Source organism: Momordica charantia, unplaced genomic scaffold, assembly GCF_013281855.1.
Source record: "Momordica charantia cultivar OHB3-1 unplaced genomic scaffold, Mcharantia_2.0 BLBB01000152.1, whole genome shotgun sequence".
Lineage (NCBI taxonomy): Eukaryota > Viridiplantae > Streptophyta > Magnoliopsida > Cucurbitales > Cucurbitaceae > Momordica > Momordica charantia.
In genome coordinates, this window is record NW_028275308.1 from 598 (window position 1) to 52,175 (window position 51,578).

The following is a 51,578-nucleotide window of genomic DNA, read 5'->3' on the forward strand; positions in this document are numbered from 1 at the left end:
TTAGAAGAATGGCTTAAGATTATCATTTTAGCAATTAAAGGAAGCCTAATATTCTTTGAATGACCCTATTTTTCAGACTTGATTTGGGCTAGCTAGCTGGTGAAGAACAAAGGTATCTTAAGGGGAATGCCAGAAGTGAGACAGCTATTGAGGAACTTGCAAATTTTCTTGATTCTAGATGTCGCACACTACATCACTATTTTCTCTTTTTTGCCTAATTGAAACCAACTGGAGTGAGTGTTTTCTGTCATATCCTTGGTTGAAAAAGAGGAAATAACTGTTTATCCATAGTGTGAGTAATTTCTTCCTTATCCAAAAAATCAAAATCAAGTAGAACCTTTCCGGGTATTGTTAATTCTAGTTCAATAACAACTTATGATACACGAGAGCATGAAAGAAAGACAAAAGGCGTAAATAATCAGGAGAGAAACCAAAATTCGTAACAATCTGTTTGCAAACGTGTTGAGGAGTTAATGAAAAAGTTTAAACAGAGAAGATAGCATAACAAAACAACGCTGCTCAAGTTTCAAGTGGAAGTAACCTCGAGTGATATTGTATCACCCATGCCATGAAATCTATATGGAACGAAAGTTAAAATGAAACTAAAGCATGTGAGGAGTTACTTCCAACAACCAAAAGCGTGCTAAGATAAAATTAACCACAAATTACACTAACCTTAGTTCCAAAAGGACCAACGGGATGGTCTATATCAAGGATATCTCTTCCCTGCAAACATTAAACCAACTGAAATGAGACCCACCCCCAGAATGAGAAAGACATCAGAGGCCAGCCAAAATATTAACATATTATACCAGTCTCAGTTTGAAAACGGTCCGCACCAAATAAGAAAAATGAAAGCACGAAACGGAAAAGAAACGAGAAGTATCACCTCAAGTGCGGCTTCAAGCTCTTCGCGCTCGTGACCGGTTGCAATTGGCATTACATCTCCTCAACCTTCTTCTTGAGACCGGAATCAGCTAAACAAAATTAACAATCACACGCGAGATCAATTCAACATTCGCACTCATATTACAGATTCATCCATACAGTCACTTACAGAGAGTGTAAAATGGAAAGAAACAATAAGATCTACCAGAATCAGAGGCGTAATGGCGATGGAAGAGCGGAGCAGAAGGGAAGGAGAAGCGTGAGATGAAGCAGCGAGTCGTGTGGCTTGAGAAATGCGTCCCAAGGAAGGGTTGGGGGATGATGAGGGAAGGATTTTAGGGCTTTGAGCTGCGAAGAGAGCAATCTCCTCCACATGGTAGATTGTGATCGGTGATTTCTCCGGCAGTGATCTCAGGTCGCACCCCTTGGATTGGATTGGATTGGATTGGACTGGACTGGATTGGACGGCGAACTTCGGCGTCTGCGCTTTCGGAAATGGGACGAACAAGGAAGGAACAAGTCAAGAGTGGCTGGGCAGGGGGGTTTTGCCCAATGATTTGGCACGAGGGCAAAACGTCGCACGTGCCGCAGGATTTTTTATCATTATTATTATTTAAGTTTAAACCATATTTATTTTAGTATCTATACTTTCAATTTGATTTATTTTAGTTCATGTACGTTTAATCTATGGTCTTAATCGATTCGATGTTGATGTAATAATATAAACAAACGAATAATAATCTTTTTTTTTTTAATCTTGAGTGTATGAACTAAGTAATCTTACTTTCTTTTTTTTTTCTTTTTCTTTAGAAGATACTGTAAATTGATTATCAAATAAATTGATTAAAATACCATTTTGGTTACTGTAATTTCACATTTTATTTATTTTTTTTCTTGTACTTTCATGAGATTTACCTTGATTCTTATACTTTTAAAATGGTCGTATTGGTCTTGGATTTTTAAAAGAATCTTTTAATTTTATTTTAGATTTCATTTTCAAGATCCGTTTCATAGTATCAAGGTTGAAAGAGATAAATTGAAGAAGCATGACCACGCTCTATTGAATCAGTTAAACATAATATTTTATTTTCTCCAATATACTTATGAAAGAAAATACTTAATACTCAACATATCTGTGTCTTCTCTGATAAATCACTTCTTTTACTCTAGTCACTTCTTTAGTGTGGGGGCTAGGGAAAGGATTAATTCCTTAAAACTTCAGCAAATACTCTCTTTACGAAGCTAACTGCCTAACATAATAGCATGCAAAAATTGACTACGACACTAAATTTCTGTTGGGGTTTGTTTTGAACATTTTCGATGCAGAACTTGAAAGTTGCTAATCTAATGCTTGCAAAAGACAGACACCAAAACAAGTTCAATCCCTTCAATTTGTTCAACCTTGTAAAAACAAATACAGTTGAATACATTGCTGTTGTCACAGTCAACCTTTTGACTGCTCCATCCTCACTAAGAATAAACCTGCAGAGGAAATATTGTAACTCATGAATGGATATCGAGCTTTAATATGATTGCAAAAGATCACGAGACACGAGTAGCTTTGTGAGATATTTGCAGCTGCTGCAACCTGGCACGAGACGAACTCAACAAAATGGCTGTTCATTTAACGATTTCAAAACTAGAAATATTAGACTTGATAAGAAATAGAGATTCATAAACAGTTTCTATGGAAGGAAAGGCTAAATTTTATTTCAACAAGGTCCTCGCATCAAGTTCATGAGCGAGACAAAACCCATTCGATCTCATGACATAATTGAGAAGATTAAGATAGAACTGATAAAAATTTCATGCTCAGAGATGTATGTAAGTTGGCCCAAACATTCACATATGTCAAAGGAAAAGAAATATGCATGCTCGTGGGGAAAGTCATAGAAACCTTTGAAATTTTTTGAATTAGTGAGACTGTATCATGCTACCAAAATATCTACATCGGGTTTGGAGAAAGAATGCCTGCAAATTATAAACAACTCCATCATTAGTTATCCGCAAAAAGTTGTCTTTCGGAAGAGAATGTGGAAGGACCATGACTCATGTCCTATGTGCTCACCAGAGTCTAGATCAAGCTACAAGCACACTTTACTTTAATTTTAGCTGTCTCTTAAGATTGAGTACCTCCTCATTTTGATTCTACAAGTTAGATAAGCCAAATCAGAGCAAGAAGTAATTTTGGTTCATAAGTTGGTGAGTTATAAAAGCTCGTGTATAAAGCCTGAACAGTACGTTTCAAAATTTGGGGTTTGTGTAGCTGAATATTATTAACCTTTAAGATTAAGTGTATTCTTAGTTTAAGATACGCAAACTATATCAAATGTAAACTAGGTTTCCCAAATTCAGAATAGATAAACTTAACCCATGAGCTGTAGTCGAAAGCCCTTTACCGTCTTACAGTCACAATAATCTACAAACTTTTTTCAAATACCCATATAATCAATATGTAAGGTGAAATACCAAGCTTAAAAATTAAAATCTTGAAATAAATGTGGCATATATTCAATAGTACCAAATGGTTAGAACAGATCATAGTACTAAGTACCGCATGCAACTTTTTCCACCACAAATCCGACCGTTCTTGCAATAGTCGCCACTCCATTGCCAGATCCCACTCAACAGTATTGGGCTGAGAGCAATGTGACGTGGATATTGCATTTTTCTGAGAGATGTGCGAACAAAATATTAAAAAAGAACACTAGAATTGTACTTTAAAATCGGCAAGGGATATTCTAATAAGCATGTACTATCATAATCAATATATAAAAGTGAGTTACCATCTCCATAGTATACTTTTGACGCAATAATTTTGGGAGGGACAGATGGCCAACAAAATTGACTCGTTTGCTAGAATCGGCTAAGAATCCTCTGCTACCAACTACGGGTCTAAAACCACTGCAATTAAACATGGCAATAGAACCTTTATTTCTTTAAGGCCAAATCTAAATATGGTGTTAGCAATATTTCAATAGAAATATTAGGCCTTTTTCCTTTTTCTTTTTTTTATGAGTACAACAAAGATGGAGAGGGTGGATTAAACCTCCAACTTCTAGGAAAGGAACAAGATGTCTTAACTGGTTTGACAATATCGGACGTATTATTAGATATTAAGTAATAGCAAAATAATAATAACTTAGGGGGAAGTATTTATAAATGAAAGGTTAGAGAGATATGGATAAGTAGAATTTGTGAGAATAATTTTGGGAGAGTCCATGCTTCCCAAGTTTATCGTAATCTTCCTTCCTATATTGTAATACATTTCAGAGTATTTTTCTGTCAATTTCCATTGCAAGATATCAGGTTCCTAAAATATGGCATATATACAAATAAAAAAATCAATGAAGTCGATATTTGTTTTCTTAAGAAATGGAGAAATCAATATTATACCTCCCATCATCAGAAGTTGAAAGCATTAGACATCTCTTCGTCAAATCTGACAAGGCAGTTTCAGCTGCTGCCTTTGACTTGAAAATAACTAAAGCCTTGCCTGAAAAGACATGAAAAAATCAGTTTCCATGTTCTGCTACACGGATGTTCGAAATTGAATATAACCTCAAGTTTTTATCCCAAAAAAAATTTAAAAAATATAAGAATACCATAGTGTGGATTTGAAATCGAACTGCACGGCAACATGTTGGCATCAACCTTTTGCTTGAGAGCCTTTTGAACTAATTCCTGCCAAGAAAAATAGAATGAGAATCAATACAAATGATTATAAAGATTCTGCCAGTTGGTCCCCCAAATTTCACTTCCCATCTGATTCAAGATGTCCTACGATTTCAAGCCACCTTTTTCTTACTTTGTGGGCATATTTTATAGCCTATGTAACAGTCAGAATGATTGTTCACGAGGTACTATGATCAGATGGGTGATTTTGTAAATACATCTATAAGTTATAACAAATAAAAAACTAAGATTTAACAAATGATTTCACCGTTCTAACGATCAACTACTGTTTAATTTTGTGAAACACATCTACCTCCACTTCTGATGATGAAAGTGTTGAATCCAGATTTTCCAATAAGACAAGTGTTCCCACTTCTTGAGCTTGTCGCAATCTGTGCTCCCAAGGCTACAAATTTATACAAGAAGGCAACGCTTGTTAATAACTTAAGGTGTAAGAAACAAAAATTAAATAATTAATCGAGTTGATTATTTTTTTTTAGTAGATTAATTTAATAACTTTTATTACCTTGCCAATTAGTATTTTCGGTTTCATTAGTCATTTTCATTTTCTAGTAAAACTATTAATAGCCAACACTTGGTATCCCGGGGGATTTTTGAACATCAAGAATATAGGGGGTTTAAGGGAGTTTTGTGTCCTCTATGAGATGAAATTTTAAGTTTTCATAGATTAATTTACAATATAGAAAACAGGTGATGAAGGCGAGTTTATTGGGACAATAGCAGCACTTATCCTGGTAATCAATCTTATATGGCCAGAGTGATCCGATGGTCCAAATCAAACTATAATTAGCAGTAGTCAAACACCAAACATGACTACATGTGTATGGAAAAGGGAACTTACCGGTTGCTTGAACCATTTACTTCTGTCCTGCAAACATCATGACACAAAGGAATTATGAAACAGTAGTGGTTTAAAACTACTGATTGATTCTACAACATTTTAAAAAATGCAAAATTGAAGTATTGCTGCTTACTATGGTGTGGCTAAACTCTAAACCTTAAATCCTAACTGACCAAGTACTTACAATTATTAGCTTCTTGGTGACCTGCAAAAGTTGAGTGCTTTTACACCTTCTCTTATCTTGAATAAGCTTGAGTTGAGGTGCTGCTCTTTTAGAAATCTCACTTGCCTTCACATTGTAGGCTCCTTTCACAGATCCACATTTCGCGACCATTGCCATCTGAAAGAAGTTTCGTCTTCTTACAAGGTGACACCTCCACCTGAATTGTTGGTGACAATCTTAGAAACCTCTCACTCTGGAATTGTTTTGATCCTGATAAATTTTCTTGGTCTCAATGTCACTTCTATATTAACAAGAACTTTGTGCTGCAAGGTCTTGCAACCATTAAAAAAGAGCACCAATTCTTGTTCTCTAGATAAGCATTTCTTTAATTCTGAACAGGTAGGAACGAAAAAACTATGAAATAAATGGAGTTGAGAAAATAAAACATAAGCCATATACATTGTCTGAACTGGCCATTTGACTTTTGCTTCCACAAATTATTTCTCGTCCAAACTGGGAAGACTAGAATTTCCACCAAAGCCCCCATGGTTTTTTGGTTACTCTGCCTTGCATCTGGTTCTCTATTAAAAAGGCACTCCACTGCAGCGAATAGACAATATTGTTAAAGTGTGACTAACGGCAGGCTATGTTTGAGGGTGTCATTCACGGCTAGTAAGTACTCTCCTCTAAAAAATTCTCACGTGTGAAAATAACATAAAAATATTTTTTAAAAAAGTCAAAACTATTTTAAAGTGCTTCTGAGAAAGTACTTGAAGAGTACTTTTGACACAAGATAATTAAGAAATAATCAAAAGTACTTTTAAGAACGTACAGAACTAAACGTCAAACGTCTAAGTAAGTTTTTACTGATTACCTTTTACTAAAATGAAAGAAAAAAACACATATTTTACGAGCACTCTCAAACTAGAAAGACAAGAAAAATAATAAGAGGCAACTTCTAATTTGCTGAATTTCTAGCAATTTATAAGTTATTATTTTTATACAAAGCTCAAAATATAATGCACTTATTACAAAACATTATGGTTGTAAATGCTTAGTTTTCAACAAGCATAGCCTTTTAAGGCCAGAGCTTCTCCTTGAAGAATATAATTACGCAGAACTACATGCTGATTTGAAGTGTGATGAAAAGTGACTGATGTCTAACCTTTAATATGATCAATTTCATCTGGAAAGTCCTCTAGGATCATGCATTTTTTAACATCATAAGTACGGTAGAAAATATAATCTGCCGAATTCAACTCCGCGTCGGATGGCTGAGGATTTCTCCCATCCTTGAGGGTGCAAACAACATTGCATTTTCTAATAACTTCTTCCTAAATTACAGAAGTAAAAGTCGGGTGAATAGAGGAAAGGTAATATTGGATACTTAGCAGAACTTTGAAGAGTTCGTTTCCACATTTGCAGAGGATTAATATTAGTCCAGGACAATGTAATTAGGAGTTTCAAATTGTTCCCAAGTTAATATCTGGTTACCATCAATTGAGCACTGAGCTAGTTATATCTCTCGTCAAATCGATCTTATTCTATGTAACATCTATTTATGTTAAAGATTAAAAGCTCTTAAACTATAGGTTGCATAGACTGGTTATCCTAAACATCACATGAAAACTAAAGCTTGCATAATCATGAATGAACTCTAACCTCCAAGCTCATAGACAAAATGAAAAGTTTTGCAAGATGATAGGTACATATTTCATGCTTAAAGGAAGAGTTAAGAGCTCACATAAAAACCGTATATCAGGCAAAGATCACATACCAATGCTAAAACAATTGAATAGTTAGAAATCCCCTTCGCTACTGCAGCCTATACCATGAAAGCCAGAATTTAAATTTGCTTATGCGTGAAAAATTCAACTTACCAAAAGATAACATTTGGAAACACCAGCACTCTCGCCAGAAGCCAAGAATCTCATCATCATTCCAACGTGGCTCAAAATCTCTCGGAAAATCACGTAGTTCAATTGGACGCATAAAACGCACCACCTTGACCTTCTGTTCGTGAGCTCTCGTTTCAAACATTTTCACAAGCCTGCCTATGGTGGTTTCACAGTCACCTCTGTGGTAAATGTACACACAATCATAAAGAAAGTATTCCAACCCATTGCATAAAAATGATTCGTAGAACTGATACCCCTTCTCCTTTACAACTTTAGTCTTCAAGCCCCACTTGAATCCAAATTCATTTTTCACATTCCTTTCTCCAACATGCAACATTGTCTATACAAAATACGGTAATAAAGAGAAAAGTCATATCAAGACAAAACGTATGTACTGAAAAGCGTAGGAAGTTCGAGATATCAATAAAACTAAAGACAACGAAGTAACAAGGAGACCAAGTCTTGAGTAATATAACTCGAACAGTCCCACAAGTAGAATAAAAACTAACGACATTCATAAACCCGGATGTGGAGCAATTTTGAATTAGCCACTACACAAGCTCGATACAGAATGTTAAAATATCCAAGAGAGAGATCTACTTTTGTTTCTATCTTATTGTCTAGCCTAATTTTACCTGACCAAAAATTCCCTGTTAGTTAATACCTTTACTGGCCTCTCGACGAGTTTCATTTTTTGTCCATAAGCTCTCCTCGCTACTGTAATAATTTCAAATGTCTTTTTATACACTGGCCCGGATGATTACCTGAACCAAAACTTCCATGTTAGTTAATACCATTACTGGCCTCTTCACGAGTTTGATGGCCCAATAATCTGCTCCACATCTTCTTAATAATTACAGATGAAAAAAAATGGAGTCCGTTTCAATCATAATAACAATTTATTTGGTGCGGGTTTCAAAGACGACAGAACGATGACAACATCAAACCCTACAAAGAGCCCACAGTAATGGAACAATCAGAAGAGTGAAACTCAAAGACCTAATAACAAGAATATCGGAGAGAAATGAAGAGCAAGAGAAGACACAGAACTCCATTTCATTTCAAACAAGCAAGACGGGAGGTGAAAGTTCTTCAAAAGACAACATCGAACCCTACAAAGATTGTCGAAAACAGCAGAGAAATGGGGCAGCAGCGTCATTGACGAAGAGGCAGAGCGTGATCAGAAAGAATGTTTACCTCTGAGGTAGAGAAGAAGAACTGGTTATCCGAAGAAGCTAAATCGGAAGGATCGAAGAATCAAAATGGCGACAGTAGAGAAAGCGTGATGGTCGTGGGAGCGGGAAATGAAGAGAATGTTGGATATAATATTCTCGCGGGAAATTTGATATATACAACGCTTCGTCTAACGGAAATAATGGTCCCATTGGTAATTTCTTGTTTCTCACGTTATTGGGAGTGTTTATAAATTGGGTGGACATTTTAAATTTAATCTAAATGTTCTAGTCGTAAATTTATTTCATCCAAATAATTTTTATTAAATTATAAACTCGACCATAAAATATTTGAATTGGACTGGTTCAAATTATTCATGCCACTTATTTAAAATATTGTATAACCAAAAAGATAAATGATAATATGGTAACATTTATTTATATATTGTCCAACACTCTATCAATATTGATAAGTTGATTTTTATTTAGGTAGGGAGAGGGTACATTAAAAGAAAATCTTTAAAATATTATTTTTTAAAAGACATGGTAGAATAGATAATTCACGAAGAATTATTAAATGAAACAAAATTGAGTAAAAAATAGTTTTAAAATTAATAATAAGTTCGAATTTGTTAGGTTCAACCAAACTTATAAAATTTCTATTTTTATTTGAATTCAACCCAGTAAAGGAATAAAAAGATTTACAAATCTACGTTGGTACTTGACACATCATGGTACTAGAATAACTAGAACAGTACTCTTCTAGTATACATTCACACATCAAACAACTGAATAAAATACCAACCTTTGTGTAGATTTCATTAAATAATTTATAAAAATTAACGTGAGAAAACTAAAACAGTGTCAATGACAAAAATAAAATGTTGGATTTATAACCGTTACAAATTTTGTATTACTCTAAGAATAGTTTGATTTAAAATTGTCAATTTGGTGCTTTATCATTTGGATAAATATCGCGAAACTTTTATTATCGTTTCAAATACATAATAATGAATTAATGCTTTATATTCACTCATGATCTACCTAAAAATCTACCAATTCCTCTCATGCTTTTATTCTTTTTTTTAAACTTTAATGCAATCAACTAATCAAATAGAAAATATCAATTAATTGCCACAAATACATTAGGTATGATGAACCTGTATCATTCACAATGTTAAAATTGGAAAGAAAAATAAGGTATTACAATTTATTAACCACAGGGACAACTCATAAAACTCAACTAAATTATAAACGAGATTGTAACTTCGAAACTATAAAGATCAAATATTTGACGATTTAGGCATAAAAAATAAATATAAAACATAAAATAAAGAGAAACCAAAACTCAGCATAAATAAATAAGTTAGATATTAATCAAACAAAACATTACCAACCAACATTTAGCAGCTTACCGCTTAACTTCCTTAGTGGCGGACCCCACGCGGGCCCACCCAACAGAAAATTCAGTCCACCAATAACAACAACCACGTCCTCCACCAAACACATCTTATCCCCAAAAAAAAATAATTAAATTACTTTTACGAAATTACATCTTTACCCTCCCCACCTACCCCCACTCTCATCCCACTTTACATTACACCCACCTCCCAAGTAACACAACCCACGAAAACCGACACCATGCCACCGGAATCGCCGGCGCCGGAGACTCCTCCGAACTTCTGGGGCGATCAGCCGGAGGAGGAATTCTACGCCTCCCAAGGCGTCCGCAACTCCAAATCCTTCTTCGAGACGCCGTATGGGAAGGTTTTCACTCAGAGCTTCATCCCTCTGGACTCGCCGGAGATCAAGGCCACCGTCTACATGACCCACGGCTACGGCTCCGACACCGGCTGGATGTTCCAGAAGATCTGCCTCAGCTTCGCCTCCTGGGGCTACTCCGTCTTCGCGCCGCCGACCTCCTCGGCCCGGCCGATCCGACGGCCTCCGCTGCTACCTCGGCGACATGGACAAAGTCGCCGCCGCCTCCTTATCCTTCTTCCTCCACGTCCGCCGCAGCGACCCCTACAAACACCTCCCGGCGTTCCTCTTCGGCGAGTCCATGGGCGGCGCCGCCACGATGCTGATGTACTTCCAATCCGACCCGGACGAGTGGACCGGCCTAATCTTCTCGGCGCCGCTCTTCGTCATACCGGAGAACATGAAGCCGAGCAAGCTCCGGCTGTTCCTCTACGGCCTCCTCTTCGGCGTCGCCGACACCTGGGCTGCGATGCCGGACAATAAAATGGTCGGAAAAGCGATTAAGGATCCGGAGAAGCTGAAAATCATAGCGTCGAACCCTAGAAGGTACACGGGGCCGCCGCGGGTGGGGACGATGAGGGAATTGGTTAGGGTTACGCAGCACATTCAGGACAACTTCTCGAGGGTTACGGCGCGCGCCGTTTCTGACGGCTCACGGCACGGCGGACGGGGTGACGTGTCCGTCGTCGTCGGAGCTTCTGTACGGGAAGGCGGCGAGCGTGGACAAGAGCTTGAAGCTGTACGATGGGATGTACCATTCTCTGATTCGGGGGAGCCGGATGAGAATATGGAAATTGTGCTGAGGGATATGAGGGAGTGGATCGATGAGAGGGCTCGCAAATACGCATCTCACAAATCGAAACCCTAAAATTCGAATCCAAGAAGAAGAAGAAGAAAGATCGCGATAATGGCGACGGTGGGAATGGATAGCCAAAAATGACACAAATGGTAAATTTGATGCGTTTTCTGGGTTAACAATTTCGTAATAGCAATTTACTTTATTGACTTTCTTTCTCTTATTTTACTTTATTATATAAAAAAACAATAAACTTGATTCCTAATGTAAGATTTCTTTTAGGTTTAGCTCGATCACTTTTATTTTATACTAATATTTGAGTATCCAAACAAGTTATACAAATGTGGTCGTGCAAATATTTAAGTTTGGAGAAGAAAAATTCAGGTCCTATTTTGGTTTTTGGAGATTCAAGTTTGTTCCAAGTTTTAAAAAGTTTTCGTGTAAAATTCATTCCACATTTGTTTAATAAAAGTGAGTCGTGGGATACGAACTCATGAGCCAGAAACATATATCAATTACTGCTGATTTAAGCTAGCAAAATTTATTGCTACATTAGTTCTTTATTCCCACATTAGTTCCTTAATACACGTTCAAAATCAATGTTTTTCTTTTAAGAAAGTTTATCAAGATAAGAAGTTAATATTCCATGATCAACCCTTAAAAAAAATAAAATCCCATGGCCATGATTAAAGAAAGTTGATAAACTAAAATATATTAATTTTTAAAGTTAAGAGGCAAAATGAATTAAGTTATTTTTTTAAATTTTTTTTAAGCAAATGGAATTGAGTTACTACATTATTTTTCAAGAATAAAATTCTCGCGCCTTCTTTTCACACGGGCCGAAGTATGGTTAGCCCAAAAAACTTGCCAAGCGGTCATGGGCTCACTTTTGTGGCCCACTTTGAGCTCCAAATTGTGCAATGGAGCAAATTTTCCATACCAAATAAACTCCAAAGAATAATGATGAGAAAAAAAATCCTCCAAATTCGTCTTTATTATTATTATTTTTTACAACATTTTAATTGATGATAACACTTTGACCTATTGAGTTTGCTCAAGTCAGCAATTTATTTACCCATCTTGTCATAATTCCACCTTATTTGAAAACTGAAATTCATTGTTGGACCAAAATTTTATTATTTTTTTAGTAAAATAAATTAAGAACTAGGAGTTTTAAACTCCAACTTTAAAAAGAAAAATAGTAGATAACATCTCAATTTCCATGGAATTAAAATGTTTGAAAATTGGTAGGTTAACATATAAGAAGAAGAATGTTAGATTAATAATTAAAATATAATACTATTAAAGAGATGCCCTTTAATTCTTTAAATAGAGAATGTCTATCTGTGTTGTTTGACAACTTTGTAATTTCCATACTTTGAATTTGTTGGACAACTATAATTATTTTAAATTGATCTCATATTAAATTAATTTTAATGCATGTAGATGGTAATACTGACAGGTATTTAATTCCCATGTGATAAATAAGTCTATGCCCAATACAACTTTTGATAGATACTAAACATAGAGAATCATTTTTAATATCAATTCAAAAGGGAAAAAAATGAGTAAATATCTTTGGAACAATATTTGGATGTTGATTTGAGGACGTACCATTCAAAAATTGATACCTCTTTGAATTTTTTAAAAGCAAAAATTATCTAATTTTTTCTTTTACCTTTCTTCCTCTATTTGTAAAAAAGTTAATGATGGTCAGTAAAATTTTAGTATTGATCGGTAATCACCTAAATAATTCATATATTTATTATCATTTATAATTATATTTCAGTTGACAATTATACCGATATTTGAATGGAAAAAATATGAATGACCCTTCATATTCTACGTGTAAACGTTTGTAGGACCAAATTTTGGTAGGCAGCAAACCTGTTATGCTTTACTACTATTGTTATTTATATCATGAAATAAAACTTCTATCAACTTACATATTGATATATTTTTTTCCCAAATCTTCGGAACACAAAAAGTTTGGTATTGATATGTCCAAAAAAAAAATTGAATTGAGTAGGGTAGATGGAAGGTTAGATTTCGAATAGTCATTCAATCATTAATAAAATAATAAATAATATTGTCGATTATTTTTAGGGATAATTTTTTTATAGAAAATTGATTTTCTTAATTAAGAAATGAAAATAGAATATTCGGGATGTTCTCACGTGCGGTGTCAAAAGACGATTCTGAACCGTCAATTCTCCTCGCGATTTTGATTGAAAAATATTCTGTTGCCACGTGTATTAATAAGAACCGTTTGTACTGGGCCCCACGCTGGTCCTTCCCAGGGACAGGACGGTTTCAGGGAAATTGATCAGAACCGAGCCGTTGGAGGCGTCCGCATCCATCAAAAAATGGGATAACATAATATGTAGAAACTCGAAAATTGAATAATATATTTAAATAAACGATTTAGAGATATTTTAAAAAGGATTCAATATTAATTTGATAAAATAATTGAGCGGCTAAAGTTAATCATTGCGCTGGCTTGTGCTATAAATATTAATGTTAAATGTTAATAATTCATTTGCCTTTGGACCCTACTGTTAAAGTTGAAGAAAACACTGTTTCAAAAACAAAACCCTTCCTTTTTAACTACGGATTATTTTATTACGTTTTCTCCCTCTTGAGTAGTTAGTCATTTGCTCCCCACTCCTTCTCCTTCTTCCCCACTCCTTTTCCTTCTTCTCCACGTTGGACGTTGATAATGTTGTTGCAGCTGACAAAATCAAAGACAACATTATATGTATGGTTCGTGGTTTCATCATCAGAACGTTTTGAAGAGTTATCAAGCACAAAATTGGAGAGGACACCCATTTGCGATTTCTTGGGATGGCTCTTCATTTTCGTTGCATCCTAGTTGAGAGAACTTCCATGGTCCAGAGGCAAGGATGACGGAGCTGAAGGTGGGCGACGATGGAGGTACTAGCAGTAACGATTAGTTCGAACATCGTTATGAAATCTGTGGAGGCTATTAGTCTTGATTGTAGTGAGATTCCATGACTAGCATGATTTGAGGAATTTTCTCAATCGCTTCTTGCATGTTGCATGTCATGGCGGATAATAAGGTAACTTTGGAGACAACTATTTCTCTTCCAATTCTAAATAGGATACAATAATTGACAATCTCTCCCATTAATTGAGGAGTCTCCTCCGACATATTGAATGAGGTTGAGGATGTTATGACTTTGAGGAAGGTGTTTAGTGGTCTAAAATTTGTTCACGTTCCTAATTCTTTCAAGGTCAAGTCTGTCATTTCTTAGTGTTTCTCTCTGTTCTTTGAGATAATTATTTTCCTTCGTGTATTTTGATTGTGGTGCACGATGGCCACTTTTCTGATGTAAATGTTCATTTAATAAAAAAATGAAAAAAAGGCAACCCTCCCTCCCTCTCTCCATATTTATTTATAGATTTAAATATTATTTTGGTCTATTTTAGTTTTTATACTTTGGAAATATCCATTTGGTCTCTAATTTTAAAAATAATCATTTTGATACGTTCAATTTCATTTTTTAATCTCAATTTTATTTTATCACAATTTCATAATAACATTTCACCCCCTTACCCTTTTTTTTAACATATTTAAAAATGAAAATTTGAGAAAATGCCTCATGCTTTTTTTTTCTGGAGCTGATGCAATGCGTTAATGTGTTTGGATATATGATGTGAACATTTGGTTAATAATTTCAACGGCATATATTACGTAAAAAAATTTGATATTAAAGTTCATGAGAAGAACATTGTTACTTTTATTTTAGAAAAGTATGAAGTTCCAAAAAAAAAAAAAAAAGACAACTCAAGTTGAGTTTTATATGGTCATATAGGATAGCTAAAAGAGTACCAAACATTCTAGATTGGTCAAATCAACCTTTTTTTATTCAACAAAACAAGATGCAAGAGCGGAGATTTCAATTACTGATATTTTGATCAAATATATATTTGAATTGGTCGAATTGTGCTGGTTGACATTTAGACCTCGTTTACTTACCTGCAATCGTAATCAATGAATCGTAATGAAAATTTTGATTCCCTTTGAGGGTGTTTACGGTAGGAATGTAATCAAATGGTGAGACCCACCTCAAACTTTGTAATCTCATTGCACTCCTCCAACTCATCAATCTCATTCTCATTCCTTATTTTGTGAACCTCATGTATATAAATGTACCACTTTTATCCTTCCTCTCTCGTCTATGGATTAAACCCATATAATTTTTGATTAGTGATTTTATTATATAATATTAATATTAATTAATATCAATAAATTTTTTAAATAGATTATTACTTTTAAATATTAGAATAATAAAACTTAATAATATGTTTTTATTAAAGTTTGGTTGTTCTAATAAAAAAATATTTTATTTGATGTAATTTTATTTTAATTATTCGTTATATATTAATATTAGATAAATTGTTATAATAAAATATTTACTATCAATAATATAGTATAAATTAAAATAAAATTTATTATTATTGTAATTTAAAAAATATCAGCACAATAATATATTTGTAATTGGCTAAAAAGAAGAAAGTGATATATTTGTAATTGTCATATATCTGATCCTGATTCCGATTCCAGTTTTAGAAAACAACATCAAACCAATTCTGATTACAATTCCAATTCCAGAAAATTTTTAATAAACAACATCAATGGAATAACATTACTATTCCAATTGGTTTTCATTACGATTGCCGTTAAGGAAACATGACCTTAATAAAAACAATAATAGAAGTTAATTTATTTAACATCCATGAGAATGTAAAGTTACTACATTTGTTTTAATTATGTATTAAATTTATTCTATTTAATGAAAATTTATGATAAGATTAAAGTGTCAAATTCAAACTCGAATATAATATAAAATCAAATTAAAAAAATCACACCAATTTTAGTTTAGTGAAGATTTTATTTATAGGTAGAATAGAAAATACAAAAATGGTTAAAAGAAAAATATGGCAAAATCATATGGCCTGGCGTGTTATTTAGGGCGGCGCTACGCTCTCTGAAACGGTGGCTCCGACCAAAACTCCAAAACGAGTCGTATTTGACCATCAAATTGATTGTGAAATTAAATTCTGAAACCCCACGAAACTTCATCTCTTAATTTCATTTCCAATTTGACCAACCGAATCTGGAATCTAATTCTCCAATTGGAATTGGCTTACCCATTCTTAAATTCCAATCACGTCGCGATCATTCCCACCAATAATAAATTACATCGCTATTTTCTTCTTCTTTAAAAAAAGAAAAAAAAACTATCATACGAATCATGGTTATTGGCATACCATCTACACTGAAATAATTTTAAAAATAGTTTTGTTGGTATGTTAATATATAAATTAAATTTATCTGATTCATCGATTTAAGTTTTGGGATTGAATGACAGTTTGTTAATCATTAACGTAGTATTACAGCGATAGTATGAGAATAAAAATTAGAATTCACGATTCTCCCATCATAAATTGAACAGTTGATAGACGTTTATATTTTTGAGCCAATGAAATTGCATTCAAAATTCAAATGTGGTAACTTGTAAAAGGAGGTAGGTGGGCCGGGGAGAGAGAGAGAGAGAGGGGGGTTGCTTTAGCTTGCAAGCACGAGAAACAAGTTTCCCAAAGCAATTTGTATTTGAATTTTGAATTTGTTTTATTCCTAAAATTGGTCCACTTTTATTTTCTTTTTTGGAACTTAGGGCTGTACTGCACAGATTCCGTGGCAGCTTCCTTTTCCAATGAAAATGATTTATTATTTTCATCTTCATTTCCATTTTTGTAATCTAGTTTTTTCAAAATAATGTATATTTTTTCAATAGGGATGGATCATGGATGTCTCGAGATGAATAGTATAATAATACGATAGATTAATTTAACTTCTTTATTGTGAGCAGAAGAATCAGTATGTTCTGCTCTAGATCTCTACTAATTTAAAAATTATATATTATTTTAGTTCTTGTATTAATAAAATGTCTATTTTAGTTAGTCTTTTATTTATTTATTGTGTTATATTACAAGATGTAGCCAAAATTTGTATCAAGAAGATTTAATTGTGTATAAAATTTGTGTTGATATGGATCCAAATTCTCACTTTTTAAAACTACCGTGATCGGATATATGTTTTGAAAGTACAATATGAAAAAAAAAAGACAAAAGCACATTGAACAAAATAATATTTAAACATTCTTTCAGTTCATCAATTGTATTCTAGTGAGGATCAAACCATCAATCTTTAGAGATGGTAATTGATACCTTTATTGAATTTGACCATATTTGGATCCATGTTATATTTTTGTAATTTAATTGTTGAGATATCTATATATGAATTGAATTTACCTTAAACTATTAGCTTAAGGTTTTGGATTGATCGATCATTTAATCATATTTAATATTGTACCAGATCCTATGTTATCATTTCCACTTGTTGGATCTTGTACAACTTTTCAACAACTTTCCAAAAATTACAAGTGAGGGGAGTATTGACATATCTATATATAAATTATATTTTTACAATAACAAACCATTAGAAAGAATTCGACCATAAGTGATCTTAATTGAGAAGAAAATCAGAGTCAAAGTACATAGGAAAAGCTTAATTCCAGCCAAAGAAGCATCACAGTGCCATGGCACTCGCAGGACAGAGATGAGAGCAAAAATTCGAAGAAGTAACACCATCACACACACCGCATCACAGCACTTGTAGACGAAGATTGAGCTTTTATCTCATAATTACAGCCAGCGCCGCAGCGCCACAAACGGGTAAAGAGAATCTATCAACTGAAGAGATGATTGCACAGGAAATTTTGAAGACATACCTATTCGAAGAGATACTTTTCCACCATTGTCAGCCAAAATGAAGCTCCGTACATAGCTTATGCAGTGGGGAGCTGCACGGTAGGTGAAGGAATCGAAGGAGTCTTGGTTGCTGGAGGAAATTGCTCCACAGCTTCAGCAAGTTAATGGCGTGGATCTATCAAATTAGATGTTAGTTGCTTTTATTTAATTTTTTCCTTAACAAAGAACATTAATTTAATAGGTATTTTTAAAAAGTCACAACTATTCAATATTTCAAATACAGCATATATTTAAAATTTTCAGCATGCTTTACTTTACATTAAATTCAAATAACCATTTTGTAGAATTTAATATTTATGTTATTTAGAAACACACATTTATTTTAGGATATTTATATATCTCTTCACTTAATTACTCGCTCTGATTATTTCTTAATTTTTTTAATACATACCTAATAAATAAGTTCTCGTAAGGAGAATTTGTAATGAAAAGAACTTTAAAAACAAATATCGAAAATAATAAAAGATAAATTCTTGAATATTGTTTTTTATTTCCTACGTCACCCCAATCAAAGGTATATAAAATATTCGTGTATCCACTGGTCATTGCATTATTTTATCTAAGTAGCCATCGGGTACTGAAAATAAAATATAATTTAATTTGTCACTTCCTCAAAAAATAAAATATTTTTATTTTTGGTCACTAAAAAAAGGTGAAATGATTAATTAGTGGACGGAGGGGGAAAAGAAAGTTGAGCCCAGCCACTCGTCTTGACTCTCAATGTGAGAGTCTGCTGACGTGTACTCTCCTAACCCATCGTTAAGTTTAATTAATTAATTATTTAATTAAATTGATTGATTTAATAAAGAGGCTGTGCTGTCTGTCCATAACCATGGCTGGGTACAACGTAAGCAATATGTGGGCCCCACTGCTGACCTGGATCCGATTCTAGCGGGGTGGGTGGCCATTTTTTTTTTCTTCCTCCCTTTTTTTGTTTTTTTGATTATTATTATTATTATCATTATTTCCTCCCTCTAAAAAAAGCAAGAAAATATGTAATTCAATTCAACCTTTAAAAAATGCAAATTTCTTTTCGAATTGATATTATTTAACAAATAAACTAAATACTTAAAGTATCTGTTAGAACATTCACCATATATGTTATAATATAATATTTTTAAAATAACTAAAAGCTTTGTAGAGATTTCATTATTGCAAAAATTGTATATTTAAATTTGTAATTAAACGTTATTTATTCAAACTAATTTAAAGTAAAGTTTAAAACTTTAAGAGAAAGAGAAATGGATAATTTTATTGGAAAACATTTTTGATTTACAATTTAGTTTAAAATAAAATTATTGTCAATTTGGAGATGAAAGTTAAAAATTTTAATTTGCGAACATAACTTAACAATAATTTATATCATACCAAAATTTAGATCTAACAATAAAATAATATACAACTAATTATTAAGTTTAGCTATTTCTCTAGCTTCCTCATAGTTTGTGATGACATTGACGATTACAACGAATTGTGATGACAAAAGATGAGTTAGTGTTGGTAAATCTCTTTATACTTGTTGGTCTAATACCGAGTGATTATTCGTTTTCTAGGAGTAGTAGTAAAAATGTTGGTGAGTCTCTTCCATAACTATAATATTTGAATTTATATCTAAACAATGAGTCGTTGAACACGTAAATACAAAATACTCAAAATAGATAATATGAAGTAACAATTTTGATTTATCTGTTTAGTAAAAATATCTAAATTTATGTGATAGAGAAGCAAATTCAACAAATATTAGTAGTTTTTATCCGTAATGCTTTATATTTCAATTTATTATGAATTTAGCTTCAAAATTTCGTGACAATTTCTTTCATAAGAAAATATCCATAAACTAATTATGGAAAATGTATTTATAAATTACGAATACTAAAATTGCTAGATGATAAAATTCAACATTGAATTATGATGTGATTTTTCATGGCAGTGACTAAATTATTAGTAATTTTAAACTATATAAACAAAAAAGTTGCATACTAAAATTCTAGAACTGCATACTAAAGTTAAGAGGACTAATTATGAGCAATTTAAAAGTACAAAAAATTAGATCGTTTCAACTCAAAGTTTAGATACTAAATCGTTCATCTAATGAAAGTCGAGAGATAATTTCTCATGAAGTCACACATATGCTACATATGCTATATTTAAGAAAAATAAAAGTTATGATATTTTTATAAATATATTTAAAATTTTGAATAAAAGAAAAAATAAAATTACAATGCTCAGCCCACAAAAAATCAAGAAAAAAAACATAAAAGGTAAATGAGATGCAGTTTTTGTTATTTGGTGGACAAAAAGCATTACATCGTTTTCTAATGCGCAGTTTTCATTGGAAAGAAATGAGAAAAAAGGGCAAAAAAGGGAGCGTGGCACTTTAATAACCAACTGGCAAAACCTCGAAAAATATCTTCCGTGGGAGGGCATTCTGGACATTTCGTACCGATGACAAATTAATTTCGTCCCATGATTCTTCCCTTTTTTGCATAGGCAATTTGATTTGCAAGTCTGTGACTCTGTCTTTATTATTAAAATAATATCATTTTTAACAAAAATGTTTGTAGAGTCTATTTTCTTTCTCTTTTATTGTAAAAAATTAAGCATAAATTAATAATGAGGACTATTTGTAAACTTTATCGAGAGAACGAATTTATAGACTAAATTTTAATATTTTAAAATTTAGGAATTGAAATAGATAAAATTCAAGTAAAGTAGTATTTTAACCTTCTTAAAAGAAATAAACTTTAAATGAAACGAATTTTGATAGATAATAAATGTTACCCTTTAGTTTTAATTTCAACTAGTGGACCCAACTACGGGCTTGATTCACAATTTAACATTTAAATAACTAATTAGGATAAATTTTTTTTTTCCCTTAGTGGCTAACTTATACAAAAGAAAATCATAATAGCTATAATAGCTATTTAGATTTTAAGTACCCGGATACTGATACTTCTATTTCTTGCTTTTTGTTTTTTATTTTCAAAATTTTTTCTGGAAATGTAAGCGTTTGATAATTGTCTCTGTTTATCGTTTCTTATTTTTAAGAACGTTTCTAAATTTGTGTAAAAATTTTAAAAAATGTAAATCAAGCGTTTTGTTTTTTGTTTATTATTTATGTTTTTAGTTTTTGTTTAACTATGATTGAAGAAAATGAAATAAAAAGATAAAATAAAGAGACAAAAACCATCCCTTTATTAAATTAGGAATCCAAAAGGATGTTTCAAAAGTTTAAAGACAAAAATGAACAAAAGTTAAAAGACAAAATATTAGAGAGTAACTGAAGCAATAAAGAGTTACCATTATATTTTTATTTATTGTTCTACAATAAAAAATAACGAGAAAAAAAAAACAACAAACAAATTTTTACTTATTAAAAAAAGTAGAAAACAAAAAACAAAAACAACAATCAAAAAACACAAAAACAACCAACAAAAAACACGAAAACATGAACGTTGGCACAAACGGATTAGCCACAATCAAACTTCTGTCAACAAAAGAAAAAAAAGGTTAATCGTTAATTGTTTTCATATTATTCCGTCCGTCATTTTTTGATTTTTATTAGTATTTTGGCGTTTGTTCTCTGAAAGATTTCGAGGGTTTTTGATTTTCTGCAGTTTGTATAAAAGATATTTGTATGCTCACCCATCCTCTCGAGAAGGAAATTGCAATTCCCTGCTGCTATCTTCTTATCTTCCTTCCTTTTCCTCTATCTTCTATCCTCCTTCCTTATCTGTGTCTCTCTTATGCTCTCCTCTTGAAAGGCCAAATCCATCGGATTTCTTTTCTCGAAGGGATCAGAGAGAGGCATGGAGGCCGTTTTACAGAGCAAAGGGCTTCTTTCTCTACCCCCAAATCCCAAAACCAGGAGCTTATTGCCTTCTCACGGCCTCCGCCATAGGATTTTATCCACAAAGCCCCGAAATCTTCCTGGGTTTTCCCTTTCCTCTAATGGGTTCCAAAGATTTCAGGGATTTGTCCCCAAAAATCCCTCGCTCTGTCCCAAAGAGCGAGTTTCCCTAATCTGCAAGGCCGAAGCCGCCGCCGCCGCCGCCGATGGACAGCCGGCGTTTGCGGAAACTGAGAGCCCTAAGTTTCTGGGGATTGAGGTTGAGACCCTCAAGAAGATTATCCCTCTCGGGCTTATGTTCTTTTGCATCCTTTTTAATTACACAATTCTTAGGGATACGAAGGATGTGTTGGTTGTGACGGCTAAAGGTAGCAGCGCAGAGATTATTCCATTTTTGAAGACTTGGGTTAATTTGCCTATGGCTGTTGGTTTTATGTTGCTGTATACCAAGTTGGCCAATGCGCTGCCTAGGCAGGCCCTGTTCTACACAGTTATCGTCCCATTCATTGCCTTCTTTGGGGCTTTTGGGTTTCTTTTGTATCCCCTCAGCAACTATATCCACCCCGAAGCTTTTGCTGATAAGCTTCTCAACACGCTTGGCCCGAGGTTCCTTGGCCCTCTGGCTATTATGAGGATCTGGAGCTTCTGTTTGTTTTATGTGATGGCTGAGTTGTGGGGAAGCGTGGTGGTTTCTGTTCTGTTCTGGGGATTTGCCAATCAGGTATAGATTCTAAGGCTTTGTCTTTAGACTCAGACTATTGAATCTGAATTTTGTTATTTATGATGTGTTTTTTTTTTGTGTGTTGTTGACTGCTGCTATCGATTTGGATCTCATTTGAATGCGGATTGGATGGATGTTAATACCATTGAAGTCGATGTCAAAACTCTTTGAATGATTTATCTGGATGCTAGTTTTTGCTTCTGCTGGCACGATACTTGGTTTGGAATTGTAAAATATGTTTAAGTTCATGTTTATGATATGTGGAAGGAAACAGGATTAATGCTGTTGCATTTGTATTTTGTGGAACAAAATGGTTTTTATCCTCGAAGTAGCTTCTATCTGTTTGATTTTTGGGCTTATGTTTTGGTAATGCATGGTTTTGTTAAATCTATATGTTGCTAAAAATATTGTTGGGGGAGTGACTTGAAGTTAGAACTATTTATCTCCATTTACTGGTTCTTTTAGGGGTATAGCTGTGACCAATGTTTAGCAAAGCAGAGTTTGAATGGATTAGCTCGTTAACTTTCTCTTCTTTGATTCATTTTTCTGCAGATTACAACTGTTGATGAAGCCAAAAAGTTCTATCCCTTATTTGGACTTGGTGCAAATGTTGCCCTCATTTTCTCGGGTAGGACCGTGAAGTATTTCTCGAATTTGAGGAAAAATTTGGGTCCTGGAGTTGATGGTTGGGCAATTTCTCTAAAAGGAATGATGAGTATTGTGGTCGGTATGGGGCTTGCAATCTGTTTCCTCTATTGGTGGGTGAATAAGTTTGCTTCTCTTCCTACTCGCAGCAAGAAGAAGAAGGTAACCTCTTAAGAAACTTATGCTATATTTATATTTAGGATGATGGCATTGATAATAATTGATATCCCGGCATCCATGTGCGGTTGCTATTGTTAACCCACATATGCAAAGTCGTTATTTCTGTTATCTTTCTTCGACAAGCGATTCTGAGTATTTGTGATTGTTGCATTCATTTGCAGGAAAAGGTTAACATGGGGACAATGGAGAGCTTGAAATTCTTGGCATCTTCAAGGTACATCAGGGATCTTGCCACTCTGGTGGTCGCGTATGGAATCAGTATCAACCTTGTCGAGGTTACGTGGAAATCGAAGCTCAAAGCACAGGTTTGTTGCTTTTTGACTTTGGAATGTCTGTCTATCAATCAGCTTGCTCAATAAGTAATACCCTTTATCAACTGTGCAGTTTCCAAGCCCGAACGAGTACTCTTCTTTCATGGGAGATTTCTCAACTGCTACCGGAATAGTAACGTTCATAATGATGTTGCTAAGTCAATATATATTCAACAAGTATGGATGGGGAGTTGCAGCCAATATTACGCCCACAGTGCTCCTCGTGACCGGAGTTGCTTTCTTTTCATTGATTTTGTTTGGAGGCCCGATCGCGCCTATGCTTACCCAGTTTGGGTTAACTCCTCTTCTTGCTGCTGTTTATGTGGGTGCTATGCAAAACATCTTCAGCAAGAGTGCCAAGTACAGTTTGTTTGATCCTTGTAAAGAAATGGCTTACATTCCTTTGGATGAGGATACCAAGGTATGGTTTGATGATTCGTTTGTACATCGACTGTGAAATCGTTATTTGAGAATTCGTTTTTCGTTGGCTTTGCGTGACAAATGCTTGTGTTTCAGGTCAAAGGGAAGGCTGCCATCGACGTCGTCTGCAACCCATTGGGGAAGTCTGGAGGCGCTCTCATTCAACAATTCATGATCTTGACATTCGGGTCTCTTGCCAACTCGACTCCATACCTCGGAGGAATCCTGTTGGTCATCGTCCTTGCATGGTTGGGAGCAGCCAGATCCTTGGACAGCCAGTTCACAGCTCTGCGCCGGGAAGAAGAGCTCGAGAAGGAGATGGAAAGATCAGCCGTGAAGATCCCAGTCGTGTCACAGAACGACGGTGACAACGGCTCCCTAGCGGGCCGCTCGCCTTTGAACCCCACAGCAGGAGACTCTGCGAGCAGTTCATCTGAAACCTCAGCCCCAACCAACGCCTAGATTTGTCCTCCCATCGCTAATTCAAACAAACAGGGAGAAGTTGGTTTGTTTGGCTTAGAATTTTGTGTTAGTTTTCTATAGAATAAAAATTAGCCAAGACAGTATGATCTGACTTTTTTCCTTAAATCTCTTTCTTTTTTTTTGCCCTCAATATAATTTAATCGCTCTTGTACCGTATTTGTAATCGCATTTATATATAATGGGGGGAACCCCCAATTTTATTGTAATTCCATTTATCTCATGATAGTTTTAGAAAAGCTGTATGGATTTTCTGGATGAGTCTGATTTGTCAAACATGTGAATTTGTTAGAAACTGTCCAGCTTACAAAGGAAATGAATTCTAAGTAGTGGTTTGATTTACTTTATCCCTTTGTACGAATGAACCAATCTATGATGATTTACTTTAACCAAATCTTTCCACTTTAATTAATTAATTACTATTTTTATTATTATTTTGAATGTTATGTTTTTAATAAAGTAACGAAGACTCAAACTTCTGATTTCTAGAGACAAGTGATAAGATGTTGGTTTAGTTGATATTGACAATGAATCTTCTGATTTCTAGAGACAAGTGATGAGATGTTGGTTTAGTTGATATTGACAAATAAAGTGGATGATAGGATGGTTAGTTGACAAATTTGATGGAGGCAAATAAAGTGGGTAATATGATAGTTGACAAATTTGACAAATTGACCGAGTAGGTAATCAATGCAAAACATAGAGACAAATTATTGAAATTTTAAGATATTGATTTTTATTTTTCTCGATCGGAAAGATTTGAAAATTTGAAGGAACAATAAACTTGAAAAATTAGGAATAGAATACACAAATTGTCCAAAAATTGATCAAATAAACGAATTGTCCAAAAAATTTATCAAATTTAATCAGATCACCTGTTTTAAAACCGCTAATTGATCGATGTCCTATCACACAATTTCATTCAAATTTTAAAATGAATTATCGCACTCGGATTCCATCAAATACTCATAAATGTAATTAAAACTTTTTAAATTCAGTTAATAAGGCTGAAAATATAAAGACAAAACATGAAACTCAACCATTAAAATTTATCTGCTTTTTTTTTTTAATAAAAGATTATCCGGTTTAAGAATGTTTATAAATAAAATTGTACTTTTGCCACACCAAAAACATATATTATATTCTTAAAAAAAAACGTATATTATAAACATACACATGAATGGAAATGCACTAAATCTTTTACATAGAGCGCATATAATTGCACTGACTTATTGGCTTTCAAGAGAATAACCAACACTCTGAAAAGAAAAAAAAAAATCACTATATGGCAAGAAAAAACATACCAAATAATGGCACAACTGAAACAGGGAAGTTTCATATTTTTACTGCCTTCTTGAGTGTCTTGATAGAGGATTTGATGAAGCTGTCTTTCGCAGCATGATTTTCGCCATCGACATCGTCTTCTCCGTTTACTATCGGTTTCTTTCCCATACAGTCCACTCCCTTCTTCATCCCCCCCAAGATCAGAGATGGTGAAGATGGGATTCTCCTGAAGATCCTTGGACTGTCTGTCCTTGTGAGCCTTCTTTCCTTCCCACTCTGCTCATTCTTTTCGCACTCTTCAGTACTGACTTCTTTTTCTGCTTTGCTGCCTCCTCCTTCAGTTCCAACAATCCTGTCTTTATCTTCTTCTTTGTTTTGCTCTTCTATAGTTATCGGGATCTCGACCTCCTTCCGTGGGGAATCTGCATTTGGTTTTGTGCTTATTTCGTTAGTCTTGCCTGTGCCACTACTTTCAACTTCATTTTGGAGATGATCTGCAGCATTTTCTTGGTTTTCCTCTAACAGAATTTGAAGCCACTTCTCGACATTTCCTTTCCCGCGCTGTTTTCTACTCTCTTCATCTTCGTCTTCGTCTTCTACATCCGACTCCCGCAGATAAGGAAAAAGCATGTCATGTTTCTTTGGCTCCCCTATTTCTAAGTTCTGAAGCTTTTCAGTGATTAAGCTTCCTTCCTCCAGTGGAACAATTGCTTTGTCATTATTTTCACCAGGCTTCTCCATGGTCACATCAGTTTCCTTTTTTGTCTGCTCTCCATTTTGGGACAAAGCATATTCAGAAGCTCTTTGTTCTTCCTCTAGAAATAATCTCAGCTCTTTGTGTGTAGGTGTCTTTGGCTTGATTCCTGGCAAATGTAAAGTAGGAGTTTTGTAGTTTGTCTCTTCCAATAACATATCGTCTGTTCTTGATCTTTTTCGAACTTGTTCGTATTCAGGCCTCAACTGTTTCTCTAGCTCATCTCTCTGTCTGTACTTCTGGTAAAGATCCTTCTCGGCAGCGTCACAAATTGCCTTCTGCGCTTCGAGCCTGGCCATTAGCGCATTACTCGCTGCTTGGTTCAGCCTCAGCTGCTCCTTGTAAATAACACTCCTACAAGAAAACGATCAAATTACAAAGTTTAGTCTATTTGAACAATAATCTGCTTTTTGAGTTGATTTTCGCAACGAGTGCATTAATTATCTCATCTTACTGGTGCATGGTATCTCGGATCATCTTCTCCAGCATGGTTCTGTAGGACGATTGCGCCTCAGCTAATCGCCTGCATTTCTCGGCCCTTCTCCTGTGTTTAATTAGTTTCAATTCCAGGTCCTGAATGGTGAGCTTCTCTTCTTCATTATTTAGCTTCATATCATTCACTTCATCATCTACTTTCTCTATTTCTGCCTTCAGCTTTCCCCTTTCTTCTCTTTGCCTTAGAGAATCTCTGGCCATGACAATGGCTTGATATGGGTTCGTAATGAAGTCCGGGTTTTCATTCTCTTTAAGAAGTTCAGGTTTCACTTTCCTTGAAGCTAACATTAATCAAAAAACCCAAAAGTTATTCAATTTGACAGATTCAAATTTAAACTGTTAGTAAAAAATTTAATTTTCAACTTTCCAAGAGCGTGAAAGAGTTTCAGGAACCAACCAACTATAGGGATACTTGGTCTTGGTTGCCTATTGTAGTCCAATGATCTCAAAGGTGATGGAGAATCATAACATTCTCTTCGAGATAAAACGATAGCAGCCGGAGCAAAGCCGTGTCGCTCTTTGGATTCCATGAAATGTTGTGGAAAAGAATGAGATTCAACTGTCTGTGAAGCATTCAGCTCTTCATTTTCACCTTCAGAGAACAAAAATGAAAATGCCCTGCGCCTGCCGTCATTATATTATGGAAATGCTTACGTATAGGATCACCACCTTAATATTTATGAACCAAAATGAACATAAATCAATAAATTAAAGGAACCAACCTGAAATCTGAGTTGGAGGAAGCAAAGATGGATAGAAACTGGTTTACAGAGATTCCCAATTGAAAATCCCACCATGGAACTAGGAATTCTAACTTGTGATGTTTCCTCTTGCAGGCTTGCCATTGCAGTATCCGTAAATTGCTAGGAACAGTCAGTCCTCCTCCTGTATTTCAGCAAGAAAATTATGAGATACCATTAACTCACTACTAAACTGAAAAGCTTAAGCCGCTACATTAGGGACCTACAGTAAATTTAGTCCTTTATTATACTCTTAATCCTCACCCTCATGGAAATTAGCACAACACCCAACAAGTGATTATCATAGGATATGATCTCTCACCAGTGAATCTAAAAGCTCAAATGGATAGATTTCAGAAAATTTGATATTTCATTCATATTCTTGAGAGAGAGTAACAATTTTAGAAGCGTACTTGAGCAAGGAAACCAATGATCAATATCCCAAGCAAGCGGTGAAGCCGTATCAGCATGATAATAGAGAACATTGCCGTAATGGTCGACTCGAATTACTGCAGGATCGAAGCCAGCATTCCTGAGATTGCACAAATCAGATTGATCTAAAAAAGGCATACACACAGAAGCTTTTAGAAAGACTAGAATTGGAACTCAGCTATTTACCCGAGATGATGGAGTTGCTTCCACAAGAGGCTGACAAAAAGCTTAGGCTTGGCAGTAGGCTTTGCCTTTGGATTTATTATAGGAAACATCTGATCTAATTCCCTTGCTGCTGCGGCCTGAAACATTATGCAAAGACCCACACGATTGTAATGAAGATTCATAATGAGAAATCACAGTTTACTAATAATAATGTTATTCGAGCACAATTTACAACAAAAATCGGATTCAGAACGAGAAGTTCGGGTTTCTGCAAAAAATTCCCAACTACTCGTATACTCAAAATACTAGAGATTGGGGAATTCTACTTTCTTGCATAATTCATGTCATCTTAAAAAATTCCCTTCAAAACGAACAATTTGAAGGGGACTAGTCAAGAAATCCACAAAAATTTGCCAAAGAGAAAGAACAAGGACTAATCATGCATAATTTTCTCCGAAAGAGCAGAAAGGGCTTCATCCCTACTATGCTTAATCGAAGAATTTAATTATCTCATTTGGAGGAATTCAATCAACAGAACACTAAAATCTCAGCTCAGTTCGTTCTTATTCCCAAAATTTCCGTAAAATACACCATAATTTCAAAAGAGATTCGTTTCTACCTCTCGTTTCTTCAGACTGTAAGGCGTGAAAATGAAAGGAGGACCGTGGGTGTAAAATCCGACATGTCGGTCGCGGCAGAGCTTGCCGTAAGCTTGCGGATGGCCGACAGCCTCATCAATCGCCATTTCTTCTTCAGTAAACAAGCAATTGTCGGCCATTATCGTCAATCTTCTTCTTCTTCTCTCTCGTGGAATGGAAGCTCAAAATTCACCTCAGATGAGGAAACTGACAGAGGAGCGTATGAACCCAACGGTCGATTTTGGTTTTAATATCACTTTAAAAAGTTAGTTTTCAAATTTTCGGATGCCACGTCGACAAAACGGTGCGGAGTGGGGCAATGGTAACGGCTAATAGATATACAATAATAAATTGGGTCTTAAAAGTTAGGCCCATTGGGTGATAGTGGTCAATTTGAAATGACAAACTAACATTTACCTTTATTTTGAGTATCAAATGCAAATGCATAATATTTTTATTTTATTTTATTAGTTATATATATGTAATGAAGTGGAAAAATGAAAATTTATGAGTTTCTTTCCCACTAAAGTTGAATAATTATGCTCGAAGAAAGCGTCGGGAATAAATCTGGCTGGAGGAGAGTCCCACCCGACACATTGAAAAGCTCATACGTGATTGTCTAACTTTGAACTGCAAGTTGAGATTGTTCTCTTTAATTTATTTTGTTCTATTCTTCCTCAAGAAAAAAAATGTTGAATAACTCTATCAATTGGGCAAGACAGGTAAACTCGAAGTCAGATATTTTAACCTCCACTCTTGAAAGATAATATAAAAAGGAAAAAAATATTCTTGATTTAAGAAAAAAAGAGTTTCCTATTGATTCTTACTTTGTTAATTGAGGAATATATCTAAATGACATGTTATCATTTTCAGAATCATTCAAAAATTAAAATTAATAGTCAATTTGAGCATTGATAAAGGTTAATGTGTTTAAATAAGTTAAATGTTCTATACCTGTCTCACTAACAAAATTTTAAAAATTATATATGTATAGGGTTCCATCAAAATTTTCCTCAATTTTGATTGGTTCTACCATTTCTCTCATATATATATAGTAGGAAATACATATATAATTTTTGATGGAACTTCAAGATCAGATACACACCTACTAAAATTTTTTTTCCTCAAAAAATTATATATATGTATTTTTTTAAAAAAATTACATTTTTGGTCCATGAATTGTAGTAGGTGTGTATTTGATCTTGAAGTTTTAAAATTGACATTTTTACTACCATTTCTTATTCCGATATTTTTTTCTTCTGATTTTCAATTATTCAACTTTTTCTTTTTACCATTTAATTGTTCCAGTTACACCTCTCCATACTCACAATTATTAATATTGAAGTTTCTAAATTGTAATGCAAATACATTTTTTTAATTCATAGATATATATAATTTTTAATTATTATAAAATATATAAATTATAATTCAATTTTATGTATATTGTGTCTTGATATTTGAGAAATTTTAAAATTTCAGTTTAAATAATTAAATTTCAACATTGCAAATTTATTATTATTATTTTCTCAAATACATATTTAAATAATTATAGTTTGTAAAAATATATAACTTTAAACTAGTGAACTTAAAATAAAAATAATGTTAAGATACTTAGTTTCAAAAACCAATGTTAAATTAAAATAATATATATATATATTTTAAATTAGTCCTATTCAAAATAAAAAATAAATTATATTATATTTTGAACTTTCTAAAATAAAATCCATATTAAAAAATGTTTAATTTTTAAATTAGACACCATCAAAATGACAAATATAAATATAGATGTATGATACTCCTATGTATTGTTTTATTTTTAACGATTTAAAAGAACTAGATAATATATTTTATTTTCAAGGTAATCAAATTAAAGTAACAAATGACAAAGACTTTTAGTTCATCATGATTCAGTTCTTCCACCACCCTACAAAAGAGAGATACAAAAGAGAGAAAATAAATATAAGCTGCATCTAATAAACGAGGTCGTCGAGCTCCACTTAGCCCATGCCCCTTTAACCTTTTTACAAGTCCAAATTGCATAGGTTTTAGACTCGACTTTCTTTTGCATTTGTGTTGTGGCATGTGCATTCATTGACTACCTTTCTTTTATACACATTGAGTTTGGTAGGGCGAGAGAGCTCCGACATGCTCTCCACATGAAAATCTTTATCTTTTCTAGCTAGGATATTAGTTTGCCAAAAATCAACAATAATATTAATCTCTTCTAAAAATCAACAATAATATCATTCGATCTACTTTTGAGTGCGTATATAGACACCTCTCTTGTCATAGTGCCATACGAACTTATCGTCTGTATTATTTTTGCTTATTGGGATACTCCGTATCAAGTCATCATCCTCTAAAAAAATGTCTTTTACTAAATCAACTTTCTACCCGATTCAGTATGATTAGATAATGAACCAAATTAAATCGTAGGAGGCCAAAGTCAGAAAAATGGTTTTAAATGTCCTTTTCCAAGGAAGCCATTGGTATGAAAAAATGGGTATTAAATTTGATTTAATTTCCATCTAAAAAGTGAGATTCACATGGGTGGTTCATGAAATGAAGTGCATTAAATACGAAGGACTTGTATTTACTAATTTGGTCAACAAGTGAAAAAACGCCATTTTTGCTCATGTAGGGATTCGTCAAATCTCCACCGTACACTTAAATATTATAATCTAGAAATATAAAGAAAAACGATGTCATAATTCAACGTATTTATATTCTAGGCAAGTTTATTTTCCACGTTAAAATACATGATCATGTTTTCGTTTCGTTTCTCATTTTTAAGAAACATTCCTAAAATTGTGTAGAAATTTTGTAAATAACAAAATTAATTCATTGTTTCTAATTTCTATTTTTAGTTTTTAGTTTTTTTCAAAATATAGATAAAAATATTATTTTATCATATTTTATCAAAATTTGAATATTTAATTTGAAAAATTAAATTTCATATAAAACTTTTACTTTAATAAATGATTATTAAATATTTTCGGGTCTTTTATTCTTAAATTTTCAAACAAGGGAATGAGGTAAAAATTTCGAACATCTCGTAAGGATTTTAAGAACAAAAAGCAAGAAAGCACTACGAAACATGTTTTTGTCTTCTTTATTATTATTATTATTATTATTTTTTTTTTTTTCAAACAAGGGAATGAGGGAAAAAATTTCAAACGTTTGGTAAAGATTATTAACACTTTAATGGGTTGAACAATAATTAGGTTTGATAAAAGAAAAGAAAAAATAATTGTGAAAAGGGAAACATTTTTTTAGAAAGAGAAAAAAAAGAGAGGCAAACGTAGGGTTCATTACAGGGGGAAAAGGAAAACATCGATAAGGAAAAAAAAGAAAGAAAAAAAAAACATAAACACACATCAACGGATCCTTCTTTAATTTTATTGCACATTTGGCTCCAATTTTAGGTTATATTTCATAACGATTATCTTTTTAGATTCTTTAGCTACTTTAATTAAAAGTTTAAATTCGTTTTTAACAGTAGCTAGATTTGAAAAATTTAAAATAAAGATGTTAATTAGAGACAATAAAAAATAAAATTAATATATATTTGAAAGTTTTAAAGCTAAGAATTATCATAACACTATATCATGCATTTGGGATTCCAAATGTAAAAATCGTCCTATCACAGAGCTAACAATAAGCAAAATCGTCCTATCACAGAGTTCTAAAATTCAAATTTACAACACCTAATTAACTAACAAGCTAGCTAGTATCGAGAAGTTTAATATGCGTTTGGTAACATTTTTTGTTTCTCATTTACTATTTTTTTTTCCCGATTCTTGATATTTTTCAATCAAGAAAACTATAAAAATATTTCTCGAAACTGATAAATATTGCTTGGTAGGAGTTTTTTTTTTGTTATCTAAAATTTTAAATTACAAGAAAAAAGTAAAAATTTTATATGAAAATTAATTTTTAAATTAAATATTTGAAATTTTGTGTTATATTTAATCTTTGATATTTATTGTGCATTTTATAAATAAAAAATGATAAAATAATACTTTTATCTAGGTTTAAAAAAAACTAGAAACAATAACAAAAGAAATAATAAATAAAAAAACTTAATTTTGTAGCTACATATCTTAAAAATGAGAAATGAGAAACAAAAACAGTTACCGAATGTCTATGTTTCTCAAAAATTGAAAATGAGGAATGAGAAAGATAAGAAACAACAACGTTATCCAACGGAGCTTTAAAAAGTAAGACATAAATACGACGTACCACATATTTTTCGAACCTTTATTTATGGTTAGGGTTTTGTCCCAAGGCTAGATAAGTATTTGAGTGGCCAAGGATGGTCACATTTATGAATTTTTGATAAAGCCTTTGCCAAGTCTTCAACAAGGAACTTAAGGTGGCCAAGAAAATTAGAGTGCTGAACTTGTCAGTCATTTTCACCTCATGTTTCATGCTATAAGATTCAATTGAAAATTCAAAGCATTTAGTCTAGCAAAAAATGTAGTAAATGAATCCCCCCAACAAGTTATTTAATGAATATTGTACGTTTGACATAAATAATATGCTTTTATATTTGGTTATATATATGAAAGAAAATTTTAAAAACGTCTTCTAACCATACACGTTTGAGCGTTATGATTTTACTTCAAAGCACATGCATGCCGTAAATTATTACTATATTTTCAGTATAAAAGAAAAATCGAAAACTCAAATATTTAGGACAAACTCATAGTCACCATCATTGATTAATTTTAAGAACATACTCATGTATCTATATATGTATAGGCTTACATTTAGAAAACTAAATGTAAATTGGTTCCATCAAACCCATCCACAAGTAAACTCATAATAACTCATTAATAACAAAATCTAATGGTAGAGAGGGAGAATCGAATATACACTCTGTTATTATATTTGTTATTAGAGCTAGGGTTTCCAAAAAATTAATGACCACATTGGATAACAAATTTTTATATTTAAATTTCTAATGTTTCTACAATTTTGTGCATGTTTTCAATTTTAAAAACCCAAAAATAGAATTTAAAATCTATGATCTTATTATAAAAATGTATTTTTATTTTGCAATTACTTTTATAAATTGACATGCATAACAAAAATTTTTATTTTCTAAGTTTTTCACTTGTTAAAAAGCACTATTCAAGTCTTCATCAAATTAAAAAAAAAAAGAGTTTTTGAAAGCTAGTCATTTAAGAAAATTTGATTGTTGTTTTTTTTTTTTTTTAATTTCCCATCATCCATGTCGTGAGGTTTATACGAGTGGGATCCCTATGGTAGGTGATACCCACAAGACCGTACCTATGTTTTTACCACTTATATGTCATCCCAAAGAACAAGAAAGTTTGATTATTAATCTTGTCTATATACCTAACCATATATATGCCAACTTAGAACATAATTCAATAGATATTGATGTCCGATCAAGAGGTCGTAAGTTCGAATTTCCATCCCATCCGAATGTAAAAAAGTAAAAAACTAACAATATATTATAATTTTTTGAAAACAAAATCGTCATGCAAACATTCCATTTACAAAATTCAACTAAATACCTAAAGACATTAAATTTTAGATAAAGGATGCAAGAGATAAAGTAGGAGTTAGTTTGTTATACTTCCTAATATATATGTTTTGAGTGCATACCTTTTTTAACAGTTTTTAGGATGAAAAAAACAATATTTTACTATTTTCATGGGTTTTCTTTCCTATTTTTCTGAATACACTATTCATGTTTAAAATCATAATTATAATAATTTAATGACGTTTAAATGAAATTGTTCACCGATACTTTTCAGTAGATAAAATGAGATTTAAACTTTATTTTGTTGATTCTTTCACCTCATTAATTTGGGACTATAATATATGTTGAAGCAGAAATTTGATATGACTTGTTGACTAAATATCGCACCATAGCCCATAGAGACTCGACGTTAGCTTGCAAAACAAAGAACATTGAACATTGGTGTGGTGCTAGCCAAGCATACTCCGATGCCTAAGTCGGAATCTGAGATTGAAAGTTGTATAGTAAAGAGTAAGGTCATTTTAGCATACCTCTAGGATTCAGCCTCCCATTCTATTTATAATGTTTAAATCATTACCTTCCCAAGAAATCTAGTTCTCTAGGCTTCAATACATTGTCGTAGGTCAGATATCAGTCGGAAAGGTCATCGTTGCATAGCTTTATCAAGTCAAGATATGGGTTCAGATCCATCTTTGGAAGACGTCAGTTGGCAGCCACCGAAGGTTATGTCGACGGTCCAGAATTGGTTGGCCTCGGTTGACCGTGGGGCTCGGCATCTTGGGTTAGGTCCTTTCGACTGTCGACTGGACTTCTGAATTTGAGTTTATTTTATCATGAGCTCGTCTTGCATCTATTCCGTATCCTCGTCAGACCTGACTTCATCTACCCGACAACATATTTATCAAAAATGCCTAAACCTTTTCATACTTTGAAAAGGCAAATTTTGACAACTGACTAGGATATTTGTGGGTGAGGCTAAGGGCCTCGACAAGTGAAGATTTTGAGTGGCCAAGAAAAGAGTTGGTAGAATTGTCAATCATTTTCACTTCGTGTTTCATGCTAAAACTTAGGCTTTAATTTGGTCTACAGAGTGAAGTAAATGTGATCTTTCCAACGGTCGGCTGTGTGGATTTTGATATATTTTCTATGAGAGAAAAAAATGGTATAAACCATTGAATTTTCACTTTACTTTGTGGTTGGATATCTATACAAGTAGACCATGGGATGTCGATTGAGTGGAGTGGCCATATTTATTTTATTTAAAAAATTAGTTTGTGTTATTCTTTTTTTCCAATAGGGTGGACATTCGAACTTTTCGAAAGATTATGAGATCACGAAGTTGGTGCCTCTTTTGGGTTTACTCATCTTAATTGGATCCAATTTTTAAATCGGATGCTCGTTTAAGCTTTTGGACTCTAATACCATATTAATATCCACGAGGTTCTATCTTAAAATCATTGGCATTGAGAGGGGTAGCTCGTTTATTTTGTAAATCTTTGTTAGATTCCATATGAGATCCTTAACAAAGAATATAGGCTTGAATTAGTGGAATTTTGTTCAAGTTGCCAAAAATTAATTTGTGTCATATGGTGTGTATATATAGTTTAAATATTGAATCTTTTAGTCAAATCTTCAAGAGACGGAAAAGATTTTTGTTGTGTATTCTAGGTTCAATGGTTTTGTTTTAAAATATTAAGTTGATAGAAAAATATTTGTATATATATTTTTTTAGGTTTAGTGATGTTTAAAATAGATGTATAATGTCTTAGTTGAACTATATTTAGGTTGGTAATAGACAAGACAACATTAAAGATTATGAAAAATCAAAAGTTATAATTATAATCCAAGCTTCATATTTGTTTCATCACAAAAACGATCAAGCTTGATCACGAAGATTATACTTTTGTTACCGACATACGAAAGATCTGCAAAGCAGAGTTAGCACTCTGACGTTTAAGTTAGTACATTATTTGATCAATATTCGAGAGAGAATATCGTTTCGCGTACCTGCACGAGAGGAGAAATTCTATATTTATAGAGGTAGCTCTTGACAGAGTTTCTAACAGCCTATAATCATGGTGCCTTGTCAAAGAACGTGTATGTCGCTTTTGCGCCTACAGACGATGCTCTTCAAGATCGACTCGCATGTAGCTGGTAAGGATCGGTTGACAGATAGGATATGGCTTGGCTCGACTTTAACGGCGCCGAGCTGCATGAACTTGTTCACATGAATCTCTTCATTTGATTCTTTTGATCATCATAGTAGTTGATGATCTTGATGTCCGACACACTTGACTGTGATAATTCACCTCCAACCATATTATTTGTTAAATTATATAGCATGGTAGCATATAACTAGCTAGCTAGATCTCTGTCCCGACACATAAAGGAAAAGGGCCCTTTTAGAAAGAACGATAGATATTGTTATTAATTTGGACGGAATAGAAAGATTGTTGATGACATATTTGATGATGTTTTTCACCTGCATAAATATTAAATGAAAAAAAGAAGAAGAAATAAAAAAAAAAAAGAGAGAGGTTTTTATGGATGAGAATTGAATATATAATGTCAGTGGTATATTGCTTGGTTTAGGTATACTTTCTTGTTTTATACCATTTATTGCAGACCCTCTTAACACATGATTGAACACATTTTGGTATAGTCAAAATTATTTTTTTTTCATTTTTTAAAATCACGCGTAAATCCTCGTAAAATATTACTATTTTAGATATAAATGATTTTAACACTGACAAAAATAATTTTGTTCCAGTTAAAACCACTTCTAATACATACGATAATATTTTACAGTGATATACAAATGATTTAAAATATAACAAAAATAGTATTACAACACTCTGAAAACATGATTTAGAAGATGTTGACTATTAATTTATGTGATTTTTTTAATTTGTGTTTCACATGTCTTATATTTCATCTCTTATTTAACAATACATAAGAATATAGAAATTATGGTAGGTTGGAAAAATCTTTTATATATTTAATTTTAAAATATGTTACCTATTTTTTAAATTTTCAAATATAACGCAAATTTTCATTTATTTTGTATAAAATTGTGGAATTAAAATTGGACATTCGATTTTTTTAAATGCTATATTTTAAAAAAATTAAATATAATTTACAAATTTTACTAAATATTTTTGTCATATCTTCAACTACCTTTAAAAATATTTAGTTATCTATAGTGTCAAACTTTGATACAAGAGATTTATACATCAAATGTACATCAGAAATACATCGGATATATATAAGATAAGATATACATAGGTATATCATTACAAATATATTGAGTATATCATTAATTAGAGATACATCAGATGTATATTAGATGTATAATATGTACATTTGATGTATATCAAAGATACATCGGATGTACATCAGACGTAGATTGGAAGTATATCAGAGATACATCGAACGTACATTATCAGGTATACATCCATCTGGCGTATGTCAGGTATACATCCATCTGGCGTATGTCAGATATATATTCATCTGACGTATATCAGATATACATCATATGTATATCAGATATCATAAGGGTAAAATTAGAATAATAAAAATTCTGAGAATAAAAATTCAAATATTTTGCCATATTTACAAAATACAAAAGTGGTTCACATTTTTGTAAATAGGTATAAAAGTTGAGCTACCAATACAATTTTCCTAAAAATATTTAGTTATCTCTGGTGTAAGGAAACACTTAGGTGTCAACGAAAAATTTAATACCACGGCCGTGAGCATTTCAGACTAGATTCTGCCAACTTGGGCGCCGAATAAAACAGAAATCCAATTCCAACGATTTGGCACGTTTGCCATTTCCCCCCTACATATATCCGATTATCTCTTCTGATTCACTTCCTGTAAAATTTTATCACAAATTCCCAAAACATTGGAGCAACTTTTTCCACTTCCTCTTGCTTTTTCCCACACCAAAACTTACATTTCTTTGGCTTCTTTCTGCCCCATTCCCTATAAGAAAAACAAGAAACAAGACAATCTTTTTGTTTTTCCTTGTGGGTTTCCCATTTCTCATGTAAAACAGAGATATTTGAGAGCTGAGATTTTGGAAAACAGAGATGGATTTGGGGGTTGGCAGTGGCAGCTCGTTTAGGAGCAATGGAAGTGTGGATTTCTTTTCGAGACCATCTGTACATGAGGAGGACGAGGAGGCTCTGAAATGGGCAGCCATTGAAAAGCTTCCAACTTTCCGGCGCTTGAGGAAAGGTTTGGTGACAACGTTGGAGGGTGAAGCTAATGAAGTTGATGTCCCAAATCTTGGGTTTCAACACAGGAAGATTTTGATTGAGAGGCTTATAAGAGTTGCTGAACAGGACAATGAGAAGTTCTTGTTGAAGCTCCACGATCGTCTTGATAGGTAAATTTTTGTCATTTTATATGGGTTGTGTAAATAATTGCATAAGGCCGAACAAGTGTAAATCACTATAAATGAGGAGGAAACAATCCGACTAGGGTTCGAACACAGGACTTCCCACTCTACTCCGACATGAATAAACCACTACTTAACCTAAAAGCTTAAGTTGATGGTCTGGGTAAATGAATATCTCTAACAAAATATATTTCATTTTGCTTGAGTTGATGGTCTGGGTAAATGAATATCTCTAACAAAATATATTTCATTTTGCTTGAGAAATTATTTAAGGTAGGGAATGACGTTGCTGGTAATGAGTTTGACTGAATGTTCGTTTTAAGCTTGTTGGACTTTAATATTATATCCATGTTCACAAAATAAAGTCAAATTAAGAGGGGAGCTTTCTTTACTTTATCTTTGCGCTTTCTTGTGGCAGTTATATTGAATAATTTTTTATATTTTTTCGGTCTTTTCTTAAATTTTCAGAGTTGGAATCGAACTTCCGACCATTGAAGTTCTGTTCGAGCATTTGAATGTGGAGGCAGATGCTTATGTTGGAAGTAGAGCTCTTCCTACGGTTCTCAATTTCACACTTAATATGGTGGAGGTAACATCATTTTAACTGATGAATTGTTGAATTAAAATCTTACAAGATTTTATGTTAATTCTTTCTTTTGCTGATGGATTTGGTTTTGATTTCCAAAGGGTTTGTTGGGTTGCCTTCATATGTTTTCCAGTAGAAAGAAGCAGTTTAAAATCCTTCATAATATCAGTGGAATCGTCAAGCCTGGAAGGTAGGAAGAGCAAATAAATAGTTCCAAAATTTCTAGTTATTTATTTATTATTTTAGCAGTTTGAAAATGATTTTTGTTTTTAGTTTTTTAAAAATCAAACATATAATATCTCCTAAAACTATACTAAATTCGAAGCATCATAAACAGGTATTTTGGAAACTAGTTTTTTGGGCTATGATTTCAAAAATAATTTTGAAGCTAAATCAGCAAAAGACAAAAAGTTGATAAATAAACACAAATTTTTGAAATAGAAAATAAAATATAAAAATATTACCGTCAGTAACTTTTATTTATTGCGTTTGTTTTTGAGAAATATAGAATAGAAAAAATAGTTAGAAACTAAAAGATAAGAATTTTGTTCAATATTTCAAGAAATTAAAGTAAAAGGAAACAAACTTAGAAAATTTCAGTTGATGATTCTTCTCTAGGAATAAAAAACATTATTATTCAATTTTTTAGAAAATTTTATATGATATTTTTTAGAAATATAAATTTTTGGTCATTTTTTTTAATGTTTTAATCTCTTTAATTCTTTTGGCAGAATGACACTGCTGTTGGGTCCTCCAAGCTCCGGAAAAACCACTCTCTTATTAGCACTTGCAGGAAAGCTTGATCCTTATCTAAAAGTATACATCACTTTTCAATTCTTTGATCTTTAATTTTTCACAATAAAGTAACAATAAAGGTTTAAACATAATGTTTGAAAGTTGAGATACGAAAGAGAATATTTAGAAAAAAAATGAAATTAGTATAAAAGTAGTTCAGGGACCAAAAAAGTAGGATTCAAACCTTGACAAGATTATTTATCTAAAATTTTACTGTCTGCTCTGAAATACGTATTGGATTTAGGCATCTGGAAGGGTGGCTTACAATGGCCATGGCATGAATGAGTTTGTACCTCAGAGGACTGCAGCCTACATCAGTCAATATGATCTTCATATTGGAGAAATGACTGTTAGGGAAACTCTAGCTTTCGCTGCACGATGCCAGGGCGTTGGCTCGCGCTATGGTTAGCTTAAAGATGACATACATTCATGTATTGGTTTTGGTTCATATTATCTAGCTTGTTCAAGTTTTTAGCTTCTAACATGACATACTTTTGCAGACATGCTAGCAGAACTCTCAAGAAGAGAGTTTGCAGCCAATATAAAGCCCGTTCATGAAGGTAATACATGATTAGTTTGAATCAAATAAGTTTTCCTTACTCTCGTAAGGCTAAATATATATTTTAATCCTTAATGTTTGGGTGGTTTTCAATTTAGGCCCTTAGAAATTTGGGTGTAACTAGAAACTTTCCTCTCTTAGTTTGATTTAATTCTCCCTCTAAATATCTCTCACTCACTAAGTATCAATGACATTAAGTTTATTCATCACTCCATTTTAGCATTTGCCAATAAAAGAAAAAAGTATAATTAAAAAACATCACAATGCAAAGGACTAAATTGAAACACTTTAAATTACAGGGACTAAATAAAAAAAATACTCAAACATTAAGTACTAAAAAATATATTTTTCCATCTCATTACCCTACCTTAGAAAGAAAAATTGCTGGTGGAGTTGAGTTCATGAACAACATCAGAGTTACTATAACAAAAATTAGATTCAAAAAAGAAAAAGAATGGTTTAATTTTCTTTGGCTGATTGATTGAAAATATCAGTGACACTTATTCACTTAAGATTCCCATTCTCGTTGGCGTTTAATTTCTAGGCAGCTGGAACAGAAGGCCAAGAGGAAAGTGTGGTGACAGATTATATCTTGAAGGTAACATACTAACCGTTAAATTACCAATCAATTCAAAAGCTTAAACGGATGGATTATGATAAATTAAATCTTTTATAGATACGTTAACACTGACTGCATTAAAATCATTTAGATTTTGGGATTGGAAGCGTGTGCTGATGTAATGGTTGGGGATGAAATGGTAAGGGGCATCTCTGGAGGACAAAGGAAGAGAGTTACTACAGGTAAATTGGTTTATACAAACCACATATATATGCTGTATTTTTTCTCTTTCACCAATCACATTAGATAACTAAAGCTTCCATTAAACTGAAGTACAGGGGAGATGTTAGTCGGCCCAGCGAGGGCACTGTTCATGGACGAAATTTCTACGGGTTTGGATAGCTCCACAACCTTTCAGATTGTGAATTCTTTGAAGCAATGTGTTCACATTCTTAAAGCAACTGCTGTCATTTCACTTCTCCAGCCAGCACCAGAAACTTGTGACCTTTTTGATGACATTATTCTCCTATCTGATGGTCGAATTGTTTATCAGGGTCCTCGCGATGAGGTGCTTGAGTTCTTTGAATCTATGGGATTTGTATGTCCAGAGAGAAAGGGAGTCGCTGATTTTCTTCAAGAGGCAAGTTTAGACTGTCTCCTTTTACATGTATCGTAATCTATAAGCATTGTAATCTATAAGCTTAAGCACACGGTTTATTACTAAGTATAACCTTTTATAGGTGACATCAAGGAAAGATCAAGAGCAGTACTGGAAGAACAAAGATGAGCCTTACAGCTTTATTACGGCCCAAGAATTTTCTGAAGCATTTCAATCGTTCCATGTTGGCCGAAAGCTCGGAGACGAACTTGCCATGCCTTTTGATAAGTCTAAGAGCCATAGAGCAGCTTTGACGATACAAAGGTATGGCGTCGGAAAGAGAGAACTGTTAAAAGCTTGTTTCTCTAGAGAGATCCTCCTTATGAAGAGGAACTCATTCGTCTACATATTCAAACTCTTTCAGGTAGGTTTTAAATATAATTTTGTTTCTAGAGTATCTTCTTAAAGTATGAATCGAAAAAAAATTAAACTTACTGTAATCCATTACTTTAATCTCCTGTCTTAAGTTTTTGGATTTAACGGTCCTTTAACATAGCATGTTAAGCGGTAACTAACACAATTACTTTTTGGGGCTTTTCAGCTAATGGTAATGGCTTTAATTACGATGAGCGTATTCCTAAGAACTGAGATGCACCACAATTCTATTGTTGATGGAGGAATATATACTGGTGCTTTGTTCTTCACAGTTATTATGGTTATGTTTAATGGATTGTCAGAGCTCTCAATGACCACAGTTAAGCTTCCAAATTTCTACAAGCAAAGGGACCTCCTATTCTACCCTTCATGGTCTTATTCTCTTCCCAATTGGATCCTCAAGATTCCTATTACTTTTGTGGAAGTTGCTCTGTGGGTTGCCATCACCTACTATGGCATTGGCTTTGATCCAAATATTGAAAGGCAAGCAAAAAAAAAGTACTCTGTTCATGTTCATTCTGTTCCTATCATTTGATGTGATTATGAAGGCTTTTCTCCCCCTTTTTTTTTATTTTGCCTTTTGATGTGAATGTGAATTGGAAACACAAATGCTGCAGGTTTTTCAAACAATTCCTGGTGCTTCTACTAGTAAACCAGATGGCTTCTGCTCTTTTTCGATTCATTGCTGCATTATGTAGAAACATGGTTGTTGCAAACATGGTCGGTTCTTTTGCACTTCTGACCCTCTATGCACTTGGCGGTTTTGTCCTATCTAGAGGTACGTCATTGCTACGTTTAAATTATAAGTTTGATTCTTGAACGTTATGAATTGAGTCTAATACGTTCCTGAACTTTGAAAAAACGTCTAATAAGTCCATAAACAAGTCATTGAACTTTAAATGATATCTAATAGACTACTGAATATTCAATTTTATTTCTAACAGTTTAGTAACTCACTAGACACAAAATTGAAAGTCTGAGCTTATTAGATGCTATTTAAAGTTTTAAGATCAAAATTGTAACTTGAAGAAAACCCTTTTGCAAATTATGCTCGCAATCTAAGAAGCACGGATACGGACATGAGACAAAAATATTATACAACATGCACACAGTGACATGTCATTTTCTAAACATCTAGGATATAGATACGTCAAGGACACATTTTTTATACATTTTTTTTATGTATATATCATTTTTATACCGGAAGGAAATCCAAAGTCAAGTTTTTGCATTTTCATACTTTAAAAAATTAGTTTGATGTATTTTACTCTCAAAATTTATTATTTTGTCCTATGTTACTATTTATGTCTATTTCTTATACTTAACAAGTGTTCGATGCGTGCCTACCATAAATGTCAAATCCATATTCACTTTATACAACTAGTATGTGACACAGATCTAGTGAGCTAACAAGTGTCCAACACGTGTTCAATAAGTGTTCGACATGTACTCGAAACGGACACGTTATCTAGATTGAAGTGTCCGTGCTTCTTAATTCGTAATTAACGGTTTTATCTTATTTACTTGTTGTATGCAGAGGACATTAAGAAATGGTGGACATGGGGCTACTGGATTTCGCCAATAATGTATGCCCAGAATGCCGTAGTTGTAAATGAGTTCCTTGGAAAGAGCTGGGCACATGTAGGTTCTTAATTCTCTTCTTGAATAATTTGTTGCTTCTCACTTTTGGATGATGTTTTACTAAAATACCTTTGTTTTTCCATTCAGAAAATTCTCTCAAACTCAAAGGAAACTCTAGGAATCACAGTTTTGAAGTCCCGAGCATTCTTCCCGAATGCATGCTGGTACTGGATTGGTGCAGCAGCTTTGCTTGGTTATGTATTTTTGTTCAACTTCCTTTTCACTTTGGCGCTGTCGTTCCTCAACCGTAATTATCTCGACCTTATCTGACTTCATAAAACATACCTGAATAAGAAAGAACTTTGGATCAACCATCTTACTTTTGATTGTGTAGCATTTGGGAAGGCTCAAACTGTTAAATCAGGGGAACCAGAAAGTAGTCACAATGGTGACAAAAGAGGTATATCAAGTTGTAACTTGTGATTGATAACTTAGAATGTGTCAAAAGAATATGAATGAATGATTTAAATATACCGTAACCTATCAACTTAACATTTTGAGTTTAGTGTTATGTATTCGAACTGTTGTATTGTAATGTTTTTCCTCCCCAATTAATTTTTATAGTCATCTGTTGGGCGTGTGACGATGATAACGCTGGGAGAAATATGATTTCAGGGGCTCTGGATTCAAGTACAGCAACTAATTTTCAAGGCTATGCCAAAAAGAGAACAGGAATGATTCTTCCATTTGAGCAACATTCAATTGTCTTTGAAGATATCACATACTCTGTTGACATGCCGCAGGTACTTCAAATCCAAATGAGACTGTTCTGACTAGTGAAAAATGCTTGATATCTAAAACTTAGAAATGTAGATCTTATGGTATTTGTTTTTAATCCTAATCATCTGAGATGGGCTTCCTCCAGGAGATGAAAAATCAAGGTTTTCTTGATGATAAGTTGGTACTACTGAAGGGTATAAGTGGCGTTTTCAGGCCTGGTGTTTAACAGCTCTTATGGGAGTGAGTGGTGCTGGTAAAACGACACTAGTGGATGTGCTTGCCGGTAGAAAAACAGGTGGTTACATTGAAGGAAACATCAAAATATCCGGTTATCCAAAGAAGCAAGAAACATTTGCCAGGATCTCGGGTTACTGCGAGCAAAATGACATCCACTCTCCTCATGTTACCGTGTACGAGTCCTTGCTCTACTCAGCATGGCTCCGTTTGCCTCGTGAAGTCGATTCCGAAACTAGAAAGGTAAACGAAACCAATACCAATCTATCAAGGTTAATGTTGTACCAAGTCTTGTAGATAATGATCATGATGAATGGGAAGCGCAAACGGTTAGGTTAAAGGCCTAGTTGTTCTTCTTTGAACTATTAGTACTTGTATTGGTGTTATGGTTGACAATTTGATTGCAATGAATGATAACAGATGTTCATTGAAGAGGTGATGGAACTTGTGGAATTGAAGACATTGAGGCATGCTCTAGTTGGGTTGCCCGGTGAAAACGGTCTCTCAACCGAGCAGCGCAAGCGACTAACAATTGCAGTGGAGCTCGTTGCAAATCCATCTATAATATTCATGGATGAGCCAACCTCAGGCCTAGATGCTAGAGCTGCAGCAATCGTCATGCGAACAGTTCGGAACACTGTGGACACAGGAAGAACTGTCGTGTGCACCATTCACCAACCACGCATCGACATCTTTGAAGCTTTTGACGAGGTGAGAAACACAAAAAAATACGGATACTCACGGGCCTGTTTGGTAACAAGAAACATGAAACAAAAAATGGAAACTTCCAAAGGGGCCCTACCTCAATGAATTCAATAACAGCACAATAGAAAGAGCATGATATATTAAAACCTTGGAATGTTGCCTTGCTTTTGCTTGTAGCTCTTCTTGATGAAGCCGGGGGGCCAAGAAATCTACGTCGGTCCATTGGGTCACCATTCCTTTCATCTAATAAAGTATTTTGAGGTAGGAATAGGATGATTAAATGTCAATGCAACAAGTCTACAAGAGTTAACATCCATATAATTTAATTAAACTAATGCATCTTTGTTCTTCAGGAAATTAAAGGAGTTGATAAAATAAAGGACTGCCACAACCCGGCCACATGGATGTTGGAAGTAACTTCCCCAGCACAGGAATCAGCTTTGGGAGTTGATTTCACAGATTTGTACAAAAATTCAGAACTATATAGGTAATTCAACTATACCATATAGTATCACGCTTAAGGAATTAATTGTTGAAAAAATGCAACTTTGTTATGGATGTTTTTGAAAATGTGGAACAGGAGAAACAAGATGCTAATTGAAGAATTGAGTAGTCCAGCTCCGGGTTCGAAAGACTTATATTTCCCAACACAGTACTTGCGATCGCTTTACACACAATGCGTGGCTTGTTTATGGAAACAACATTGGTGTAACTGGCGCAATCCTTCATATTCTGCAGTGAGATTACTCTTTACAATCGTCATTGCCTTATGTTTGGCACAATGTTCTGGGACCTTGGTACCAAAAGGTAAGCACATCGTTCTAACTTTCATGGTTGTATTTTTTTAGTCTCTGTACTTTAAAAAGTTTCATATAAGTTTACTTGTCCAATGAAGGAAAAGGCAACAAGATCTATTCAATTCTATGGGTTCAATGTACACTGCTACTCTCTTCTTAGGAGTCCAAAATGCTTTCTCTGTGCAACCGGTGGTCGCTGTAGAACGAACTGCCTTTTATCGTGAAAGAGCTGCTGGGATGTACTCGGTTATACCATATGCATTTTCAATGGTAATAATGCTTTTCCATGTCAGAATCTTTATCCATGTCTAACATGAGAAATATGTTTAGCCATTGAAATAATAATCCCATCTCATCTTTCAGGTGCTGATTGAACTCCCATATGTTCTGGTTCAAGCAGTGGTTTACACTCTCATCGTGTACTCGATGATCGGATTCGAATGGACCGTTGCTAAATTCATGTGGTATCTCTTCATCATGTACTTCACTTTGCTATACTTCACATTCTATGGGATGGCAGTCGCAATGACACCAAATCATCACATTGCTTCCATTCTCTCATTTGCATTCTTTGCATTGTGGAACCTCTTTTCTGGATTTGTCGTCCCAAAATCCGTAAGTTTCGATTCTTATAGGTCAATTTCTATTGCATTTAATAGATAAGTAGACCGCACTAATATTTATTTAAACCATGTTTTTTTTTGGCATCCAAACTGACAGAGGATTCCAATTTGGTGGGTATGGTACTACTGGATTTGCCCTGTGGGTTGGACCTTATATGGATTGGTTGCCTCTCAATTTGGAGATGTGAAAGATGTGCTGCTTGATGTTGATCAAACTGTGGAACAATTTGTGAGACACTACTTTGGTTTCAGACATGATTTTCTGGGAGTTTCTGCTTCCGTGGTTGTTGGATTTGCTCTTCTTTTTGCTTCCATGTTTGCCATCTCTATTAAAAATTTTAATTTCCAAAGAAGATGATAGTTATAATTATTATTATTTATGGGGGATTGTATAGTGTTCTACAAGTATAAAAGTACTTGGAGGGAGTTCATTGTAAAAGTTGTTGTTATTAATTACTTTACTTTGTAATGTGCTTGTAGAGAGCCAAAGGAAAGGGAAAATTATAAATATATGAATAATCTTTGTATTTTATGTTCATCAAAATTAAAATACAAAGATTGTTCTTATATTTATAATTTTGTTAAATTAGATATATATTTTTGATGGGGTAATAAGCTGTGGGATAAGACTGAATACTATTTTTCCTAAATTTAAATTTAAAAAAGGTAACTCAAATAAAATTTTGCCAGTGCAGATTCATTAATATATTTATTATTTTCTATGTTTAGAATCCATCGTTAAACCAATCAATAAATATAGATTGGAAAGAACTCCTACATTATTATCAAGTTTTCCTAAAACACATTGGTTTAGACAAATTAATAAACCAAACATATAATTTGTAGATTCAAAGATGTTTAAGCTTCATTTTCTTGTTCTTCCTCTCTTATTGCAACTTTGGCTTGCTTATCTTTTTCGACAAAAGCAAATGTCTCGTATGATTCAAATGTCATAATTATCAACGGTGAACGACACATTATCTTCTAAGGTTCAATCCCTTATCCATGCAGTCCTATAGATATGTGGTTTGATCTTATTCAAAAGGCTAAAGATGATGGTCTTGATTGTATCAAATATATACATTTTTTGGGATTGTCATGAATCTCACCAGCGATTTTTTAAATTTTTCCAAGATGTTGGATTTTACATTGTCATGAGGATTGGTCTTTGTGTATGTGTCGAATAGAACTATGGCGGCTTCTGCAACGTGGCTGCACAATATATTGGAGAATCCAACTACGAATTGACAATCAAATCTACAGAAATAAAATTAAAATTCTTCCGACAAAAATAGTGAATGTGTAAACAAGACAATCTCTTGAGGACCAATAACAGTGAGCTCAAATAGAGAATGAGTATAACAATGTGATTGCAGAAAAAGTCTATATTAATTGGTGCACCAAAATAGCCTAGAATCTCAAATATTAGCTTTCTATAGATCATGTGCCAATAGAACGATGCTCCACGAACTTATAATTAATACATGTATCATATTTAACGACTATTACATGTGTCATGGAAGTACCAATTTTGAAAGAACATCAAGAAGGCCATTTATCACTATAGTTACAATGCGGCAACATTGGGACGGAACAATTCCATGTTAGGTTGGGAGCCAAAATTCATGGGCCAGGCCCAAACCTAACTTTTAGGTTTTATGTCGAATTAATGTCTTCGAGGGACTGCTTTAAAAATTTATTTTTCCAAATGTATAAAGTTTTCTAATTTTCCCTTTTAGATTTCTGCCTGTATGATTTTTTATAATATCGATTTTACCCTTATTTATTGGATTTATATTTATTATAGTTAATTTTTTTTTAAATCTAAAAGATTTAAACTCCTAAATTATAGACATAATCCTTTAATTATTGTGGACCCCATACCAATTTTTCCTTAATCCCTTAATTCACTCATTCATAAGATTAGTACATGAATAATCTATATTAATTACAAAAAGATTATCATGATTTCAATTTCTAAATTAATTAATGTGTAGATTTACCCATGATTTCAAATTCAAAATAGTTGAAAAATATACCCACGATTTAATGATATTATGAAGTATAACATTAAAAGTTTTCGGCAGCAATAAAAAGCAACTGGATTGTAACTTGCAATTTGATATTTAATAATAGATATAAAATATATCCGGATATAATCTTTAACTATTGAAGTCCTAATCTCATATAAAATTATATAGTGTAGATATATATTATATTGCATATAACCATTAACCTATACTATCAATTTAGACACCCTAGCACATGCTTCATTATTATGAATTGCTCTTATTAACATTAACCTAGCAAATGCAATCGAATACAATTACAAGATAAACCTATATGATAAAAATAAAATATATCCGACTATTGAGTTCCTATAACTACCAAAATGGTACTTAGTTATATCCGCATGTTCGGGATAAGGGGACGGCTCGAACGATCGATAGGCGACAAGCGATGAAGAAGAAGCTACGATCTGTTATTGGACTTCCGGTCGGCGACTAAAGATGCACGGTCGGCGACCAAACCTCGTGATAAACGGACGGAAACAATGGACGGCGGCCGGAGACGAAAGAGAAGCTAGACCGGTGTGCTCTGACGAAGAAGAAGAAGCAGCTCGAACGAACGGAAACAATGGCTAAAGGAATGATTTGTGGAAGGAAATCGAATAGAATAAGAAAGGTGGGAAGGAGGTTTTCGAAAATTTTGAATAATGGAGGATTTTGTGGATTTGGATAGTATTTTGGAGATTTGGAAATTTTTATTTTTGGAAAGAATAATTAGGCAAAAATTAAGGGATTTAAAATGTAACGTTCCAAATAACAAATTTTGGATTTCAAAAAATAATTAATATTTAGGTGTAGGTACAAAAGGATATAATGGTAAATTTGTGGTGGGTACCATCTTAAATTGGATTGTTTCATGTACATTGAATTCTTTTATGTAATTATAATATTTAAATAGCCTATCAATGTACTAATCTCATTTTCTGGCGTCTACTCATATATATATATATATATGAGTTGCTTTATGTGGTGTGCTGTAGCCATGGAACAAAAGGGATTTGTAGTAGTAGTCAATTGTGTTAGATCGCTTAGAAGCTAAGGGGGCTTTTGTTGAAGCTAGGAGCTTTTGTTGAGACCTCTAGAGATATTTGTGAGGAGAGTTTATTGTATCCAATTCTTGACAATAGTGGAAGACTGAACGTAGCTCTTAGTGATGAACTAGTATAATTTGCTGTGTCGTTTATTCTTGTGTTTACAGTTTGGTGTGTGTTTGATATTTCTGTAAAAGGGGAAATTATTCAGGACTATTAATTTCCCAACATTCTAGTGGTTAGATTCAGTTTGCAGACAATGAAGTTGAAGACGACGCTTCGAACAAAGCTCGTAAAATTCTGCCATGGCGTAATCTGTTGCGTTTACGAGAATTACCAACAAGGTCTCACATTGATTAGGAAAGGAAGTGATACATAGATGAAACAATTATCTCTAGGTATGAGGCATTTTGGTGAGACAAAAATAAAGCTGCAAAGATTATGTCAAAACGATAAATATCCTATACTTTGAGACTTGGGAGTAGGTCGGGTTGTCCTCGACATATTACTTGGTTTGAAGAAGAAATTAATAAACTGAATTTTAAATTTGCATGAATGGCGACTGTTCATGCGGATGACGAGCATAGGGATTCCAATGCGGTGGGAATTCTTTAGGACAACCAAATATCTTATCTTACGGAAAAAGACCTATGAGAGGAGAGAGAGTTAAGAAAAAAAAAAGTTTTGTCTTTTATCCATATAAATTATTATATTTTATATTTGAATCCTATTTTCTATAAGCTCCTACTTTATCAAAAATATTTCTTTGAAAGAAATTGAACCATCGACTTTTGAAATGACAAATAGACGAGTTATTGAGACGGATGAAGATGGTATATATGGTATATCCTTGTCTCTCCGTCCTCATTTCATTTCCTATAGGAAATTTGAGACTATGATGATCCTTCGTCAAATTGGACTCCACGAGAGAATGTTCTATTTATAATTTATTTTATTAAACTTGTTTATTAATTTTTAATACAACACCAATGATTATTGTCTTTGATTAAATTCTAAATTAAATGTTAATTCTCTATTAGGATCCTCATTTAAGTGGTAATTAAATTACGAGAGAAATTCTTAAATTTTATAAGAAAATGTCTCATAATTCATTAAAA

General features: G+C 33.4%; 2 protein-coding genes and 3 pseudogenes across 3 annotated transcripts; 3 read left to right on the top strand and 2 right to left on the bottom strand.

The window, feature by feature from the left end:
* Window positions 1-2,313: 2,313 nt before the first annotated feature.
* Window positions 2,314-8,797, bottom strand: LOC148207497 (protein ANTI-SILENCING 1-like; annotated as a pseudogene).
* A 1,465-nt stretch (window positions 8,798-10,262) lies between these two features.
* On the top strand, window positions 10,263-11,424 carry LOC148207498 (caffeoylshikimate esterase pseudogene; annotated as a pseudogene).
* A 10,221-nt stretch (window positions 11,425-21,645) lies between these two features.
* On the top strand, window positions 21,646-24,839 carry LOC148207499 (plastidic ATP/ADP-transporter-like). The gene is made up of 5 exons (XM_088118431.1): window positions 21,646-22,644; window positions 23,197-23,451; window positions 23,631-23,774; window positions 23,854-24,201; window positions 24,297-24,839. The coding sequence occupies exons 1-5, from the start codon at window positions 21,883-21,885 to the stop codon at window positions 24,660-24,662; spliced, it is 1,875 nt and encodes a 624-aa protein (XP_087974557.1). The 5' UTR covers window positions 21,646-21,882; the 3' UTR covers window positions 24,663-24,839.
* Window positions 24,840-25,843: 1,004 nt separating this feature from the next.
* LOC148207500 (uncharacterized) lies at window positions 25,844-29,426 on the bottom strand. Its single transcript, XM_088118427.1, has 7 exons — window positions 29,170-29,426; window positions 28,572-28,687; window positions 28,367-28,485; window positions 27,936-28,098; window positions 27,611-27,837; window positions 27,173-27,494; window positions 25,844-27,072 (listed from the first exon to the last, which is right to left on the bottom strand). The coding sequence occupies exons 1-7, from the start codon at window positions 29,326-29,328 to the stop codon at window positions 26,016-26,018; spliced, it is 2,163 nt and encodes a 720-aa protein (XP_087974553.1). The 5' UTR covers window positions 29,329-29,426; the 3' UTR covers window positions 25,844-26,015.
* Window positions 29,427-38,446: 9,020 nt separating this feature from the next.
* Window positions 38,447-48,004, top strand: LOC111021115 (pleiotropic drug resistance protein 1-like; annotated as a pseudogene). Its single transcript, XR_015787847.1, has 24 exons — window positions 38,447-39,096; window positions 39,577-39,697; window positions 39,796-39,884; window positions 40,426-40,510; window positions 40,734-40,893; window positions 40,990-41,039; window positions 41,593-41,646; window positions 41,759-41,849; window positions 41,946-42,247; window positions 42,348-42,629; window positions 42,807-43,123; window positions 43,258-43,418; window positions 44,178-44,281; window positions 44,369-44,528; window positions 44,616-44,681; window positions 44,897-45,024; window positions 45,147-45,478; window positions 45,656-45,946; window positions 46,118-46,201; window positions 46,294-46,427; window positions 46,521-46,747; window positions 46,836-47,007; window positions 47,101-47,352; window positions 47,458-48,004. The product of XR_015787847.1 is annotated as a pleiotropic drug resistance protein 1-like (transcript).
* The last annotated feature ends 3,574 nt before the right edge of the window (window positions 48,005-51,578 follow it).

Excerpts from the sequence above, each read along its gene's own strand:
- LOC148207499 (XM_088118431.1), top strand. The coding sequence starts at position 21,883 with ATGGAGGCCGTTTTACAGAGCAAAGGGCTTCTTTCTCTACCCCCAAAT. Across the intron at positions 23,775-23,853 it reads AATCGAAGCTCAAAGCACAG|TTTCCAAGCCCGAACGAGTA; the intron begins GTTTGTTGCTTT and ends TCAACTGTGCAG. Across the intron at positions 24,202-24,296 it reads CTTTGGATGAGGATACCAAG|GTCAAAGGGAAGGCTGCCAT; the intron begins GTATGGTTTGAT and ends CTTGTGTTTCAG.
- LOC148207500 (XM_088118427.1), bottom strand. The coding sequence starts at position 29,328 with ATGGCCGACAATTGCTTGTTTACTGAAGAAGAAATGGCGATTGATGAG. Across the intron at positions 28,688-29,169 it reads ACAGTCTGAAGAAACGAGAG|GCCGCAGCAGCAAGGGAATT; the intron begins GTAGAAACGAAT and ends ATAATGTTTCAG. Across the intron at positions 27,073-27,172 it reads ATCCGAGATACCATGCACCA|GAGTGTTATTTACAAGGAGC; the intron begins GTAAGATGAGAT and ends GTTTTCTTGTAG.